At 41.3% G+C, this 72089-nt stretch overlaps 4 protein-coding genes across 4 annotated transcripts; 1 reads left to right on the top strand and 3 right to left on the bottom strand.

Annotated features, from left to right (window-relative positions):
• Positions 1–12219: 12219 nt before the first annotated feature.
• Positions 12220–18555, bottom strand: LOC121605684 (hydroxylysine kinase-like). Its single transcript, XM_041935712.1, has 5 exons — positions 18498–18555; positions 17073–17381; positions 16626–16768; positions 15283–15463; positions 12220–15073 (listed from the first exon to the last, which is right to left on the bottom strand). The coding sequence occupies exons 2-5, from the start codon at positions 17374–17376 to the stop codon at positions 14631–14633; spliced, it is 1071 nt and encodes a 356-aa protein (XP_041791646.1). The 5' UTR covers positions 17377–17381; positions 18498–18555; the 3' UTR covers positions 12220–14630.
• Positions 18556–27992: 9437 nt separating this feature from the next.
• On the bottom strand, positions 27993–32702 carry LOC121605787 (hydroxylysine kinase-like). The gene is given in 6 exon segments (XM_041935864.1): positions 27993–28982; positions 29189–29263; positions 29266–29368; positions 30591–30733; positions 31093–31401; positions 32623–32702. Coding segments are annotated over 5 exon segments (1068 nt in total). The 5' UTR covers positions 31397–31401; positions 32623–32702; the 3' UTR covers positions 27993–28539.
• Positions 32703–43490: 10788 nt separating this feature from the next.
• On the bottom strand, positions 43491–45973 carry LOC121605974 (hydroxylysine kinase-like). Its single transcript, XM_041936123.1, has 4 exons — positions 45670–45973; positions 45161–45303; positions 44140–44320; positions 43491–43933 (listed from the first exon to the last, which is right to left on the bottom strand). The coding sequence occupies exons 1-4, from the start codon at positions 45971–45973 to the stop codon at positions 43491–43493; spliced, it is 1071 nt and encodes a 356-aa protein (XP_041792057.1).
• Positions 45974–67043: 21070 nt separating this feature from the next.
• Positions 67044–70364, top strand: nmur1a (neuromedin U receptor 1a). Its single transcript, XM_041935971.1, has 2 exons — positions 67044–67962; positions 69979–70364. The coding sequence occupies exons 1-2, from the start codon at positions 67044–67046 to the stop codon at positions 70362–70364; spliced, it is 1305 nt and encodes a 434-aa protein (XP_041791905.1).
• Positions 70365–72089: the final 1725 nt, after the last annotated feature.

The raw sequence follows: 72089 nt of genomic DNA on the forward strand, positions 1-72089 counted from the left end.
TCAGTCATCTCAGTAAATCCAGTCTGTCAAATCGATTAGCCACCCCTCTCTAAGCGCCTCCCTAATGTTGGAGCTCTGAGAGGCCGCTGGGCTTCCCACCTGTTCCGAGAAGATAGGCCGTCATGGCGCTTGTTTCAGCGAATGTAGAGACGTCCACTGAAAAGCGCCGTGTGATAATGTGAGAAAGTTTTAATGAATTCATGCTGATGGCTTTCTTTTGCTCTCCCAGTGCTGGGTTTTGTAGGTCTGATGGGGAACAGTTCACGATTACGACTGAAGCCAGTATCCTTCTGCAAAGCCCAGACGCTCTGAAACAAACTGATAAGACGGGGGAAGTCACTGAGCTACCACAGCAGCTTACTAATTGAGGCCTCTGCCTCCTCCTCAGCTTTGCTCCCAGTTGTGAGGAACATCCCTTTTGTTTTTACATGATTTTAGAGGCGGGATGCTGTTGTGATTATTCCTCTGTCACAAACTTCTCACTTTAGACGTGACTTTCTTCATCCTTGAGACATACTTTCTTTTGAATACAAATGATTCCACAAACTTTAAAAAAGAAAGAAAATAAAGCATTTTTCAGTATAATTCAGTCTTGCTTGTTGGTGATAATGGCATTAAAGTAAGCAAAGCTATTCAATAAATGTTAGTTAACTGCATGCATTAAGTGCTGCATAATTACGCAATGGACAGACATTTTTTGTGTAAAAGCTGTTAGTTCAGGGCCTTGCCAAACTGTCAGCAAGCATAAAAGATGAGAAACATGTTTGTTAACAGAGAGAGAGAGACACCCATTAGCCTTGTATCAAACTCTGACATCTTGGCCACTATAGATCGCCCAGGCATTAAGCTAATATGCATTACACGAGAGTCTGTCAGGGATCCATGAAGTGAATTAGTCCAAACAGGTCGGCTTGGCAGCTGCGAAAGGCCTGGCAAGACGGCCAAGAACTGCAAGTCTGCTGAATCCATTTTACAGACAAAGACTAACAGTTGTTTTAAAAGAAGTAAAGACACACAACTGAAGACAAAGCTGTGGGGTCACAGGACATTTCATTTTTTATTCACAGGTTGATGCAAGGAAGGCCCTGGATCTGCCAACTAAATCTGGGTATTCATGCATTACCTTGGCTGGAGAATTTGGGTTGTTACTGTACATTTGGAACGTCTTGAATTGCTTTTTATTATTGGCTGTATTATTTATTGGTTAAGAAATGTACAGTTTACTGTATGATAGAATAAATGAACTGTTCATTCAAAGGTCAAATTCATCCAGATGCTAAATACAATGTCATTATCTGTAGTTAGAGTAAAGATCGACAATTCAGAAGTCAATGATCTAACGCCTTATGCCTCCCGGATCTGGCTACATTGCACTCTGTTTGTAATAAGGCTTCATCGCAACCACAATGTTCACTGGAAAATGAAGTGTCACATGTCTAATGTAGTTAGAGTTGTACTGCCAATATTTGTTGTGTTTCACAAGCATACTGTATAGGGCTTGCAGCTCATTTAACTATGGCTAAATCTTGTACAGGGCAAAGGTTGCTCACATCACATATTTGAAATGTCAACAAAAAATGGGAATGCTTGCCTGGTTAACAGGTGGTATTTGTGAGCTGCAATCAAGTGTTTCATACTTATCTGACAGTGGAAACAGACAACTAAATCCTGAATTTGGCTGCATTAAGACACAATATGGTCGATCACAGCTACAAGAAGGACAAAGACTAGCAGCTGATTGTCAGCAGCCGCGAAGGAGCTGCGATCTGATGCAGTTACTCCGTGGACGTTAACCGGAAGGGCAGAGGGTATACAGTATATATGCAGTGTGATACACACATAGTGCAGAAGATGTTTTCACTCCAGAGATGCTTGGCAACTTTCATGGTCAAAAAAGACCAAAAACATCTGACGAGCGACCCTGAGGAGCTGAACCGCCTCACTGAAATATACTTCAAATGAAATCAGTAACACTGAGCTCATCGTTGGAGAAGCGGTTTTAGGATTGGCAAGTGGAGAGATCAAACCCCCAACACTGTTGGAGAAAAGGAGGCAAAAATGCCCCCTCCAGCAGCTTTTTCTCTTTCTTCTTTAGAGATATTAGCCGTGTTTCCATCAACATAAATCACATTAAAAACAATGGCCTTCTATTAAAAATCTATTTCTTACTGAAGAGCTTAGCTGTTTAATTACATATTAGGCAATCAGCAACAATCTAAAGTAGAGGTGAAATGTTTTGGTCAGTCCTTTCCTGCAGGGAGTGTATTTGTAGCTTTTATGCATTTCTTTCATTGCAGTCGGTGATCTTGCTTTCAAACTGTTGCCTTTGTTTCCTGCCATTATCTTTTTAGCTGTGCTGCACCTCGCTGACTTTTGTTTGAAAAGAGGCGCAAGAATATTTACATATATCATAAATAAAAGAAAGAAAAAGAAAAATCATTCAAGAGGCCCGACAATGGGTACAGCACATTTTTTTTTTGAAACCGTATATTCTGACTTTAAAAGCCTGCAGATTGGTGGTCTTTGGAGTGTAAATTAAATTTCTCTGCTGTATTTTTAAAAAGGTGCGGTGTAGACCCAGCGCTCTGTTCTGAAATGCCAAGAGGATTAATGGCACTGATAAGTGGGGTTGGTGTATTAAGCTAAGTCCTTTGAGTGTTGCCATTTCTATTTCAGCTATAATTTGTGGAACATGGATTTAAAGTATTACAAAGACAAAAAGAGAAAAGGCAGAAGAGGGAGAAAGAGAGAGAGGAGGGACTGTGGCTTATGAGGGAGGCAGTGCAAAGGTTCAGATATATGCCTCTTTGGGCTCGCTGGGCTCAAATGCTGCAGTGAAACAGACGGAGAACAAACGTGAACACAGGCAGACATTCACAGACGCATACTGTGACTTTTTCTGCATGACTGGAGGTACATATCGCGAGCTGCAGCGGGGGCAGAGGGCAGATGGTGCCTTTGAGGTGGGAGGTTGAAATGTAGAAAGGTAGACGAGGTGTGTGTTTTGTGAAATGTGATGGTGTTGGGCGTGTTGACATAAGAACAGAAGCATTACAAAGCGATATGATACAGTGGAAGAAAAAAAAATCCTGCTTCTTTGACAGTTTCATCTGCAGTCGTGCATTTTTCTCCAAGCTATATCATCCAGTTTACCGAAAGTCATGGCACTGGTATTAAACTCTGATGAACCACTGTTAATCTTTCACATAGAGTCTATGTCCTTTGAAAAATACAAAGACACATATTTTCACTTGTTTAAAGAGGTTAGTGTAAGTTAACATGCTCCTCCATAAAAAGAAAATTATTTAATGAAATTATTGAAGTTGTCCCAAATCAGGATTCACTGATTTATAAGCCTGAATGTGAGTCTGAAAGACTGATTCAAAAAAGAGGGCTCGATGCAGGATGAGGGATAAGTGGGATGATGGCCCCATCTAGTGTTCATCTTTCTCTTTTTTAGCACCACAGCATTCACAGAAATTGCCTGAAACAAAGATAGAGGGTCCATTTTTACTTGGCACAATTAATGTGCAAAAAATTAATAAAAATGTTGGGGAAGCATCAGTTTCATGTAGTCTACATGCTATTTATGGTGTTTTTCAAGTAGATGTTGATGTCAAATTAAACAACTAAAGAGCTGGTGGGGGAAAGGTTGAATTATGTTTATTTGGCTATTGTGTTAAAGACCATTTGAAATAGTTCCCAGAAACAGGAAGTAGCAGTAGCATCACACATTTTTACTCTTGATACTCCTTCTGTTTTATTCCTCACAAAGCAGCAAGTTTATTTGGTTGCACACTTGTACATATATATACATATACACAAATACATACATAAATTTGAAGTAAATGTAGAATATTAGATAAGAATTATGAATGTACTGGTACTTACTTACTACTGTAAACACATTTTGCTCTATGAATGTCATAATATCACCTCTATTATTAAATTATTATTACAAATGCTTAGACATATTAGTTGTATTTTAATTCTAAAGTCAGCTGAGGGGAGCTGAGTACTTTAACTACTTTATAAACTGTTGGGGAGTTTAATCTGTAACAACTGATCCTATTTTTGTATCTGAACATATTTTGTACGTCGATCATTTGCAAAGTAACTACCATAGTGAATGCAGCTCTTGAATACATACAGTGGAGTAATAAGAACAATATTTCAATATTTAATATGAAATTGTGTATTTTATTTTTATTACACCCTTTGTTCTGCCTTGTGCATCACTTCGAAAATTCATTAAAGGAAAATGTCAAAGTCAAAGTCAAATCTTAGTAAGTGATCTGCAATTCTAAACAGGACATTCATAAAAGGTCCCTGCAATAATCCACATTGTGGGTGTTTGTAAATGTTAATAAACTGTTAATATAAGTTCTAGATTCTCTGCAGCCATTTCCCAGAACGTTGGTTGTCAAATGGTCCACTGACGGGATCCTCCATAAGCTCCTACTTCCTTTAGAAGTAGGAGCTCATGGTGATCACAGGAGGGCAGTATTACACCAGATTTTATCCAGAGGTGCAAGGACAGAGATATGCAGGACAAAAACAATTGAGTTGACAAGTTTTCAAAGCATGTTCTTGAAATAAATAATGCACAAATAAAGACTGGTGTGAGTTGATGCTCTGAATCATAATAAAATCAAATAAAAGTCCAAAATGTAATAACGAGAAACTTTGTAAAAATAATGATTTAGTGTGTCAAAATAATGACGTACTATTGCAAAACAGTGAGAAACTTTCTCTAGATAATTTGTATCTCAAAACAATGAGAAACTTCCTAAAAATACTGACTTCCATAGGCTTCTAATTAAGGCTGCATTCATTTATCCTTTTTTTTTTCAGACTTGGGGGCAGAAATCAACAACAAGCTGAGCCTCACATATGTCTAACATATTGTAGCTCTATAAAGTTGATGCGGCTAACATTTTAGTAAACAGCTGCTTAGTTATACATCCTGTAAATATAAGTGAACGGTGGCATTATTTGGAGCCGTGTTGTTGGACATCTTCAGAAGTCCAGTATTCACTTTGCCTTTAGCTCTTCACCAACTCCTGACAATATAATTGGGTATTTAGCAGCTGTATGCAGCAGTATGTTCACCAACCAGCTGCTAAGTTTGTCAGTGTGCAATTTGGTGCCCAGCAGGTGGCGTAGTTAATTTAAACACAAGATACTTGTGCTCAAAAAGAGGATTCATTCTCAGTGAAGAACCTTGGAGCTCTAATCTGCCTCTATACCTGCCAAAGAGCAGTGATTCCTAACACGTCTCTGGGGGTCATCAGGTGGAAACCTCCCTTCAACAGTGTTTCGCCTACTTAGTCCCACTACACCTCCAGGAGGTTAGGCAGTGAACTCCGGCGTCCCAGAGTCACCCCCCCTAGTGCCAGTTCACACTGCTCCTACACAATCCAAACAGCACCGCCACGTTCAACTGACCCAGAGATGCTCCAGGTAGTGGCCAGTACCGATGCTACCATTTAACTATTGCTAATGCTACTGCTAAGCGCTAGGAAGAACAGAAGAAGACAATACAGTTCCGATGCTACCATTTAGCTAATGTTATGTGCTAACCGCTACCTGCTAAGAGGAACAGAAGAAGACAATAACGCTAGATTCACCTATACTGTTAATGTTAATTGCTAGCTACCAATACTAACTGCTAAGATACTATCATACTCTCACCGCTTTAGCTATTGTTAGCTGCTACAATGCTACCACAGGCCTAGATGCCACATGTAACTGCCGATTGCCACACTACCATCATCTACCCCTGCCTCTCACCAACTGCACCAAGAAAAAGCGGGGTGGGAATACAAACCCTGGTTCGGGTAGGGGATAGAAAATAAAGAGGTAGAGTCAAAAGATGAAAGTAGGGATTGGATACAGACCCTTGTTCGGGTAGGGGGTGGAAAATTTAGAAGGTGCTGAAGGTGGAGGCCTAAACCACAGACTAGATTTAACAGCCTCTTCTAACATTTCCTTCAAGAAGCAGCAAACCCTACCATTTCCTTCAAAAAGCAAACAGAGCAGGAAAACAAACCCTAACATTTCCTTCAAGAAGCAGACAAAACAGGAAAACAACCAAAAAGATCAAAAAACAAGCCAACTCTGTGCCTTACCATGCAAACTCACCTGAACAGGCCGCATGGTCCCAAAGAGAGACTCTAGCTGGCCACACCCCCACCTTATCTAAACTTCCTGGTTCTCTTCCTATTGTCAGAGCGAGAAGATGGGGCGGGGAAAGCAGAGCAGAGGAGAGGTGTCTTGTTCAGACTTTAACCTCTTCTCTTGCCGGGTTAGGCATGCATGTCCTCTGCCTGCCCCCCCACTGTCCCTATTTCACCCCCCAACTACTATTATTTCTCCTGATCCATATCCACTGACTAGACCTAGCAGCCTCATCTGACATCTCCCTCACTGTCTTTCTTAAATTTTGCCCATGCACTCCCAGCTCCCTCAACAGTGAAACAGCTGACCCTGCAACAAAACCTCTACACCCCACTTCAACCGGACAGACCCTGGTCTTCCATCCCCTCTGCTCAGATTCTGTCTTTAAATCTGCATACTTAGTCTTCTTCCTTTCATAAGCTGCCTCCACTGAATTTTCCCAAGGGACTGTTAACTCAATAAAATACACAGTCTTTTTACTCATGGACCATAAGACAATGTCTGGCCTCAGATTACTATAAACTATTTCCTGGGGCACAACTAGCTGTCCTCCCAAGTCGACCTGCATTTGCCAATCATCAGCCCCTACCAGGGAGCCACCTCCCTGCTTTCTCCCTGACTTAGCAGCTCTATTTTTCTCCCCCTCTCGAACAAACTGCACATCTAACCTCTCCTTTCTAGAACTTCCAGAATTCACCTGCTTCCTTCTCTCCTCAATGCCTGCGGCTAAGCTTCTCAGCACCTGATTATGCCGCCATGTATACCGGCCTTGTGATAAGCTAATTCTACAACCTGACAAAATGTGCTTTAAACTTGCTGTACCCGAGCAGAGTGGGCACGATTGATCGCCCTGTACCCAGAGACTTAGGTTCTGCGGGGTTGGCAACACATCGTATGTCGCCCCTATCAGAAATTTAATACGGCCTTCCTCCATATTCCACAGGTCCCTCCAACTAAGTTTCCTCTTCTCAACACCTTCCCAATTCAACCATTGTCCCTGTTTGGCTTGACCAACTGCTTTTGCCCCTCTTAACAACTCCTCCTGCCTACGCACCTGTTCCACTACAAGCTTTCTTTTCTCCTTTAGACCTGCTTTATTCCACACTGGTTTGCCTGGGCCAAGCCCCAAGCCTCCCCGGCCAAATTGAACATTTCCTACTATTTCTGCATGCCTAAGAGCTGCCTCTGCCTCCTGCACTGCTGCCCTTGGGTTCCATTTCCTCCCCCCAGAAGGATTCGGAACCACATTGCTAACTAACATGTCCTTACTCCCAGATAATAAAAGTTCTGTCCTAACCTTAGTGCATTTAAACTCCTCTGTTAGACTGGATACTGGCAGCTGAAGCATTCCTTTCCCATACAAAGCTACATTGCTTAAGCACCTGGGAGCACCCAACCATTTTCTAATATAAGAGCTAACTAGCCTTTCCATTCTCTCTGCTACAGATAATGGGACTTCATATACTGACATTGGCCACATTAACCTAGGATACAAGCCAAACTGCAAGCACCACAACCTCAGTTTTCCTGGGAGCCCTGATTTATCTATTCTCTCCAGCCCTTCTGCAACATCCTTTCTAAATTGCACAACCTGTTCAACATCATTCAGGTCCACATTGTACCACCGTCCTAGACTCTTAACTGATTTCTCCCTAATTGTGGTGCTTGTAGAATGGGTTTAGTTTGTTTTTGATGGCATCTCAACCACCTTTTGCAATTATTCCAGAGCTCACTACACATTAACATTCACAGCAAGACTCTGAAAGCTGTCATAAACCACTGGTTAATAACTGTGAATTATATTAACAGTGTGTTTTCTTCACACAAACACTGAAAAACATGATAAATGAGCTATAGAATGACAAAATTAAACAAATCCTCACACTCCACCGACGTGTAAAAGTAATATATAAATACATTCAAATGGCTTTGACATTAACTAAATGAGTATATGTGAGCTTTTAATGGACTTCATGTTCCAGTCATTTAACAGAGGATAAGTGCACTTAGCCATCATCTTTCGGCAGATAATGTGGAGGAGGGAAGACGCTGGCAGCACAGAATGTAAAAGTCACAAGCTTTTTCTTCAGCCTTATACGTGTGTCTGTGGACAGTCAAACCAGATCCCCACTCAAGTTCTCATCCTGGTCAAGCCACCCGTCACAAAGCCTTTCTAGCACGTGATTAATGTTGTGAAACAGATGCAGTTTGGTTAGTTTTAGGTACCAAAAGCTCTTGGTTAGATGAAGCAAAAGATGACAGGACACGAACCACAGTCTATTCTGTGAAAGTCGTGCTTGTTTGACCCATCCATTCACCCCAGCTTCCTCCATTTGCGGAATTTCTTGCTCCTTCTACTACGTCACTTTTGCTCTGGGCGTCTACTATTGCACAACTTACAGTGGAGTTAGTTGAAAGCCGGGTCTTCAGAAAGTCTTCAAACAGAACACTGTGCGTGAGGCTGCATGAGGTGATTATGCTGGTAAGAGTCGTGGGCCCTGTTCTTTGGAAGCTGCACAGACCTTTTCAATGAACAGCCACAAAGTGTGATCTTAAAATGAGCCATAATAGGTGTCTAGTCTGTCATGTCATACTGAGACACTGTACTGACCAATCATAGGAGTTCTTTGAACCGTGCCATCAATTTATAGTTCAACTGGTGTGCTTATTAAGTTACTCCTGACCACTTTTATGTTAAGTTTAAAATGTTGTCATTCTGCACTACCTGCTCTGCCCAGTAGGCCTAATGGCTAAAAACATTCTCCTTAGCATAGCTTTCATTTTAACTGTATATTTAATTGTGCATGTAAATAAGGGAGCATTTGCTGTGTTCTTCAATCTTATATTTTTACTTGAACTGAACTGCTCTATACTTAAAAATTTTGTATCTCCTGTATCACTTTCCTCCATGAGAGGAACTCTGCATCTCAAAATAATGACTTACTATTGCAAATTAGCGAGAAACCTTCTCAAAACACTGACTTCCATGGGCCTCCACATGAAGCTGCATTTGCACTTTTAAAATGATAAATGTTTTACCTTTGCTCTACTTTTATTACCCTGTAAAGCACATTTAATTGCCCTGGGGAACAAAATGTGCTATGTGCACAATAAAGCTGCCTTTTCTTGCCTTGCCTTGCCTTTCCTACATTTAATTAGAGTACATGCCTGATGTACAGACTACTATTTTGCAATTGTTTTGTTTTTGTTTGTTTGTTTGTTTTTGTTTTTGTGTTTGTCTTTTTTAACTGAAGGCAATGCAGCCTCTTTTGGAAGTAGGAGCTCATGGTGATCACAGGAGGGCAGTATTACACCAGATTTTATCCAGAGGTGCAAGGACAGAGATATGCAGGACTAAAACAATTCATATGACAAGTTTTCAAAGCATGTTCTTGAACTAAATAATGCATAAGTAAAGACTAGACTGAACTGATGCTCTGAATCATAATAAAATGTAAGTCCAAAATGTATGAAGAGATGTTAATGTAAATAAATAATGCACAAATAATTGCGCAAATTGATTTGTAACATACATATGATCTGTCTGTGCATCTAACCTACTTAAGTGTTGTGTGTCAGGACATAGTGCAGGAGTGGCCCTTCACTCGACAGTGACAATGATCAGACTAGCCTTAACTTGGCACACACACTTGCAGCTTTAAGAGATTTCGGTGTTTGATTAGAGTTTTGCTGCCTGGCTTCAGATTCTGAGTTGGACGGGTGTGTTGTTTTCTTTGGATTATGTTGGATTAGAGCAGAGGTGCGGAACCTTTTTCCTATCAAGGGCCATTTCAATATTCAAGACATTCCTTGAGGGCCATTCTCGGTGGTGGCCCTCCAAACTTTTCATAGGGGTGGTGTCGAGGGCTGTCACTAAGCAGCAATTGTATCTGTCCCCCTTGGCAGCACCCAAGGCCATAATAAGCTGTAAGTGTGACACTAACCTCTGTGATGGCTGGAACTGCTTTTCCTTGGTGAGGCGTCACACATCATAGCGTTTGTTCTTGCAGAGTAGAAGAATGCGGTGTTTCTTTGTCACAGCTTTAAATTCACTTCAGATGATTTCACATTTCAAAGCAGAGAGCTGAGAAGATGGCTGGAGCTTGAGGTTCAGCTCTCAGAGCTACTTTGTAATGTCCACCATGGAGGCCACTTGCTATCACTGAGTTTCCACATCAGGTTTTCCTTCACCTCTATGAATTATTCCAGATAAACTCACTTTTTGGAACTATTTTACTTTGTCTGGTGCGAGCAGCTCCACAGCAGCAACAAGGCTCTCCACAAACTCTCCTTCTGAATGAGGTTTCAGCTTCTTAGCTGTTAGCTCGCTCACCACAAAAATTGCCTGCCGAACAGAACAGTGTCTCTGTCAGGTTGTGGTCTTGTGACCACTGCTTGTCGGGCCTCCAAACACCACTGAAGAGCTTATCTGCTCATCCAGTTTAGCATGTTTGAAGCTGTAATGACACTCGAGTTTAGCCTTTTTAGCATTTTTTCACTGAACTGAAAGATTTGCCTGCTGTTGAGGCAGTAGATATAACCAACTATTTGGTCATTCAGGCGTCATTCTCCTCAAACCAAATGAAAAGCATACAAACTAACATGGAGGTGGAAGTATGGAGGCATACAACTTTTCTGTTAGCAGTTGGGTGGGATGTTGTAACACTGCAGCATGGCTAACAGTGTTTTACAATAAATCTCACATTCTATTTAGCACCCAAGTGGTAGTAGTAGCCCAAGTCGCTAAATTGAATTTGAATTATGTTATGTTACATCCTTCCAAATTTAGAATTTCTAGCTTTTGCTTTGAATGAATTTCAATCTCTAGATGGCAATGAGGAAATACTCATCTGTCAACTGACTGAATTTCTGTGCACAGGTCAGCCTTTTTTAAACTTCTCTGCTGGACTTCAGAGGAAATTCGTCATTTCGTCCACCACAAATCTGATCAATGTCATGTTAAGAAAATGTCATTTTATTAGCAAAATCATAACTACAACCTTACTCGTGCAAAATATGGAGGGTGAATATGACAGCAAAATACTTTTTGTGATTATTATTATCTCTTAGAGTGAAAGTACAATCTTGACCTGGATAACAATAGTTAATATAAAAATCTCACCACCAACAGCTAATAATGGACCTTGTGGGTATTATTTTTAAAAAATAACAAAACAAATATTAACAGAGAGCATGGAAAACTCTTTTAATGACGAATGGTGCCATTATTTTTAATACATTATAGCATGAATTTGAAAAAAGCCAACGTAAAACTGAAGGAAGCGCTGTAGTTTACTGGAATATGAGACACAGCAGCAGAAAGCAGAAAATATAAACATATCAAATTCTAATCAGATATGCATTTTTATGTAGGTTGCTGAGTGCATGTGTGTCCATAACTGATCCAGCCACATTCATTTGGAATTTTCCTGAAGGGCCGTCACAGTTACTTCGGCAGTTTTAATGTTGGTATGTACAGTGTAACACCAAAGCACACAGTGACAGAACAGCTCACCACCAGGAGGTAGACCTAAGGATCCTTTCCTCCACAGAACAAGTCTTTTTACTTTCAAAGCAAAGTGGTTCTGAAACAGAACAGAGAAAACTGGCAGCTTTTCAGAACTATAGCAATCATCTTCAATTCTACTTGAACAGTGTTTTTGCTGCCAGCACTTGCTTTAAAATGTATGTGAGTTAATCAGTGACTACCACCAATTTCCCATGTGCAGTAATTCCAAAGGTCCGTTTTACAGTCAAAGTCCATCTAAATTGACCAAATTCAGAGATGCCAGAGTCAAGACTCTGACTGACCTACATTTAAGTGGCGTTTTGATGATTGGGGTTGTACTTTAATAAGTAAAACGGTTTCTGTGTACACTAGGGCAAAGCATCTAGTGTGTAATGTTGATCTATTTCTAACAATTAAGCTTGTTCCCACTTGGAAGTAATAGGCTAGGTTCAAGAAGTTTCTCACCACCAGACTCAAACAAGTATACATATTGAAAAAAATGTAACAGACTCTGTTTCGGAGGTGTTCTTTGTTTATTGAGGTTATTGGCACATGATCAAAGTACTAAATGGTAAACATTTGGACAGAGTTAAAGTGTTCAACACATATTCTGAAAGCTTATACGGTATATTCTAAATTCCCCACTGAAACAGAAAGTCATACTGCACCATAGTATGTGTGTATGCATAACAATCCGTCCTCCGTTACCAATCACTAGACATTATTGCAATTTAGTTGACATATAACCTGAGTATTAAATGTGGATTTTTGTATGGCTAACCACATGAATTTGATGCTAAGCACCAGTGTATCCCATGAGAATCCAAACCTTCCAGAGCTTAGAATCAAGGCACAAGATCAAGCACCAGAAATTAACAGGGGCAAAGTGAAAAAATGCCCCAGGAAATCTCAGACTGCTAAAAAACCATGACTTGAAGGCAAACATTTTCCTAGAAATCCTGCAATTGCAGTCATGTTGGTGCCATGAACCAGCATCTCAGTAAAAAAGCTGCAGCTGCTACCGAAGAAAGCAACCCCACACCTGGGCCATCACCAACACCACCCCCAGCATATAAGATGGCAAAGACAGTTGCAGCTTCGACGACTGAAAAATGGAAAACAGAGTGGCTTGCTGTTGAAGAGGTGAATAAGTTGACTCTCTTTTTCTGTAAAGCATGTTGGGCTGACCCACTCAAACAGAGCCAGACAGCTAAAAGCTAATCCTGACTTTGTTAAAGGAAGCCAACAGTACATGTAGCTACATGCTTTGGCCTCTGCTGCTGCATGCACAAGGGAGACGTTTGCCTTCAGAGCTTTATGCATATACATTCTTCATACATTCTATACACACACAGATGATTTCACACTTTTTTGAACAGTGTATTAGTAATAGTAAGGGGTTTTTAACTCATTTTGGCACAATGTTTCTCCAACTTTCCCAACCTCAGCTTTAGTCTGGGCTCACTTTCATTTTCCCATTAAAAAACACCAACTTCATGCCCTAATTACTAGTAATCAAAAGTGCTCCCAAAATTCTGTAACTGCCTCAGTGTGGGCAAATTTTGACCCCCGCCCCCAACATTTTTAAAATTTCCTACAGTAGCAAGATCCCTCATGTGAGGTGAACCTTCCCAATCACCAAAAGCAAAAGCAAATCCTCTTCATTTGACAAACTGTTTCTTTGTGGTTGACATTAACTCTGTCACTACTGTACACCCCATTATAAAGACACACATTAATAAACCTGCAATTAATTACTTTTTGTTCAAACTGTTTGAATTATACAAGGTTTAATCGCAAATTTCTTTGTGCTGAAAAGGAGTTTTTACATTTCTTTTGAGTCTTTTGACTGTCTTGGTTTCAGCACTGACAAAAACAAACCTCACAGTGATGCACTGGTTCAAAAATGTATTTAAAACTTGAACATGATTCACACATTTTGAGTGAGTTTGGCTTTTTGCGAGTAAAATCAAGTGTTGTGCTGCACAGTACAAACTGATGTGATTGCACTTAATGTTCACAGCATTTTGCTACTGAGTGTAAAAATGTATGAATGAAGACGTTATGAAAGAGTATTCAAGCAGTACATAGCCAGAGACACGTTGGCTGCGTCCTCGTTCACTCACCACTCCCTCTTTAACAGACACTTAAAAGATAGCTCAATAAGGAGCAGAAAACTTTTTTATACACTTCTGAATCAGTGTTTTTTTGCATCATGACTGGAAGCTGTTGTGTCACTTAACTGTTCATTTTTTCATGCACAGTGGAAATTGTGCAATGAGTATTGCATTGTGGGATTGTTAGCAGAAAATTGTGTAAATTCCATGGAAACTACTCTTTACATTCCTGTGTGGAATATTTCAGGGCACTACACAGTATAGAGCATAAACTTTTGACACTCAAAAAGAGACAGTAAATGTAAATGCACTCTACAGCAAATAGGGAGTGACTTCAGTCAGTATCTGTGTAATGCGAGAATAGAGAGAAATAGGTTGACCATTTCTGACTTTGCCAGATACGCAATAAAGTGACTCAGATCTTCAACCAAATGGACTGCTACCATATAGAGGAGCACCAAGGTAAACAAGTCAACTGAAGTGTCTAAACTCTGAACACTTTATACAGTTGTTAACCTGATGAGTTACAAATGAAGTTGCTCGCTATGCAGCACTTTTCTCAAAATCCTTTCTTGCTCTTACTCTCAGCTGTTTTGATGACTATTTTTGCTGTTTCAGTGCATGATGATGAGTATCAGTACTTCCTCTGGCAGTGTTTTTGCTACTCGACATCTACATCATCTACTCATCTCTAATTTGGACACACTGTGGTATTCCTGCTACAATGTCTGAAACTCAACAGTAAAAAATCTGTTACAATGATACTGCATCTGGACAAAAGGCTCACTGGAATCACCCTGATGTGAATTTGTGAATGGCTTTCCTCACTTTCTGTCACTGAACTGCGCGGCACTCTGAAACCACACCTTCTCCACCTGCTCCTTTCCGAGCTCCCAGAGGTGACGGAGAATGTGGATGCCCTTCCTGGACGAAATCATCAGATACTCTGCATTTTCTGGTTGCTGGGTCACAAAGTAACGAGCTAAAACCATCGACTGGCAGAGGCGACACAGCACCAGTACATAGAGACAATCTTTCTCTGCCTCATTGAGGGGGAGCACACTCTCCCAGCCAGCGAGGATATGCCCACCCACCTCTATGGGTTTAGGGTGCTCCATCATCATGTACGTGATGGCAATGGCTAGCTCATGGATGTAGTAGCCATAGTTCATGTCTCCAAAATCAAGGATGCCAGAAATTCTGTAGCAGTCATTCTCATCAGGGTGCACAAGCACATTGAGGTCGTTGAAGTCACCATGGTTAATGCCTTAGAAAAGAAACAAAGGAAAAGTTGTTTTTCCTGGCAACCAAACTACATGATCCCTCATGAACTCAGCGACATACACAGGTTCTGAAGAAGCAGAGAGCTTATACTGACCTGTTGCCTCATCCAAGTGTTCAAACAGGTTTGAATTTGATGCAGGCATTGTCAAGAAAGACGATTTATAGGAGTATAGAATCTAACAAGTCACTCACTCTTGCGGAAATGACAGTATCTGGGGGCCACAGAGGTCTTGTACTGATGCATGACAGATTTCACAACCTCCTGAAGAGGATCTCCATCTAATACGCTGATGTATGGTTCCAGGAGGGGAATGTTTGACAGGCTCCATAAGAACCCCTCTCTCTGCAGGGTGCTGAGATGAGGGTGCTCCAACTGACAAAAAATGCAAAGAATAATGATAATAATAAAACAGAGAGGCACAAAGCAGAGGAAAAAGTAGAAGACATGAGTAAAAGAACGCCAGAAATAAGAATCAGTTGTTAACTGCTTTGCTTATCAAAGCCAGTTTCATGTTAAATGAGCAGTGAAGGGCTGGCCCTTTATTACATACAGTGTTACAAAATAAATCTGATTGTAATCCATTACAGTTACTGGGAAAAATATTACAGTCACTCATGAAAATGCTGGTGATTACAAAAAGAGTTACATCTGAGTATATCATTTTTGGTGAAAAGCTTATATGTAGAATATGACGGTCATTCTGTTGCTTTGAAAAGCACTGTGCAGGAATGTCTTCTTTTGGAATATCTACAGACAGGTCAGCAAAGCAGTTGGGACAATTTTGAGTGCCACACCATCAAGGGTAGGGCATCAAGGTGGGTGAACAAGAACACCTTTCAGTGCTGGAAATTCAACATCATTTTCCTTATGAAATCAGAAAAGGGCTGGAACATTACTGCACAGTGTAAAGGTTGTTTATCAGCAGGAAAATGCTGTCAGCTGCACCTCCATTTATCAACCTTTTCATTGACCTTAGCCAAAATTAGTCCTCCTTGAATAGTGGTGTAGGTAGCCTATGTATATGTATCCATTTCAAAAGTAGCCGTCCCAACAATGTATGTACAATAGGATAGCAGGAGGATAGCAAATCTTTAATTCAAGACAACAGCAGTTGTGGTAGATACAGTCACTTTAAAGGACCATTGTGTCAGATTTAGGGGCTCTACTGGGAGAAATGTAATATAGTTTTCATAATTATGTTTTCATCAGTGCATAATCACCTGAAAATTAGCATCATTATGTTTTTTTCTTTAGAATGAGCTCTTTATATCTACAGAGGGAGCAGGGCTTCCTCTTTGTCCGCCAGATTGCACCGCCATGTTTCTACAGTAGCCCAGAACGGGCAAACCAAACTGGCTCTAGAAAAATGCCTTTTACACAATGCAAAAGGCATTTTTCTAGAGCCAACCTTAAAGTTTTGTCTTGAGACAACGAACTTTTACATATTAGCACTTTCTTGTCACAATAATTTAGCCACTTTTATGTTTATTACAAAACAAAATAAATGAGTTTCAAAGGTGTGTTACTGTTGTACCTCTTGTAGGGTTTTGTCCATTCTGGCTGCTGTCTTGCCGGTTTCATGCAGTAACTCTGGTGTTAAAGGAACCTTGGAAATAGTGGTTCCAGGCAAATAAGTCAACAGCCGCACCAGGTACTTCTGACAGCCGTAGTCAGTTTCTGTTAAAAGTTAAGGCAGGATTAGTATTACAGCCATGTTATACTATTATGTATTAATATTACAGAGGACATGAACCTGCCACAGTCTGCTATATTGCAAAAGACTGAAGCTACAAATGTGATTTTTTTTTTTTTTTTGTCTTGAGGCAGGACGGGTGGGGAGTCTACCTCCTCCACTGGTCACATTCCCACAGTGTAGTATACACTGCTTTTTACTAGCTCTCTGGCATCTCTTCAGCTAAGTTACCAGACATTTCTCTTCAAGCATCAGAATTCCTCAGGTCTAATGTGAGTGGTCTCTTACCTATTTCTTCCAGGCTCATGAGTTGTCCTGAGGTGGTGGGCTGTGCTGTTTGGGCAGGAAACCCATTCTGGTGCAGGAAGGACATGGCGCACGTCTGCATCTCAATCAGCGCGGGGTTCTTATTGTGCTCCGAGTTCATTATCTTCAGGACGTACTCACCACCCTCGATGGCCGCCACATAAACGTTCTGGTCATCGTAGCTCGGCAGCTGGCGAATTTCTGATGCCGTCACATTGTAGAGCCTCTTCACCATCTCAGCCACCTGAGACTGGCTTAAGTTGGGCTTGGCATGTTTCATCGACATCACTGCTGAAAACAAACAACAACATGTTATCAAAATGAAACGTTTTGCTTGCAGACATTTACAAAGCAGAAGCACCATAGTAACCTACAGTAAATTTATAATAATTTAAACTGTAAACTGTCGTCTGAAACTTCCAAACAGCGTATTGCTGATTAGCTGCGTCCCTCTTTAGGAATCTAATTAACTGTTTTTTCCATTATGTGACTATTTTTTTTATTTCATAACTACATTTGTTGTTGTGTGATTCAGATTTTCTTGCTGTTGTTTGTTCCCACCTGGGTATGTCAAAGGTCTCCTCACACACCCTTCCCGATAGTGCTAAGGTGGTTTGTAAAGCTGCTGCTGCGGTTGTGTATTTACAGCATGTTTCCTAAATACTGCATGCATCATCAGATTGATTAATATGTTTTCATCATTTGGATTTGTTTAAAGTTGTAGTGTGTTGAGCTCTCTAGGCCACTGTACATGTCTCAAATAAAAACCACGCACGTTTGTCCAGCTTCTCCAGTGTGTGGATTTGTAGTTTTTTTCTTCTTTGTCTCTTATCATCAAAAACTGAATCCTGAATAAATAAAACCAATTAGAAAAAAATCAATTTTCTTTGGTTGCCTATTTCTTCTGATGTCGTTTCAAAATAACAAATAAAGCATGACACCTTGGACTGGACCAGTTATTTTCTGATGAAAAAGGAAACTTACTGTAAAGTTTGAGACCCCAGACAATTATTCCTGACTTATTTACTGAGTGAATTACAGTGTAGCCTTCACACTCGGAGTAAAATCAACGTGTTCTTCCAGCATTAGCGACAATCACGTCACGTCGGAGTGACACCTGAATTTGAACAAGATAAAAGGTCGCCGTAAACTGCACAGACTCACTACACACTCATCTTCGATATTTGATGAATGTGTTAAAAAACATATACTTTGTGACACAGTGATTTGGAGTAAATAGCAAGATTAGTGAATTATGAATTGGCCACGTCGCTCGTAGCTTGGTAAGAGACGATCTTTTAGTCAACACAATGTATTAGACTTCGGTAGACTACGCAAGCTAATGTAGGAAATAGCAGCCCTCAAAGCTTATACAACACAACTTCATTCACGTGTTGGTAGATTTACCTTAGGCTGTGTAGAGACACCTTGGGAATGAAGGAATCACGCGGTGCATCCGCTACACCACACAAGCTGAATAGGAAGACCTTAAAGGGACCGGGACAGTGAAGCCATTCACATCCGGTGGGGTTTTTCAAAATAAACCTAACACTAGTTAGAGTTAGTGTGTCAAAGAATGTAGGTTTTGGCAGCAATAGAAAATATAAATATGCAATGTATACAATATATATTGCTGTAAGATGAATTCACCTTGTAATTAATTAGCTCGTTTCACATTATGCAAAATCTTTATGTCTCGCAGGAACATGGTAACTTCCGGTTTGTAAATTAAAAGATCTGGATGCCAAAGAAGGAGCACATTCACACCGGATTAAAATAAATGTGTCTTTTCTTCACAAACGTTTGCATCAAAGCATCTTCAGGTAAGACAACTGTCAAAGAAGAACCAAAACAGAGAATAATCTAAAAGGTAAATTTCAACATAAAAGTACAAGTGTTATTTTATCTGAAGTCATTTATCATTTTAATTTCTAATCCAAATTTCTTTGAAATTAAATTTTAACAACACTGTTAATCCACATGCTCATTCACACAGTCAAACTTTTAACTTACAAGGCACTATGTGTAAATGATACTTAATTTTAATTTTAATATTGTAGAATTACATTGTATTAAATGAGATATGAATTATATAAAGTTGAGGAAAGAGGAAAAAGTTGTTGAGTCATGTAAAGACAGAAAACACACACAATTTTGAGTTTCATTCCAACTTTTATCAACTATTGTTGGTGCCTTTTATGCTTCTTATTTTCAAACCTCACTATCCTCCTGTACTTGCTTGCCTATTAAGACACCACTACACTATCATACCTCTCCTAAATGGACCACCCCTAATCTCACATGCCTTTAAGATCTTTAGACCTATCATACATCCCTGTTATTCCAAATATTGTAAAGTAGCTGAATTTGCAAGATCACAAGAGAATTGTGAGAATTCATCTTTCCAGGCTTCAAGGTATGTGGCTGAACCACAGTGATTAAGACCAATAGGCGTCCTATGGGGAACTATGGCAGCTACCAGTAGGTGTAGTTTAAGTGAGACATGCAACTGTTCATTCAAAAGCAACAATGGTGGCTAATAGGGAGGTTAGTGTAAATGCTGCAGAACTGGAGAGACTGATGATTTATCCAGTCACCTGACAAGTATTATTGAATAAGTACTTTGAAAGAAATTTGTTTGTGACTTGTCGATCTAAAGGTAGACACGGTCTGAGCATACCCTGCCTTATCATCTACTTCACTAAATGGGAATCATTTACAAAATGAACATCATGCTGTATTAAAGACTTGAAACTAATGGCTGAGACCATAAGCTCATTAGGACAATGTTTAGTCATTTTCTCATTACCTTACAGACAATTTGGCTTCTTGTCAGCCCCTGCTGGCCAATAGAAAGAATGCAGGTTTAAGACTCTTTAAGCTCCGTCCACTTATTATACTGCCTCGAGCTGGGCCTCCACACACACTGAAGAATTTGTGGGAAGATTCTATGATGGTAAAGATATGATGTAGAAATAATATGTCTTATGTAACAGGCATGTTAATATTCATGAGAAATATAATGTAGATGGCCATCATTTATCCTCAGTATGTTTTGTCTCGCCCTTTGGGCTGACTAAAAAAAATCTAAAATGAACAGTGAAACACTGAAAGTTGTTGAACAAACTGTACTAGATTTTAACTGATGTCTTTTGTGATTCTCATCTTGCCTGCTGACTGTTATCTGAACTGTTTACGTCTTTACTGGTACAATTGTTTGATGTGACATAAAGATGTGCATGTTTTGTATTTTATTATTAATGCATCCTGTATAATGAACTGCAATGAAACAGTTAAACCAGTGCACTGACTGTCATTTGAGACACACCTGGCATATATCCAGAAATGGTTTTGTTTGGTCCATTTTTTTTTCTTTTTTTTTTTTTTGTCTGTCTTGTTTATCTTTTTTTCCACAGAACTACAGACAACTCATTTTCATTTTTTTGCTTATTGTTTTACTCACCATTTTAGTGAGTGAGACATTTGATGTGTGTGTATTTTAAAAGGACTGGCTGCAGATACATATGGGCCTCTCATGCTGGACCTGGAATCCAAACAGGTTAAGTCGTTTTTCTCTCCTCTTCTAAAGGGCAAATTAACAGAACAAAAGAAACTAGGACAGGTGCTTGTCATAATTTCATATTGCTTCAGTCAGTGAAGCCTTGGGTCCTGCTCTCTTTTAATCCTGATTACAGTGACAGCATCAAATAAAAGTGCTTGTGACTGGCTCACACCGGCAAAATGGTTTTGGGGCCAAAACAAGCATCAATTGGGTCAGAGCTTATGCAAGCAAGCCAACCAAACTGCAACATTTAAACGCATATTTAACATCCCTCTTGCAACTGTTTTTATTTTCTGTCTTTCACCAGATAGTTGCTAACTTTGTCTGGCATTTGACGCTATAGAGTCTTTAAGTTCCGTGGAGATAAGTGGAGCTGCAGAGTTGGGTGATTTTTCTCTGTGAGTGAGTGTATCACACTTTTACATTTTCAGTCATTTGACCCATCGTTAATATACAAATATTTATTGGTGCAGCTTCAAATATAGGCAAGTGTTTTTTTCATCAGGCTAAGGAATGATTGTTGTCATGGCTAAGGGAGAAAAACACTCTTTGCTTTGGCACTAAACATAAACACAGGTCACTTTAATTAGACAGAATAAATTATTTTCTTGGTCTCTACAGACAGAAGTCTCTTGTACGCTTATTGCCCACCTTGTGCATGTGTGTGTGTGTGAATTCCGAATATAACATTGTTTTTTGTATTTGTGTGTGTGTGTGTGTGCATCACATGAGCTCAATGGAGATGTTTTTGGGCAGATTTGTGCATCTGTTAAGGAGTGTGCCTATGCATTAATGTCAAGCGCATTTCAGTGATCTTTATTTTCTTATCACATCTCCCACATGGGCGATGACTGCTGTGCAGCTGAAGCCTGAGGTTTAGTGGTTCATGAAGGCATCAGCAGTCATCTTGACCACCTGTCACAAAGCATTCCCGCAACTCTGACAGGAGAGGAGAAAGAGAAATGTCAGCTGGTCAGCCAATGAGCTGCTTTTCTTACAGCCTATCTGGCAGCAACAGTAGAGGCCTATCATAGCTAGTATCTTCAGTTTGTGATGGGTGTAGAGTGAACCAACTTGTAGCACAAATGAACCAGGTAGTAGCATTAACAGTCTTTATTCAGCAGGTAAATGTAGGAACACAATTAACCACCAGAGGCATGCGGGTATGGCTGAATTTGAACCCAGGACTCCCATGTGGCAGGTGGGCAAGTTACCACAAGACCAACATAGCAGGTAGGGAATGCCGAGGGGCTCGTAAGCAGATAATTGTCTACAGTTCTCAAAAGGCTCAACGAGTGTGTTGGAGGGGAAATATGGGTGTAGAGTGAACCAACTTGTAGCACAAATGAACCAGGTAGTAGCATTAACAGTCTTTATTCAGCAGGTAAATGTAGGAACACAATTAACCACCAGAGGCATGCGGGTATGGCTGAATTTGAACCCAGGACTCCCATGTGGCAGGTGGGCAAGTTACCACAAGACCAACATAGCAGGTAGGGAATGCCGAGGGGCTCGTAAGCAGATAATTGTCTACAGTTCTCAAAAGGCTCAACGAGTGTGTTGGAGGGGAAATAGCACAAATTCACTACAGTAGGAAGTTTTCCTGGAAGGTGGTAGGACTGGCTTAATGAATTCCTGGACAGCCACCTGAAACGTTGTAGGAGGGCATGCCGTGTCCGTTGAACACCAGGGTGACAGGAGAGCTTGGAGGAGTGGGCTCATAGTAGCACATCTGACCTCAAGGCTGGAGGGACGAAAAGGCAGTTTAGTGGGCAGGAGCTGGGACCCAGCTGTCCTTCTGTGGCGTCTCTCACCCTCTCCTCTATGTCCCAGGTCACGGTGGTAACAAGGCAGGATGTAGGGAGGATGGGCTCAGGTCTATCAACAGAATCCTCTGTCCTCAGGAACTGACGGGAAAGGATGTCGGGATTGGCATTGCGGGACCCCGGATGGTAAGAGAGGACAAAGTTGAAACGGGCAAAGAACAGAGACCAGCGGGCCTGGTGAGAGTTCAGTCTTTTAGCAGCTCCTCCTCTTTAAATGGCTCCTTGGTGCCCTCCAACCAATGGCACCATTCTCCTAGGGCCATCTTAACTATCTTAACAGGGAGTTCTCTAGGAGGCGCTGGAGGACTGGACATGGTGAATGTGTTGCTCTTTGGTCCAGGAGATGTCATCGAGATATACAAAGACATATCTGTTGAGCATGTCTCTGAGCACATCGTTTATCAGTGCCTGGAAGACGGCAGAGGCATTGGTGAGGCCAAATGGCATTACGAGGTATTCGTAGTGTCCAGTTGGGGTGTTGAATGCCGTCTTCCACTAATCTCCTTCTCTGATGTGGACAAGGAGGTAGGCGTTGCACAGGTCAAGTTTGGAGAAAATGGTGGCTCCCTGGAGCAGTTCAAAGGCAGTGGAGATGAGTGGCAGTCTTTATGGTGATTTCATTTAGTCCTTGGTGGTCGATGCAGGGTCTCAATGTCTTGTCCCTCTTCTAAACAAAGAAAAAACCCTGCTCCAGCAGGAGACAAAGAAGGATGAATGATGCCCACGGCCAGGGAGTCATTGATCTAAGTCTCCATGGCTTTTCTCTCGGGCTCCGACACAGAGTACAGGCGCCCCTTGGGAGGTGACGTATCAGGCAGGGAATCTATTGTGGAGTCGTAGGGGCGGTGTGGGGGCAGAGACGTGGCTCTGGCTTTGCTGAAGACCATGGTACACAGGTGGCACCCCGGTGAGGTCAGGTAAAACGCTGGAGCTGAAGGAGTGAACCGGAGCCAAGGCTTGCTGCAGGCATCTCTTATGACAGGAAGAGCTTCACTCCAGAATGGCCCCAGTGGCCCAGTCGATGTGAGGGTTGTGAAGATGGAGCCATGGGTACCCCAGGATGAGTGGCAGGCAGGAAGAGCTCAGGATGTGGAACTGGACTGTTTCATGATGATTACCAGAAAGCAGCAGACGAACAGGAGAGGTCTGATGCGTGATGGTAACCAAGATATGTCCATCTTAGGCACTAGCAGGAACCAGATGGGGAACCTGCTCGAGCCCCAGCTGAAGGGCCATCACCTCATCAATGATACAGGCATGGGCCCAGAGTCAATAAAGATAGCCAAGGTGTGAGGGCCATCTGGAAGGAGGAGGCGGCCTTGGAACAGAGGTCTCTGCCTTTGGGGAGGTGACAGGGCAGTGGGGCTCACCAGGGCTTACCCAGATACTGGTGAGCTCTGGCTTTTGCTGGACAGCTGGAGATGTAGTGTCCCGCTGCCCCACAATAGAGACAGAGATTGGACTTGGCGCTACTTTTCTTCCAGGGAGAGAGAGGTGCCATCTAACTGCATGGGCTCAGGATCCCCAATCTGATGACAAAATGAGGTGGAGTTGACTGCAGCAGAACCTCCATGAGAGTGAGATGGAAGAGAACATTGGGGTCCCCCTTGATGCCTGGACCCAAAGGTCGATGCAGATGGCTAAATCAATCACCCAATCCAAGGTGATGGGGGTGTCATGTGAAACCAGTCCATCTTTCATGTGGTCAGCCAAACCATGGAGAAAGGCATCACAGAGGGCTGAGCTGTTCTGCCTGCTTTGGCTGGCTCTGGTGCGGAAATCAGTGGAGTAATCTGCCACTGTTCACTCACTTTGTTTCAGTCGCATCAGTCTCCTTGCTTCTTTATGTGAGTTGAGTAGTAACTACAACCAAATTTCCCACGTGTAGTTATTCCAAAGGCAAGTTTTACAGTAAATGTCAAAGTCTAAATCTAAATTAACTATCTATTGACCAACTTCCAAGTCCACCAAGACATTTAGGTGGAGTTTTGATTATTGGGGTTGTACTTCAATTAGTGAAACTGTTTCTGTGTAAACTAGGGCAGAGCTTCTTTTTCAAACATGAGGTCTCTCAATTTCTAGTCAACCAGATTGTCTATGACAGATAGTGAAGGAGATTCATGAAAAAAAACATCTCTTCTGATCTCTTTCAATGACACTGAATTTGACTGCCGAGCTCCTGTGCATTTCTAGTGTGTAATGTTGCTCTACTTCTAACAATTAAGCTTGTTCCCACTTGGAAGTAATAGACTAGAGTCAAAAAGTTATACTTATTGAAAAAAATGTAACAGACTCTGTTCAGGAGGTGTTCTTTTGTTTATTGAGATTATTGGCACACAATCAAAGTACTAAATGGTAAACATTTGTACAGTTAAAGTTTTCAACACATATTCTGAAAGCTTATATATTCGAAATTCCCCACTGAAACAGAAACTCATACTGCACCTAAGTATGTGTGTATGCATAACAATTCGTATCACTAGACAATTTAGTTGACAAATAACCTGAGTATTAAATGTGGATTTTTGTATGGCTAACCACATGAAATTGACAAAGTACCAGTGTATCCCATAATAATCCAAACCTTCCAGAGCTTAGTATCATTTCTTGACAAGATCAAGCACCGGAAATTAATAAGGGCAAAATGAAAAAATGCCCCAGGAAATCTCAGACTGGTAAAAAAATGATTAAAGGTAAAAAGACGGTTGTACCTTCTACAACTGAAAAGTGGAAAACAGACTGGCTTGGCGTTGAAGAGGTGAATAAGTTGATTCTCTTCTTCTATAAAGCATGTAGGGCTCACCCAACCAAACAGAGCCAGACAGCAAAAGCTATTTCATTTGGCTTAAAAGGAGTTTTTACATTTCTTTTGGGTAATTCCTTAGTCTTTTGACTGTCTTGGTTTCAGCATGACAAAAACAAACCTCACAGTGATGCACTGGTTCAAAAATGTATTTAAAACTTGAACATGATTCACACATTTTGAGTGAGTTTGGCTTTTTGCAGGTAAAATTAAGTGTTGTGCTGCAGTGCATCAGTATAAAATGATGTGATTGCACTTAATGTTCACAGTATTTTGCTACTCAGTGAAAAAAAATGTAAAAAGAAATGTAAAAATGAAAGAGCACTCAAGCAGTACATGGTTAGAGACTCTATGGCTGCGTCCTCGTTCACGATCCTATTACAGAGACTGGAACACCTCATTGGCATTCAGGGAACTGCATTAAGCTGGTTTAAATCCTACTTTTCAGAACGATTTCAGTTCGTACACTTTGGCGACTTCTCTATGTACACTAAAGCAAGTCAAGGCGTTTCTCAGGGTTCTGTGCTTGGACCGATCCTATTCACTCTCTCTATATATATATATGCTTCCTCTAGGCAGCATAATCAGGAAACACTCCATAAATTTTCACCGTTATGCAGATGACTCAGCAATATTTATCAATGAAGCCAGAAAAAAAACAATCAATTGACTGAACTCCAAGCGTGTCTTAAGGAAAAAAGACCTGGATGACCTGCAATTTTTTATTGTTGAAATCAGACAAAACTGAAGTTATCGTATTTGGGCCTGAACACCTTAGACAGGCATGTCCAAACTATTCCATAAAGGGCCGTGTGGCTGCAGGTTTTCGTTCCAACCAAGGAGGAGCACACCAGGCCAACCAATCAACATCAAGGGATCCCTTAGTTATCAGCTGAAAAGGGAGATCAGCTGATTAAATGAGTCCAGCCTGGTGCGTTCCTCCTTGGTTGGAACGAAAACCTGCAGCCACACGGCCCTTTATGGAATAGTTTGGACATGGCTGCCTTAGAAACTCACTATCCGATGAGATGGTAACTATGGATGGCATAGCACTGGCCCACAGTCCAACCGTAAGGAATCTGGGAGTCATCTTTGATCAGGATATGTCATTTAACTCCTACATAAAACAAATTTCAAGGACCGCCTTCTTACACCTATGTAACATTGTAAAATTCAGGCACTTCCTGTCTCAAAATGATGCAGAAAAACTAGTCCACGCATTTGTTACTTCCAGGCTGGATTATTGCAATTCCTTACTGTCCCAATTCATTGCTAAATACTCTCCAACTAATCCAGAATGCTGTGGCACATGTTCTGACAAAAACCAGGAACAGAGACCATATTTCTCCGATAATAGTCGCGCTGCACTGGCTGCCTGTAAAATCCCAAATAGAATTTAAAATCCTTCTCCTTACAAAGCATTAAATGGTCAGGTACCATCTTACCTTAAAGAACTCATAGTACCCTATTAACCCAGTAGAACATTGTGATCCCAGAATGCAGGCTTACTGGTGGTTCCTAAAGTCTCTAAAACCAGAATGGTAGCCAGAGCCTTTAGTTATCAAGCTCCTCTTCTATGGAACCATCTTCCAGCTATTGTCCAGGAAGCCGACACCCTCTCTACAAGTAGGCTTAAGGTTTAAGAGTAGGCTCAAAACTTTCCTTTTTGATAAAGCTTACATTTAGTTGTTACATAGGATTAGGCTGCCAAGAGACTTTCAATGATATGCAAACCTCTGTTCTTCTCTCCCTCTCCATCAGTATGCGTCCCTGTCCTACCAAGGCATGTTACTGACTTGGCTTCTTCTCCGGAGTCTTTGTGCTTTCTTGGAGAGCGGCTGACCCTGGACTACTGATTACACCTACCGGACATCCACTGCAACTTTTATTGTTATTAGCTATGCTATTATTGTTGTTAGATCATTAATGCCTTACTATGTTCGTATACTATCTGCTATTAATATGTTAATACATCAAATACATAAAAATATCACATAGGCATATACCATGCCATTTCTTTGTATACCTGTAAATCTAGTACAACTGTCACATCTGTGATTTCTGTCCAACTCCGAACCTCTCTCTATATATCTCAATCTCTGACACGGTGCTCAGGCACACTGAGGCTGGACTCAAATGCAGAATCAAAGACACACTTGGAAATCAAAAAAAGGCTTGAAGCCGGTTTAGCAACAAAAATGCTCAATAACAAAAATACAACGAATGGTGTAAGGTGAAAACAATAACTAAAGGCGCTAAGGTTTCTTGAATGCAAACAAAGAACAAAAGATTCTTGGAAAACTAGGCAAGGTATTGATTTTAGGTAGCAAAGACAGGACTGACGTGGACCAAGGACGATACAAGACAATCTGGCACAGGACAGGGGAAAACGCAGACAATATATACACGAGGTAACGAGCAACAGGTGGAGACAATCAGGGCGGGGCAGACAATCAGATAGTCGGGAAACAAGACACAAGACACAACATGACGCCAGTGAACAAAACCTCAAACATGATGAGACATGACAATCTCTCTCTATATCTCTATCTCTCTCACTCTCTCTCTCTCTCTCTCTCACCCGCCCAACCGTTTGAAGCAGATGGCCGCCCACTCAGAGCCTGGTTCTGTTTGAGGTTTCTGCCTCCTAAAAGGAAGTTTTTCCTCACCACTGTCGCCAAGTGCTTGCTCGTGAGGGAATTGTTGGGTCTCTGTAGATAAAGAGTCTGGTCTGTACCTGCTCTAAATGTAAAGTGTCCGGAGACAACTTTGGTTGTGATTTGGCACTATATAAATAAAATTGAATTGAATTGAATTAAATTGTGCACTCTACAGCAAATAGGGAGGGATTTCGCAATCAAGTGAATCCGATCTTCAACCAATACAGAGGAGTTACCATACAAAGGAGCACCAAGGAAAAAAGTCTGAACACTTTATACACTTATTATTAACCTGATGAGTTACGAATGAAGTTGCTCACTATGCAGCACTTCTCTCAAAATCCTTTCTTGCTCTTACTCTCAGCTGTTTTGATGACTATTTTTGCTTTTTCAGTATGTGATGATGACTATCAATACTTCCTCTGGCACTTTTTTTGCTAATCTACTCGTCTCTAATTTGGACACACTGTGGTATTCCTGCTACAATGTCTGAAACTCAACAGTAAAAAATCTGTTTTTTGGTGAAATTACAATGATACTGCGTCTGGACAAAAGGCTCACTGGATTCACCCTGTTGTGAATTTGTGAATGGCTTTCCTCACTCTCTGTCACTTAACTGCGCGGCACTCTGAAACCACACCTTCTCCACCTGCTCCTTTCCGAGCTCCCAGAGGTGACGGAGAATGTGGACGCCCTTCCTGGACGTAATCATCAGATACTCTGCATTTTCTGGTTGCTGGGTCACAAAGTAACGAGCTAAAACCAATGACTGGCAGAGGCGACACAGCACCAGTACATAGAGACAATCTTTCTCTGCCTCATTGAGGGGGTGCACACTCTCCCAGCCAGCAAGGACATGCCCACCCACCTCTATGGGTTTAGGGTGCTCCAACATCATGTACATAATGGTAATGGCTAGCTCATAGATGTAGTAGCCAGTGTTCATGTCTCCAAAGTCAAGGATGCCAGAAATCCTGTAGCCGTCATTCTCATCAGGGTGCACAAGCACATTGAGGTCGTTGAAGTCACCGTGGTTAATGCCTTAGAAAAGAAACAAAGGAAAGGTTGTTTTTCCTGGCAACCAAACTACATGATCCCTCATGAACTCAGCGACACACACAGGTTCTGAAGAAGACAGCTTATACTGACCTGTTGCCTCATCCAAGTGTTCAAACAGGTTTGAATTTGATGCAGGCATTGTCAAAAAAGACAATTTATCGGAGTATAGAATCTAACAAGTCACTCACTCTTGCGGAAATGACAGTATCTGGGGGCCACAGAGGTCTTGTACTGATGCATGACAGATTTCACAACCTCCTGAGGGGATCTCCATCTAATACGCTGATGTATGGTTCCAGGAGGGGAATGTTTGACAGGCTCCATAAGAACCCCTCTCTCTGCAGGGTGCTGAGATGAGGGTGCTCCAACTGACAAAAAATACAAAGAATAGTGATAATAATAAAATAGAGAGGCACAAAGCAGAGGGAAAAGTAGAAGACATGAGTAAAAGAGCGCCAGAAAAAAAGAATTAAATCAGTTGTTAACTGCTTTGCTTATCAAAGCCAGTTTCATGTTGAATGAGCAGTGAAGGGCTGGCCCTTTATTACATACAGTGCTACAAAATAAATTTTAATTGTAATCCATTGCAGTTACTGGGAAAAATATTACAGTTACTGATGAAAATGCTGGTGATTACAAAAAGAGTTACATCTGAGTATATCATTTTTGGTGAAAAGCTTATATGTAGAATATGACGGTCATTCTGTTGCTTTGCATCTTTTCACCGTGCAGGAATGTCTTCTTTTGGAATATCTACAGACAGGTCAGCAAAGCCATGACATCGAACAAGAACACCTTTCAGTGCTGGAAATTCAACATCATTTTCCTTATGAAATCAGAAAAGGGCTGGAACATTACTGCACAGTGTAAAGGTTGTTTATCAGCAGGAAAATGCTGTCAGCTGCACCTCCATTTATCAACCTTTTGATTGAAAACCTTAGCCAAAAATAGTCCTCCTTGAATAGTGGTGTAGGTAGCCTATGTATATGTATCCATTTCAAAAGTAGGATAGCAGGAGGATAGCAAATTCATGGTTTATCTGTAATTCAAGAAAACAGCAGTTGTGGTAGATACAGTCACTTTAAACCATCGTGTAAGATTTAGGGGCTCTACTGGGAGAAATGGAATATACAGTAGTTTTCATAATTATGTTTTCATTAGTGAACAATCACTTGAAAATACGTATTATTATGTTTTTTTCTTTAGAATGAGCTCTTTATATCTACAGAAGGAGCAGGGCCCCCTCTTTGTCCGCCAGGTTGCACCACCACATTTCTACAGTAGCCCAGAACGGGCAACCAAACTGGCTCTAGAAAAATGCCTATCCTATGTGCTTGGAAAGGGCTGAGGGGAGGGGCATTCAGTTGGTTGCAATCTGCAACCTCACCACAAGATGCCATTAAATCCTACACAATAGCACTTTAAGACATTTTCATAAATCAAACTTAAAGTTTTGTCTTGAGACGACAAACTTTCACATATTGCAGCACTTTGCTGTCACAATAATTCAGACATTTTTAAAACAGATGTGGAGGTATTACAAAAAAAAGTCAATGAGCTAAAAGTTTCACACGTGTTTTACTGATGCACCTCTTGTAGGATTTTGTCCATTCTGGCTGCTGTCTTGCCGGTTTCATGCAGTAACTCTGGTGTTAAAGGAACCTTGGAAATAGTGGTTCCAGGCAAATAAGTCAACAGCCGCACCAGGTACTTCTGACAGCCGTAGTCAGTTTCTGTTAAAAGTTAAGGCAGGATTAGTATTACAGCCATGTAATACTATTATGTATTATTATTACAGAGGACATGAACCTGCCACAGCCTGCTATATTGCAAAAGACTGAAGCTACAAATGTGATTTTTTTTTTTTTTTTTTTTTTTGTCTTGAGACAGGACAGGTGGGGAGTCTACCTCCTCCACTGGTCACATTCCCACAGTGTAGAATACACTGCTTTTTACTAGCTCTCTGGCATCTTGCCAAGGGCCCATTCCTGACAATCACGTTTGAAGTCTACATCTATCTCTTCAGCTAAGTTACCAGACATTCCTCTTCAAGCATTAGATTTCCTCAGGTCTAAAGTGAGTGGTCTCGTACCTATTTCTTCCAGGCTCAAGAGTTGTCCTGAGGTGGTGGGCTGTGCTGTTTGGACAGGAAACCCATTCTGGTGCAGGAAGGACATGGCACACGTCTGCATCTCGATCAGAGCAGGCTGCTTACTGTCCTCTGAGTTCACTATCTTCAGGACGTACTCACCACCATCGGTGGCCGCCACATAAAAGTTCTGGTCACCGTAGCTCGGCAGCGGGCGAATTTCTGATGGTGTCACATTGTAGAGCCTCTTCACCATCTCAGCCACCTGAGACTGGCTTAAGTTAGGCTTGGCATGTTTCATCGACATCACTGCTGAAAAAACAACAACATGTTACATTACAAATTTACTGTAGATTACCATGGTGTTTGCTTACGTTGTAGTGTGTTGAGCTCTCTAGGCCGATGTACATGTCTCAGATATCATCAAAAACTGAATCCTGAATAAATAAAACCAATAAGAAAAAAATCAATTTTCTTTGGTCGCATATTTCTTCTGATGTTCTTTAAAATATCAAATAAAGCACTCTTAAATACTCGATTTTGATTGGTCAAGCGCGAAATTCTGCGGTGTTTATGTAAGGGAGCAGGTTCCTAGGGAGAAATAATAATAATTAATAAAGGGGCAATGCGATCATGTACCAAGATCAATAACAAATTGCCAGCTGATTTGAGTGGAAAAATAATGAGCATCCGGACATGATTTTTAATTTGTTTGGAGAGGACAAAACACTTGGCTGGAGAATGACATGTCCCCAGCAAAAAAGACGAGAAAAGTAAGAGGAGAGGCGATCTTAAAGCACAAGCGACTTGAGGACACAGAGACTGAATAGGCTGAAGCGGACAGACACGAAAAACACAGCATGGACGATCGGCCTGCTAAAAGACTGCTTAGTGGAGACAAAACTGGAGACAGATTTTTAATGTAAGACGCTGAACGCCGAAATCAGCTGCTGCGGGACTTTAATCCATCAGTACGAAATAACAGCGGCAAACCAAACTCTGCCTCCAGCTACTTCTCTCTCAGGTCTGGGATATCCCGTCACTTCTCCACATTTGACATGATTTTAAATAAATAAAATATGTCTTAATCACTATTTTTGTCATATTATTGAATGCTCCGCTTCGCGTCGGGCATCTATGTCATCCCGTCGGGGTTTATTTCTCCAAAGGAACCCGCTGAACATGTTCTTCCAGCATTAGCGACAATCACGTCACGTCGGAGTGACACCTGAGTTTGAACAAGATAAAAGGTCGCCGTAAACTGCACAGACTCACTATACACATCTTCAATATTTGATGAATATGTTAAAATACCGTATATACTTTGTGACACACTGATTTGGAGTAAATAGCAAGATTACTGAATTATGATTATTGGTTGGTTGGTTGAATAAAATACTCATAGCTTGGTAAGAGACGACGTTGTAGTAAAAACAATGTATTAGACTTCGGTAGACTACGCTAGCAAATTTAGGAAATAGCAGCCATCAAGGCTTATAAAACACAGCATTATTCACATGTCGGTAGATTTACCTCAGGCTGTGAAGAGACACCTTGGGAATGAAGAAATCGTGCCGTGCATCCCGACACCAGCTGAATATGAACCCTTTAAAGTGAGCGGGGCAGTGAAGCCATTCACATCCGGTGTTTTTTTTCAAAATGTAACTAACACTAGTTAGAGTTAGTGTATAAAAGAATGGAGGTTTTGGCAGCAATAGAAAAAAAGAGTATGCAATATAAATATGCAATGTATACAATATATATTGTTGTAAGATGAATTCACCTTCTAATTAATTAGCTCGTTTCACAGCATACAAAATCTTTATGTCTCGCAGGAACAAGGTAACTTCCGGTTTGTAAGTAAAAAGATCTGGATGCCAAAGAAGGAGCACATTCACACCGGATTAAAATAAATATCTTTTCTTCGCAAACGTTTGCATCTTAAGTAAATATCTTAAGGAAAAACAACTGTCAAGAAAGAATCAAAATAAAGAATAACCTAAAAGGTACATTTCAACATAAAGGCACAAGTGTTATTTTATCTGAAGTCATTTATTGTTCTAATTTCTAATCCAAATTTCTTTGAAATTAAATTTCAAAGTTAATCCACATCCTCATTCACACAGTCCAACTTTTTACTTACAAGGATTTAGATGATGCTTAATTTTAATTTCAATATTGTGAATAGGAAAAAATTGTTGAGCCATGTACAGACAGAAAACACACACAGTTTTGGTTGTCATTCCAACGTTTATCAACTATTGTTGGTGCCTTTTATGCTTCTTATTTTCAAACCTCACTATCCTCCTTTACTTGCTTGTCTATTAAGACACCACTACACTATAGATACTACTACTACACATACCTCTCCTAAATGGACCACACCTAATCTCACATGCCTTTAAGATCTTGAGACCTGACTCATACATCCCTGTTATTCCAAATATTGTAAACTAGCTGGATTTGCAAGTTCACAAGAGAATGGTGAGAATTTACCTTTCCAGGCTTCAAGGCATGTAGCTGAACCACAGTGGTTCATGCAACTGTTCATTCAAAAGCAACAATGGCAGCTCATAGGGAGGTTACAATAGCTTGGAAGCTGCAATAGGATAAGTTATTTCAGAGCGAGAGAGTATTTCTTCATGTGCAAAAAAAGTTCAAAGAAGGGCACTGAAAACTTTTCTTACAGACAATTTGGCTTCTTGTCAGCCCCTGCTGGCCAATAGAAAGAATGCAGGTTTAAAACTGTTCCGCATCGCTTCACTTTTCACACCTGGAAGCTCCGTCCAGTTATTATACTGCCTCTGGCTGGGCCTCCCCCACACTGAAGGATTTGTGGGAAGCTTCTATGATGGTAAAGCTATGATATAGAACTGATATGTCTTATGTTACAGGCATGTTAATATTCATGAGAAATATAATGTAGATGGCCATCATTTATCCTCAGTATGTTTTGTCTCGCTCTTTGGGCTGACTAAAAAACATCTAAAATGAACAGTGAAACACTGAAAGTTGTTGAACAAACTGTACTAGATTTTAACTGATGTCTATTGCGATTCTCATCTTGCCTGCTGACTGTTACCTGAACTGTTCCCTTTTGTGCTGGTACAATTGTTTGATGTGACATAAAGATGTGCATGTTTTGTATTTTATTATTAATGTATCCTGTATAATGAACTGCAATGAAACAGTAAAACTAGTGCACTGACTGTCATTTGAGGCACACCTGGAATAACCAGAAATGTTGATCAGGTTTGTTTGGTCCTTATGTACATTTTTTTTTTATTTTTTGTCTGTCTTCTTTATCTTTTTTTCACAGAACTGCAGACAACTCATTTTCAATTTTTTGCTTATTATTTTACTCACCATTTTAGTGAGTGAGACATTTGATGTGTGTGTATTTTAAAAGGACTGGCTGCAGATACATATGGGCCTCTCATGCTGGACCTGGAATGCAAACAAGTCGTTTTTCTCTCCTCTTCTAAAGGGCAAATTAACAGAACAAAAGAAACTAGGACAGGTGCTTGTCATAATTTCATGTTGCTTCAATCAGTGAAGCCTTGGGTCCTGCTCTCTTTTAATCCTGATTACAGTGGCAGCGTCAAATAAAAGCGTTTGTGACTGGCTCACACCGGCAAAATGGTTTTGGGGCCAAAACAAGCATCAATTGGGTCAGAGCTTATGCAGGCAAGCCAACCAAACTGCAACACTTAAACGCATATTTAACACCCCTCTTCAAGATTCAAGATTCAAGAGTCTTTATTGTCATTGCGCATGTCAATGAAATTTTCATTGCAACCCCCATGTTAGGAACAGATGGTAAGCAAGATAAGAAGACTAGAAAGAATAAAATTAAGATAACTACAATAAAATAAAATAAACCAACATGCAATAAAAATATTCGTAAAGCAATTAAAAATGTAACAGAATGAAAATATACTAAGGCAATAAAATATACTAAACAATAAACAATACAATATGGAAGTGAAATGTGCAACAGAATAAAATATACAAGCAGAATAAAATATACACAGTGAAATGTACCGACATTATAAAAAGAAATACACAGTGATATGTACCAACAGAATAAAATATACCAGTGGACAATAAAATATGCCAATGAAAATGAAATGTGCCAATATACTAAAATGTATATAATTAGTTAAGTATATGTGTGGACCTAAAAGTTAAGTACACAGAAGGTGCAGGTGGAGGTAGAGGTGTAGGTGTAAAGTGCAGTGTGCAGTGGTTCACAGTTCTCACAGTCTCTCACTGCAGTGAGGGGCTGCTGGGGGTGATAGCTCTAACAGCTCTGGGGAAGAAGCTGTCCCTCAGTCTGTTAGTGGTGGTGCGGATGTTCCTGTACCGCTTTCCTGATGGTAGTGGTACAAACAGTCTGTGGCCCGGATGGCTGGGGTCCGTGGCGATGGATCTTGCCCTCTTCCTGACCAGGCCTTCATATATAGCAGGCATCTCAAACCGGTTCCATAAAGGGCCGCGTGGCTGCAAGTTTTCATTCCAACCAAGGAGGAACACACCAGGCTGGAATCAATTAATCAGCTGATCTCAGTCTTCAGCTGATAACTAAGTGATCCCTTGATGTTGATTGGTTGGCCTGATGTGCTCCTCCTGGGTTGGAATGAAAACCTGCAGCCACGCGGCCCTTTATGGAACCGGTTTGAGATGCCTGATATATAGAGTCTAGGTCAGGAAGGGGGCAGCCCATGATGCCCTGTGCAGTTTTAACCACCCGTGCCAGTTGTTTCCTCTCCGGTGCCGTGCAGCTGCCATACCACACTGTCACACTGAGGCAGAGGATGCTTTCAATTGTGGCCCTGTAGAAATTGACAAGCAACCGAGAGGAGAGTCCAGCTCGTTTCAGTTTCCTGAGGAAGAAGAGCCTTTGTTGTGCCTTCTTCACCAGGCGGGAGGTGTTCATGGACCAGGAGAGGTCAGATGTGATGTGGAGGCCCAGGAACCTGATGTTGTCCACACGCTCCACCACTTCTCCGTCCATGAGGAGGGGGGCGTGATCCGTCTTCCTGGACCTCCTGAAGTCCACAATGACCTCCTTGGTCTTCCCTGTGTTCAGCACCAGGTTGTTGGCTGAACACCACTGGGTGAGCTGGCGTATCTCCTCTCTGTAGTGGGTCTCGTTGTTATCTGAGATGAGACCCACTACTGTAGTGTCGTCCGCAAACTTCACAACTGTGTTGGTGGGGTGTATGGCAGCACAGTCGTGAGTAAACATGGTGAAGAGGGCTGGGCTGAGCACACAACCCTGTGGCGTGCCCGTGCTGAGGACCAGAGGGGATGATGTGATGTTCCCTATTCTCACCACCTGAGGCCTGTTGGTGAGAAAGTCTCTGACCCAGTGGCACAGAGACGCAGGCAGACCCACCGCGTGGAGCTTCAGTGCCAGCTTGTCTGGGATGACGGTGAGCTAAAGTCTACAAATAGCATCCTGACATAGGTGTTGGGCTGCTGCAGGTGGGTCAGGGCTGTGTGCAGGGTGATGGGGACAGCATCCTCTGTGGACCGATTCCCTCTGTAGGCAAACTGAAGGCTGTCTAGGTCCGAGGGGATGAAGTTTCTGATGTACCTGAGAATAACCCGTTCAAAGCACTTCATGATTACATTCAGGCAGGTGATGGATGTCTTCTTCGGTACTGGAATGATGGTGGAGGACTTGAGGCACTCAGGAACCATAGACAGCTGCAGGGACAGGTTGAAAATGTCCAGGAACACTCCTGCTAGCTGTTCAGCGCATGTCCTCAAAGTCTTGCTCTGCGGGTGTTGATCCTCCTCAGGGTGGATGTCACCTGGTGCTGCTGCAGGACGAGGGGCTGGTGCTGCTCCTCCAGCCGGGGTAGGTGTGCAACTTCTCTGCTGCCTGATGTGTCGAAGCGGGCAAAGAAGCTGTTTAAGGTGTCAGGCAGGGTGGGGTCGTGGCTGGCGAGCTGAGTGTTCGGCTTTAAGTCCGTTATGGTTCTGATGCCTCTCCACATGTTCTGGGGGTTGTTGTTCTTGAAGTGGTCTTCAATTTCGTTTTTGAAATGGAGCTTGGCCTCTTGCAACTGTTTTTATTTTATTTTATTTTCTGTCTTTCACCAGGTAGTTGCTAACTTTGTCTGGCATTTGATGCTATAGAGTCTTTAAGTTCCGTGGAGATAAGTGGAGCTGCAGAGTTGGGTGATTTTTCTCTGTGAGTGAGTGTATCACACTTTTACATTTTCAGTCATTTGACCCATCGTTAATATACAAATATTTATTGGTGCAGCTTCAAATATAGGCAAGTGTTTTTTTCATCAGGCTAAGGAATGATTGTTGTCATGGCTAAGGGAGAAAAACACTCTTTGCTTTGGCACTAACATAACATAAACACAGGTAACTTTAATTAGACAGAATGAATTATTTTCTTGGTCTCTACAGACAGAAGTCTGTTGTACGCTTATCGCCCACCTTGTGCATGTGTGTGTGTGTGAATTCCGAATATAACATTGTTTTTTGTATTTGTGTGTGTGCATGTGCATCACATGAGCTCAATGGAGATGTTTTTGGGCAGATTTGTGTGTCTGTTAAGGAGTGTGCCTATGCATTAATGTCAAGCGCATTTCAGTGATCTTTATTTTCTTATCACATCTCCCACATGGGCGATGACTGCTGTGCAGCTGAAGCCTGAGGTTTAGTGGTTCATGAAGGCATCAGCAGTCATCTTGACCACCTGTCACAAAGCATTCCCACAACTCTGACAGGAGAGGAGAAAAAGAAATGTCAGCTGGTCAGCCAATGAGCTGCTTTTCTTACAGCCTACCTGGCAGCAACAGTAGAAGCCTATCATCTAAGTCTCCAGGGCTTTTCTCTCGGGCTCCGACACAGAGTACAGGCGTCCCTTGGGGGGTGACGTATCAGGTAGGGAATCTATTGTGGAGTCGTAGGGGCGGTGTGGGGCAGAGACGTGGCTTTGGCTTTGCTGAAGACCATGGTACACAGGTGGCACCCCGGTGAGGTCAGGTAAAACGCTGGAGCTGAAGGAGTGAAGCGGAGCCAAGGCTTGCTGCAGGCATCTCTTATGACAGGAAGAGCTTCACTCCAGAATGGCCCCAGTGGCCCAGTCGATGTGAGGGTTGTGAAGATGGAGCCATGGGTACCCCAGGATGAGTGGCAGGCAGGAAGAGCTCAGGATGTGGAACTGGACTGTTTCATGATGATTACCAGAAAGCAGCAGACGAACAAGAGAGGTCTGATGCGTGATGGTAACCAAGATATGTCCATCTAAGGCTCTAGCAGGAACCAGATGGGCAACCTGCTTGAGCCCCAGCTGAAGGACCATCACCTCATCAATGATACAGACATCGGCCCCAGAGTCAATGAAGATAGCCACGGTGTGAGGCCATCTGGAAGGAGGAGGCGGCCTTGGAACAGAGGTCTCTGCCTTTGGGGAGGTGACAGGGCAGTGGGGCTCACCAGGGTCTCCCCAAATACTGGTGAGCTCTGGCTTTTTCTGGACAGCTGGAGATGTAGTGTCCCGCTGCCCCACAATAGAGACAGAGATTGGACTTGCAGTGGCGCTCCTTTTCTTCCAGGGAGAGGGAGGTGCCACCTAACTGCAGGAGCTCAGAATCCCCAATCTGATGACACAATGAGGTGGAGTTGACTGCAGCAGAACCTCCATGAGAGTGAGGTGGAAGAGAACGTTGGGTTCCCCCTTGATGCCTGGACCCAAAGGTCGATGCAGATGGCTAAATCAATCACCCCATCCAAGGTGAGGGGGGTGTCATGTGAAACCAGTCCATCTTTCATGTAGTCAGCCAAACCATGGAGAAAGGCATCACAGAGGGCTGAGCTGTTCTGCCTGCTTTGGCTGGCTCTGGTGCGGAAATCAGTGGAGTAATCTGCCACTGTTCACTCACCTTGTTTCAGTCGCATCAGTCTCCTTGCTTCTTTATGTGAGTTGAGTAGTAACTACAACCAAATTTCCCACGTGTAGTTATTCCAAAGGCAAGTTTTACAGTGGAGGTCAAAGTCTAAATCTAAATTAACTATCTATTGACCAACTTCAGATGCCGGCCTCAGCCAGTCCACATAGACTCTGACTGACTTACATTTAAGTGGAGCTTTGATTATTGTTGTACTTCAATAAGTGAAACTGTTTCTGTGTACACTAGGGCAGAGCTTCTTTTTCAAACATGAGGTCTCTCAATTTCTTAGCAAGAACCAGATTGACTATGACAGATCGTGAAGAGATTCATGAAAAAAAAAAAACATCTCTTCTGATCTCTTTCAAATACACTAAATTTGACTGCTGAGCTCCTGTGCATTTCTAGTGTATAATGTTGCTGTACTTCTAACAATTAAGCTTGTTCCCACTTGGAAGTAATAGACTAGAGTCAAAAAGTTTCTCACCACCAGACTCAAACAAGTATACATATTGAAAAAAATGTAACAGACTCTGTTCAGGAGGTGTGCTTTTGTTTATTGAGATTATTGGCACACAATCAAAAGTACTAAATTGTAAACATTTGGACAGAGTTAAAGTGTTCATCACATATTCTGAAAGCTTATATATTCTAAATTCCCCACTGAAACTGAAACTGATTCTGCAAGGTATGTGTGTATGCATAACAAATCGTATCACATTCGTAGACATTATTGCAATTTAGTTGACATATACCCTGAGTATTAAATGTGGATTTTTGTACGGCTAACCACATGAAATTGACAAAGCACCAGTGTATCCCATGAGAATCCAAACCTTCCAGAGCTTAGTATCATTTCTTATCAAGGCACAAGTTCAAGCACTGGAAATTAACAGGGGCAAAATGAAAAAATGCCCCAGGAAATCTCAGACTGGTAAAAAACCATGATTGAAGGTAAAAAGACGGTTGAAGCTTCTACAACTGAAAAATGGAAAACAGACTGGCTTGGCGTTGAAGAGGTGAATAAGTCGATTCTCTTCTTCTATAAAGCATGTAGGGCTGACCCACCCAAACAGAGCCAGACAGCAAAAACTATTTCATCCGTGCCATCCATGCTAAAAAAAAAAAAAAAAAAAAAGGGGGGCTGCAGGGCTGAAGTTGGGGATGAAATAAAGCATGCTAAATTTTCAACGCAGTTATTTACAGAACTGCGTCAATAAAGAAGGAATATTACAATCGTTTTGGCCCCTTTGGCAGTACTTGTAGCTACATGCTTTGGCCTCTGCTGCTGTATGCACAAGGGAGACATTTGCCTTCAGAGCTTTATGCATATACATTCTTCATACATTCTATACACATGTAGATGATTGCACAGTTTTTGGAACAGCAATAGTATGCTTTTTATTTACTAATTTTGGCACGATGTTTCTCCAGCTTTCCCAACTTCAGCTTTAGTCTGGGCTCACTTTCATTTTCCCATTAAAAACACCAACTTCATGCGCTAATTACTAGTAATCAAAAGTGCTCCCAAAATTCTGTAACTGTCTCAGTGTGGGCAAATTTTGCCCTCCGCCCCCAATATTTTTAAAATTTCCTACAGTGACAAGACCCCTCATGTGAGGTGAACCTTCCCAATCACCAAAACCAAAAGCAAATCCTCTTCATTTGACAAACTGTTTCTTTGTGGTTGACATTAACTCTGTCACTACTGTACACCCCATTATAAAGACACACATTAATAAACCTGCAATTAATTACTTTTTGTTCAAACTGTTGTTTGAATTACACAAGGTTTAACCGCAAATTTCATTTGGCTTAAAAGGAGTTTTTACATTTCTTTTGAGTAATTCCTTAGTCTTTTGACTGTCTTGGTTTCAGCACTGACAAAAACAAACCTCACAGTGATGCACTGGTTCAAAAATGTATTTAAAACTTGAACAAGATTCACACATTTTGAGTGAGTTTGGCTTTTTGCGGGTAAAATTAAGTGTTGTGCTGCACAGCATCAGTATAAACTGATGTGATTGCACTTAATGTTCACAGCATTTTGCTACTGAGTGTAAAAATGTATGTATGAGGACGTTATGAAAGAGCCCTCAAGCAGTACATGGTTAGAGACACGCTGGCTGCGTCCTCGTTCATGATCCTATTACAGAGACTGGAACACCTCATTGGCATTAAGGGAACTGCATTAAGCTGGTTTAAATCCTACTTTTCAGAACGATTTCAGTTCGTACACTTTGGCGACTCCTCTGTGTACACTAAAGCAAGTCACAGCGTTCCTCAGGGTTCTGTGCTTGGACCGATCCTATTCGCTCTATATATATGCTTCCTCTAGGCAGCATAATCAGGAAACATTCCATAAATTTTCACTGTTATGCAGATAATACTCAGCAATATTTATCAATGAAGCCAGAAAAAAACAATCAATTGACTGAACTCCAAGTGTGTCTTAAGGAAATAAAGACCTGGATGACATGCAATTTTTTGTTATTGAATTCAGACAAAACTGAAGGTATCCTATTTGGGCCTGAACACCTTAGAAACTCACTATCCGATGAGATAGTAACTATGGATGGCATAGCACTGGCCCACAGTCCAACCGTAAGGAATCTGGGAGTCATCTTTGATCAGGATATGTCATTTAACTCCTACATAAAACAAATTTCAAGGACCGCCTTCTTCCACCTATGTAACATTGTAAAAATCGGGCACTTCCTGTCTCTAAATGATGCAGAAAAACTAGTCCACGCATTTGTTACTTCCAGGCTGGATTATTGCAATTCCTTACTATCAGGCTTTCCCAATTCATTGCTAAATACTCTCCAACTACTCCAGAATGCTGTGGCACATGTTCTGACAAAAAACAGGAACAGAGACCATATTTCTCCGATATTAGTCGCGTTGCACTGGCTGCCTGTAAAATCCCGAATAGAATTGAAAATCCTTCTCCTTACAAAGCATTAAATGGTCAGGTACCATCTTACCTTAAAGAATTCATAGTACCCTATTACCCCAGTAGAACATTGCGATCCCAGAATGCAGGCTTACTGGTGGTTCCTAAAGTCTCTAAAACCAGAATGGGAGCCAGAGCCTTTAGTTATCAAGCTCCTCTTCTGTGGAACCATCTTCCAGCTATTGTCCAGGAAGCAGACACCCTCTCTACATTTAAGAGCAGACTCCAAACTTTCCTTTTTGATAAAGCTTACATTTAGGGCTGGCTCAGGCTTGCCTTGGACCAGCCCCGAGCTATACTGCCATAGGATTGGGCTGCCGAGAGACTTCCAATGACATGCAAACCCCTGTTTTTCTCTCCCTCTCCATCAGTATGCATTCCTGTCCGACCAAGGCATGTTCGTGACTTGGCTTCTTCTCCGGAGTCTTTGTACTTTCTCGTCTCGCAGGTCCGAATGGAGAGCGGCTGAACCTGGACTACTGATTATACCTACCGGACATCAACTGCAACTTTCATTGTTATTAGCTATGCAATTATTATTGTTAGATCATTAATGCCTTACTATGTTCATATGCTATCTGCTATTAATATGTTAATACATCAAATACATAAATATATCACATAGGCATATACCATGCCATTTGTACTTCGTATACCTGTAAATCTAATTCAACTGTCAAAACTGTGATTTCTGTCCAACTCCGAACCTCTCTCTATATATCTCTGTCTCTCTCACTCTCTCTCTCTCTCTCTCTCACCCGCCCAACCGTTTGAAGCAGATGGCCGCCCACTCAGAGCCTGGTTCTGTTTGAGGTTTCTGCCTCCTAAAAGGAAGTTTTTCCTCACCACTGTCGCCAAGTGCTTGCTCATGAGGGAATTGTTGGGTCTCTGTAGATAAAGAGTCTGGTCTGTACCTGCTCCAAATGTGAAGTGTCCGGAGACAAGTTTGGTTGTGATTTGGCGTTATATAAATAAAATTGAATTGAACTGAATTAAATTGTGCACTCTACAGCAAATAGGGAGGGATTTCAGACACAGCATCAGCACCAAATTTATTTTGTGCAAGTGTAATGCAAGAATAGAGAGAAATACGTTGACCATTTCTGACTTTGCCAGATACGCAATAAAGTGAATCCGATCTTCAACCAATACAGAGGAGTTACCATACAAAGGAGCACCAAGGAAAAAAAGTCTGAACACTTTATACACTTATTATTAACCTGATGAGTTACAAATGAAGTTGCTCAAGATGCAGCACTTTTCTCAAAATCCTTTCTTGCTCTTACTCTCAGCTGTTTTGATGACTATTTTTGCTTTTTCAGTATGTGATGATGACTATCAATACTTCCTCTGGCACTTTTTTTGCTAATCTACTCGTCTCTAATTTGGACACACTGTGGTATTCCTGCTACAATGTCTGAAACTCAACAGTAAAAAATCTGTTATTTTGTGAAATTACAATGATACTGCGTCTGGACAAAAGGCTCACTGGAATCACCCTGTTGTGAATTTGTGAATGGCTTTCCTCACTCTCTGTCACTTAACTGCGCAGCACTCTGAAACCACACCTTCTCCACCTGCTCCTTTCCGAGCTCCCAGAGGTGACGGAGAATGTGGACGCCCTTCCTGGACGTAATCATCAGATACTCTGCATTTTCTGGTAGCTGGGTCACACAGTAACGAGCTAAAACCAACGCTTGACAGAAGCGACAAAGCACCAGTACATAGAGACAATCTTTCTCTGCCTCATTGAGGGGGAGCACACTCTCCCAGCCAGCGAGGACATGCCCACCCACCTCTATGGGTTTAGGGTGCTCCAACATCATGTACATAATGGTAATGGCTAGCTCATGGATGTAGTAGCCATCGTTCATGTCTCCAAAATCAAGGATGCCAGAAATTCTGTAGCCGTCATTCTCATCAGGATGCACAAGCACATTGAGGTCATTGAAGTCACCGTGGTTAATGCCTTAGAAAAGAAACAAAGGAAAGGTTGTTTTTCCTGGCAACCAAACTACATGATCCCTCATGAACTCAGCGACATACACAGGTTCTGAAGATGAGAGCTTATACTGACCTGTTGCCTCATCCAAGTGTTCAAACAGGTTTGAATTTGATGCAGGCATTGTCAAAAAAGACGATTTATCGGAGTATAGAATCTAACAAGTCACTCACTCTTGCGGAAATGACAGTATCTGGGGGCCACAGAGGTCTTGTACTGATGCATGACAGATTTCACAACCTCCTGAAGAGGATCTCCATCTAATACGCTGATATATGGTTCCAGGAGGGGAATGTTTGACAGGCTCCATAAGAACCCCTCTCTCTGCAGGGTGCTGAGATGAGGGTGCTCCAACTGACAAGAAAATACCAAAGAATAATGATAATAATAAAATAGAGAGGCACAAAGCAGAGGGAAAAGTAGAAGACATGAGTAAAAGAACGCCAGAAAAAAAGAATTAAATCAGTTGTTAACTGCTTTGCTTATCAACCTTTTGATTGAAAACCTTAGCCAAAATTAGTCCTCCTTGAATAGTGGTGTAGGTAGCCTATGTATATGCATCCATTTCAAAAGTAGCCGTCCCAACAATGTATGTACAATAGGATAGCAAGAGGATAGCAAATTCATGGTTTATCTGTAATTCAAGACAACAGCAGTTGTGGTAGATACAGTCACTTTAAACCATTGTGTAAGATTTAGGGGCTCTACTGGGAGAAATGGAATATAGTTTTCATAATTATGTTTTCATTAGTGTACAATCACCTGAAAATTAGCATTGTCATGTTTTTCTTTTCTTTAGAATGAGCTCTTTATATCGACAGAGGGAGCAGGGCCTCCTCTTTGTCCGCCAGGTTGCACCACCATGTTTCTACAGTAACCCAGAACGGGCAAACCAACTGGCTCTAGAAAAATGCCTATTGCATTGTTAGGGAGTTTCGCAGCCACGCAAGTTCTCCTACGGGCATTCAGTTGGTTGCAATCTGCAACCTCACCACAAGATGCCACTAAATCCTACACACTAGCACTTTAAGACATTTTCATAAATCAAACTTAAAGTTTTGTCTTGAGACGACAAACTTTCACATATTGCAGCACTTTGCTGTCACAATAATTCAGACATTTTAAAACAGATGTGGAGGTATTACAAAAAAAAGTCAATGAGCTAAAAGTTTCACACGTGTTTTACTGTTGCACCTCTTGTAGGATTTTGTCCATTCTGGCTGCTGTCTTGCCGGTTTCATGCAGTAACTCTGGTGTTAAAGGAACCTTGGAAATAGTGGTTCCAGGCAAATAAGTCAACAGCCGCACCAGGTACTTCTGACAGCCGTAGTCAGTTTCTGTTAAAAGTTAAGGCAGGATTAGTATTACAGCCATGTAATACTATTACATAGGAGTATTAATATTACAGAGGACATGAACCTGCCACAGCCTGCTATATTGCAAAAGACTGAAGCTACAAATGTGATTTTTTTTTGTCTTGAGGCAGGACGGGTGGGGTGTCTACCTCCTCCACTGGTCACATTCCCACAGTGTAGAATACACTGCTTTTTACTAGCTCTCTGGCATCTTGCCCAATTCCTGGCATCTTGCCAAGGGCCCATTCCTGACAATCACGTTTGAAGTCTACATCTATCTCTTCAGCTAAGTTACCAGACATTCCTCTTCAAGCATCAGAATTCCTCAGGTCTAGAGTGGTCTCGTACCTATTTCTTCCAGGCTCATGAGTTGTCCTGAGGTGGTGGGCTGTGCTGTTTGGGCAGGAAACCCATTCTGGTGCAGGAAGGACATGGCGCACGTCTGCATCTCGATCAGAGCAGGCTGCTTACTGTCCTTTGAGTTCACTATCTTCAGGACATACTCACCACCCTCGATGGCCGCCACATAAAAGTTCTGGTCATCGAAGCTCGGCAGCTGGCGAATTTCTGATGGCATCACATTGTAGAGCCTCTTCACCATCTCAGCCACCTGAGACTGGCTTAAGTTGGGCTTGGCATGTTTCATCGACATCACTGCTGAAAAAACAACAACATGTAACATTACAATTACAGTGTATTGCAGATTACTGTTTGGAAGTTTCAGACGACAATTTTGCTTGCAGACATTTACAAAGCAGAAGCACCATAGTAACCTACAGTAAATTTATAATAATTTAAACTGTAAACTGTCGTCTGAAACTTCCAAACAGCGTATTGCAGATTAGCTGCGTCCCTCTTTCGGAATCTAATTAACTGTTTTTGCCATTATGTGACTATTTATTATTTCATAACTACATTTGTTGTTGTGTGATTCAGATTTTCTTGCTGTTGTTTGTTCCTACCAGGGTATGTCAAAGGTCTCCTCACACACCCTTACCAATAGTGCCAAGGTGGTTTGTAAAGCTGCTGCTGCTGCTGTGTATTTACAGCATGTTTCCTAAATACTGCATGTATCATCAGATTAATGAATGTTTTTTATCATTTGGATTTGTTTTCTACTTCCATGTGTTTAAGTTGTAGTGTGTTGAGCTCTCTAGGCCGATGTACATGTCTCAGATATCAAAAACTGAATCCTGAATAAATAAAACCAATAAGAAAAAAAAATTGCAATTGTTCTTTGGTCGCATTTCTTCTGATGTTGTTTAAAATATCAAATAAAGCACTCTTAAATACTCGATTCTGATTGGTCAATCGCGAAATCCAGCGGTGTTTATGTAAGGGAGCAGGTTCCTACGGAGAAATAATAATAATTAATAAAGGGGCAATCCGTTAATGTACCAAGATCAATAACAAATCACCAGCTGATTTGAGTGGGAAAATAAGGAGCATCCGGACATGACTTTTGTTTGGAGAATACAAAACACTTGGCTGGAGAATGGCATGTCCCCGGCAAAAAAGACGAGAAAAGTAACGCTGGACCGACAGGAGAAGTGATATTAAAGCACAAGCTACTTGAGGACACAGAGACTGACCAGGCTGAAGCGGACAGACACGAAAAAAACACCAAGAAAAACACAGCATGGACGATCGGCCTGCTAAAAGACTGCTGAGTGGAGACAAAACTGGAGACAGATTTTTAATGTAAGACGCTGAACGCCGAAATCAGCTGCTGCGGGACTTTAATCCATCAGTACGAAATAACAGCGGTAAACCAAACTCTGCCTCCAGCTACTTCTCTCTCAGGTCTGGGATATCCCGCCACTTCTCCACATTTGACATGATTTTAAATCAATAAAATATGTCTTAATCACTATTTTGTGTCATATTATTGAATGCTCCGCTTCGCGTCGGGCATCTATGTCATCCCGTCGGGGTTTATTTCTCCAGAGGAACCTGCTCAACGTGTTCGCTGTAAACTGCACAGACTCACTACACACATCTTCGATATTTGATGAATATGTTAAAATACCATATAAACTTTGTGACACTCTGGTTTGGAGTAAATAGCAAGATTAGCGAATTATGATTATTGGTTGGTTGAATTATTGGTTCATGTCACTCATAGCTTGGTAAGAGACGAGGTTGCAGTCAAAACAATGTATTAGACTTCGGTAGACTACGCTAGCAAATTTAGGAAAAAGCAGCCACCGAGGCTTATAATAAAACACAACTTTATTCACACGTTGGCAGATTTACCTCAGGCTGTGTAGAGACACCTTGGGAATGAAGAAATCGTGCCGTGCATCCCGACACCAGCTGAATATGATCCATTTAAAGTGAGCGGGACAGTAAAGCCATTCACATCCGGTGAGTTTTTTCAAAATATAACTAACACTAGTTAGAGTTAGTGTATAAAAAATGTAGGTTTTGGCAGCAACAGAAAATATAAATATGCATTTTATACTGTATATATTGTTGTAAGATGAATGCACCTATTATTAATTAGCTCGTTTCACAGCATACAAAATCTTTATGTCTCGCAGGAACAAGGTAACTTCCGGTTTGTAAGTTAAAAGATCTGGATGCCAAAGAAGGAGCACATTTACACCAGATTAAAACAAATATGTCTCTTCTTCACAAACCTTTGCATCAAAGTATCTTAAGGAAAAACAACTGTCAAGGAAGAATGAAAATAAAGAATAACCTCAAAGGTACATTTCAACATAAAGGTACAAGTGTTATTTTATTTGAAGTCATTTATTGTTCTAATTTCTAATTAAAATTTCTTTGAAATTAAATTTTAACAACACTGTTAATCCACATCCCCATTCACACAGTCCAACTTTTTACTTACAAGGATGTATGTGTAAATGATGCTTAATTTTAATTTCAATATTGTAGAACTACATTGTATTAAATGAGATATGAATTAAAGTTGAGGAAAGAGGAAAAAGTTGTTGAGTCATGTAAAGACAGAAAACACACACAGTTTTGAGTTTTATTCCAACTTTTATCAACTATTGTTGGTGCCTTTTATGCTTCATATTTTCAAACCTAACTATCCTCCTGTACTTGCTTGTCTATTAAGACACCACTACACTATCATACCTCTCCTAAATGGAGAGCTAATCTCACATGCCTTTAAGATCTTTAGACCTATCATACATCCCTGTTATTCCAAATATTGTAAAGTAGCTGGAATTGCAAGATCACAAGAGAATGGTGACAATTCACCTTTCCAGGCTTCAAGGTATGTGGCTGAACCACAGTGGTTCAGACCAATTGGCGCTATGGGGAACTATGGCAGCTACCGGCAAGTGTAGTTTGAGTGAGACATGCAACTGTTCATTCAAAAGCAACAATGGCAGCTCATAGGGAGGTTACAATAGCTTGGAAGCTGCAATAGGATAAGTTATTTCAGAGCTGGAGAGTATTTCTTCGTGTGCAAAAAAAGTTCAAAGAACTGCACGGAAAAATTTTCTTAAAGAAAAAGTTGTTTTTGCAACTTATGGTTTCTTATGGTGATTTTCTGATTCTGATTAGTTGAATTCAGCCTGTGATAGAAGATGACAGAGTGATGATCACCTACTAAGTATTTTTGAAAGTAGTTTGAAAGAAGTTTGGTTGTGACTTGTCGATCTAAAGGTAGCCACGGTCTAAGCATACCCTGCCTTATCATCTACTTCACTCTAAATGGGAATCATTTACAAAATGAACATCATGCTGTATTCAAGACTTTAAAATAATGGCTGAGACCATAAGCTCATTAGGACAATGTTTACTGCGGTAATAAATCAAGAGAGAAGTGGAGTCATTTTCTCATTACCTTACAATTTGGTTTCTTGTCAGCCCCTGCTGGCCAATAGAAAGAATGCAGGTTTAAGACTTTTGTGCATCGCTTCACTTTTCACACCTGGAAGCTCCGTCCACTTATTATACTGCCTCTAGCTGGGCCTCCCCCACACTGAAGGATTTGTGGGAAGCTTCTATGATGGTAAAGATATGTAGAAATAATATGTCTTATATGAATATGTCAGGCATGTTAATATTCATGAGAAATATAATGTAGATGGCCATCATTTATCCTCAGTATGTTTTTTTTTCACTCTTTGGACTGACTAAAAAACATCTAAAATGAACAGAGAAACACTGAAAGTTGTTTAACAAACTGTATTAGATTTTAACTGATGTCTTTTGCGATTCTCATCTTGCCTGCTGATTGTTTCCTCAACTGCCTTCTTTTGTACTGGTACAATTGTTTGATGTGACATAAAGATGTGCATGTTTTGTATTTTATTATTAATTCATCCTGTATAATGTGCTGTATCATTAATAATGTATAATGAAACAGTTAAACCAGTGCACTGACTGTCGTTTGAGACACACCTGGAACATATCCAGAAATGTTCATCAGGTTTGTTTGGTCCTTATTTAGATCTCTTTTTTTTTTGTCTGTCTTGTTTCTTTTCACAGAACTACAGACAACTCATTTTCAATTTTTTGCTTATTTTACTCACCATTTTAGTGAGTGAGACATTTAATGTGTATTTTAAAAGGACTGGCAGCAGATACATATGGGCCTCTCATGCTAGTCCTGGAATGCAAACAGGTTAAGCCGTTTTTTTCTCCTCTTCTAAAGGGCAAATTAACAGAACAAAAGAAACTAGGACAGGTGCTTGTCATAGTTTCATGTTGCTTTAAACAGTGAAGCCTTGGGTCCTGCTCTCTTTTAATCCTGATTACAGTGACAGCTTCAAATAAGTGTTTGTGACTGGCTCACACCGGCAAAATGGCAGGTTTTGGGGCCAAAACAAGCATCAATTGGGTCAGAGCTTATGCAGGCAAGCCAACCGAACTGCAACACTTAAACGCATATTTAACACCCCTCTTGCAACTGTTTTTATTTTCTGTCTTTCACCAGATAGTTGCTAACTTTGTCTGGCATTTGATGCTATAGTCTTTAAGTTCTGTAGAGATAAGTGGAGCTGCAGAGTTGGGTGATTGTATCACACTTTTGCATTTTCAGTCATTTGACCCATTGTTAATATACAAATATTTATTGGTGCAGCTTTTAATATAGGCAAGTGTTTTTTTCATCAGGTTAAGGAATGATTGTTGTCATGGCTAAGGGAGAAAAAAAAGACTGCTTTGGCACTAAACTGTCAGGAAGGTGGGGAATTAAGGGAGCTATGGGTAGAACCCAGATGCAGACTCAAGGGGGCACTTGGTTCAAATTGATAAATCTATTCAAAAGAAAACAAACTATGGGCTTACACAAAACATTGCACTAACCACAAAAGACAAAGGGGCATGGGTTAAGACAAAGACACAAGAAATTAGGCTAAAGGGTCTGGGGAAAAAAATATTCACTAACACATTAAATACACTAGGAACTATGGAGAACTAACAAAAGACATGGCATGGGAAGGAAACAGACAAAGACTAGAGAAAACAGACACAACTAGGAAGTCACACACAAGGAACGTGTGTTGACTTGAGACGTAGAAAACACTGAAGAAACAGACTGTGGCGTGGATAAAGACAAAAAAAAAAAGACAACTTACAGGAACTGTGGCACATTAAAGACAAACCTAGAAACAGACGGTGGGAAGGCTTGGTAACATGGACAATACAAAAGATGCAGGACAAACATTTGCACAAATGCAGGACAAGCAAGAACAAAGACAAACCAAGGAACCACTCACATGAAACAGCACAAACATGAACATAAACAAAGATAACACAACGAAGAACACTCACTATAGGGCTATGGCATGGATTATCAAAACAGCAAGGGAAACGCAGACAACACTAAATGACACTGGACAAACACTTACATGAAACATGGCTTGGCAAGGAAACAGACAAAGACAAGACTGGAAAACACTTACATGAACATTTGGCACAACACATGGCCTGGACATGAATAAAGACAACACAAAGGAATACACTTACAAACGGGCATATGGCAAAGACAAGGGTTTTTCGGGCAATGGTGGGTAACATAGACAACGACCTGACAAAGACTGGGGGGAAGACACAGACTTAAATAGACAAGTGAGGACAACTAATGACACACAGGTGAAAACGATTAGACAATCACAAGGGAAAGGTGGGAAAACACAGGAAGTAAAGCAACAAAGAAACATAACTTGAACCTTCAAAATAAAACAGGACTTGACAAAAACCAGACAAGGACAACACACAAGGGGAATCTTCAACAAAAAACCGGCGTGCACAGCACGGGTCATGACATAAACATAAACACAGGTCATTTTAATTAGACAGAATAAATTACTTTCTTGGTCTCTACAGACAGAAGTCTGTTGAATGCTTATCGCCCACCTTGTGCATGTGTGTGCGCGTGAATTCTGAATATATGCATTGTTTTTTGTATTTGTGTGTGTGTGCGTGTGCGTGTGTGTGTGTGTGTGTGTGTGTGTGCGTGTGTGTGTGTGTGTGCGCGCATCACATGAGCTTAATGGAGACATTTTTGGGCAGATTTGTCTGTTAAGAAGTGTGCCTTTGCAGTAATGTCAAGTGCACTAGTCACATAAGGACGTCTTTGTCCTTACCATGTTGGTAGGCAGACGATTCCTGGACCGAACTGCCGGCCCCACCCTGCAGAGATACCACTAAACAAGACGGACGGGGGGCTGCCAGTTGGCCCACTTTCTAGAAATACACGGCTATTACGAAACAGTGTTTTATTGACACTTTGTGATTAATTTAAATTGCTCGAAAAGTGAAAGATAGCCCTCCTTTAGTGTGCTTGTGAGGGACCAAGCAGGCAGGCATGATGTGCTTAAAAATAACACAAATAACCGACAGACAATTCATTTGCTGTAAACCGGTTTCACTTTAGCTGCTTCTGGTTGAAAAATGTGCAACATACAAAAGTGTAACAACATTCAACTGCAATTGTAAGATCAAACAACTGAGATAAACACAACATCCCTGAGTAAAGTTTCCTTCTCACATAACAAAATAAATGCAAACGTAATGTTTAACAGACAACGTTAAATAAATTGTGTACATAAATCATAAAAGGACTACTGTGTAGGAATAAAAATAAATATTAAAAAATGAAAGGTTAAAGATGAAAAAAAATAATGTGGCTTTCAATCTAGAATGTGATTATTTTTATAGAGAGGAAAACAGTTCACATCCTTTGTACACAACAGGGCCTCCAAGGGGGAAAAGAGGAAAAAAGGTCAAAATTAAAATGCAATGTGTTTGTAGTCTCCATCTGCCATCCTGCTCATATTTATGATATGGCCTTTAGCTTGTCCAGCCATCACTAGTGTTTGCCCTCCCTGTGTTCATGACTTGAGAAAATGTCCCATGGGCAGCATGCGCCTGGCATAGCAGCTGTGAAACAGACACTGTTGACAGCCAGCATTAGTGCTGCACATGAATATCCTCCAGTAATTGAGGATAGTGAACACCATGGATCACGTTCCACGACTGCCTTATCAACAGCCAGATCAAACTATTCATCAAACCATTCATAGTTTCCAAAAATAAACTACTGTCAGCACCTTAATCTCTCTTTGTTTCTCTTTTCTTTCACATAGTTGTAAACATTTTGGTAAATTGACCCTCTGTATTTCTTATCAGCAGAGTGATGCCACACAGTCTTATCAGTGTCGGCACAATATTCCACTGATCAGCAGGTGAGTTGCTGAAGGCATTCGCAGGCAGTTGGCTCACCCTGAGTAACCTCAGACTATCTTGCCTACCAATCAGCACGCCGATCATGTGAGGCACCCTTTTCAGTCATTGTCATCTTGGTGATTTTCAGGAGGAATGGGCCATGCTGATGGCATTCCTTGTTGAAGCAGTAGAGTTGGGCTGCATGTTAATGTTTTCACCTTCAGCAACGAACTGCTGCATCCAGCAGGTCCTTCCACAATGCTGTGATTTATGTTTCAACATCTTGCCATTACATCCATGTAATCTTGTGCAATATTATGTTTTTTTCCCTTCAATATATGTATCTACTGTGCAATAGTGCAGAACACTGTACTTAATTATCTTACCTTACCATGTGCAATTTTCATTTTTTTCCATGAGCAATGTCATTTTTAATAGTAATTTGGCAAAGACATCCATGGAGCCCAGAGGATGAATCCTAAAGACTTTAGACATCCCCCTGACTTTTCCTTGAGAATCACCATTGACTCAATGTTTGTGGTTTCAAGTGAAATATTTCAGCAACTATTGCCATGTCATGAAATTTGATGGGCTACAGGGTGAACTGCAATACATTTGATGAAATGAAGTTTTACAACTAAGTTGGGCAACGAAGACCATGCCCCAAACACATCCCATTTTTGCACAAAGCATTTAAGCTCACAGGATTCATTTATTTCCCCATCGACTCAATCTCCGCCCCAACTCCCCCCCCACCCCCCACCACCTCTAACCCCTTTCTCTGAACATGGTATATCTTATACTTGTGTTTTGCCTCGCACCTTTGTGGTGCTGCACTTCATTTAAAATTATAATCTATTTTTACTGATATTTTATTATTTTATGCTGTGATTTGATGCATTATCCTTATTTTTATTTTCTTCCCTATTCTACTGTATGTTTGCATATATGGCAAATTAATCCTGTGGTTTTATGCATTGTCTTTAGTTTTATTTCCATCTTTATTATCATTGTCAAGTGTTTTATTCTCTGTCTTATTTTACATTCATTTTTTTTTTAATTTATCTTTAAGTCCATTCTGTGTTTTCTATGTAAAGCTCTCACTTGTTGCATGTGATTTCTCTCTTGTAAAGCACTTTGAGCTGCAATTCCTGTATGAAAGGTGCTATATAAATAAAGTTCATTATTATTATATTACCTGCTAAATATCAGCATGTCAGCAGATGATGTGAGCATTTAGCTCAAGAGCTGCTGTTCCTCAGTGCAGCCTCACACAGCAGCTAGCTGGTCTTGTTAGTTAGGGAACTTTCTGTAACTTCGTTTTGTGAGGTGATTTGTGTTGCAGCACTAGTTAGAATGTTTGTTTGTTGAGCTGACATCGCCCGCCCTGATGTCAGCCCTGTTGCTCCATTATTTGGTGAACTGTAATACAAGAGATAAGTCATTGTCTGTTAATGTCATGTTGTGCCATAGAAAGGCATAAGCGGTGCATCGGAGTCAGTGGTGTCATTTGTGAAATTTGTATAAATTGCTCTGTTTGCTACCCTCCTCGTGTTACCTGAGTCGTTACAACTCTGGACAGTGCAAAGCTCTGTCATGATTGACAAAGACTGACAACCTTAGAATACTAATGTTCAAGTCACAAACACTGTCGCAGAGCAATGACTACCAGGTGAATGTTCCTTGTGTCTTTGTGTTCCTTGTGATTTTACCAACAGTTATGATAAATACTTCAATAAACAATAATGATGGTTGTTGCTCATAATACAGTCACTAACGTCATCTATTAAGGAGACATTTAAGTACCGTCTGAAAAGAAAAAAGACGTAACTACTTTGTTGTTTGCTGCTGTTTAATGTGGACTCATGTCTGAGCAGTGATTTTACAAGGGTTTTAAGTGGCTTCAATGTTCACATCGTGCATCATGTTTTTCAGCCCCTCAACCTGCCTTCATCGTGCCTGTCGAACTTATACCTTATTCATTAAACTCTTCCTGCTGTGCCACTGTTTGTCCCTGCAGTTTTCCATTTCTGAGAATTTCTTTCTCTTCAGTCACCAATTAGTGCTTATTCACCCACCACACCTCAACTGCTAAATCATTTGCCAAATCAAATGTTCTCCAGCAGGAATCATTTCCAGAAATCAAATCAAGAAATTGTTTGTGGCAAAGACATGTTTGACCCTACTGGGCGAATAACAAAATTTTTTACTTGCAAGGATACTATGTGACACTTTCCTATCACTGTAAAACAGTGATAGGAAAGGAAGTGAGGGAAGTGATAGGAAGTGAGGAGATAAAGTATATGGGATTTATTCAGTGACTGGCATGTTACATTATTCCTGGAAACTAGAGTCTACATTTCTGATTCATGCATACGTGGTGTTTTTGTCATTAAAAGCCATCAGGCATGAACCTGCTCTACGCAAATTTAAAGACACTTGCAAAATTAGTTGCAGTTGAGATTGCACTTACAACCTCTTATATCAGGCACCTCAGCCAGTTGATGTATGAAAGGATGTCAGAAATAATGGATTTCACTGAAAGGACAAGCTATCAAGCTGTCACAACCATAACTGAACCTACACTGACACCACAGTGCCCAGAACAAAGCATCTGACAATCCAACTCAGCATGTCACCCTCTTAGTGCAGCACGATGGGTGACTGTAGTATGGAAATTTCAATGTCTTTGGTAGCGGATGAATATGTAAAATGGGATCACTTGCATTAGGAAGCAAGAGAAAACTTTGATTTAATTGTAGCTGTCTTACAAAATACAGCTGCAAGCACGCTGGTCAGCCGTTAGCAGTTGGACATTTAAATAGATCCCTCAGTCCTGCCATTTGTGCTAATGACTTCCTGTTCTTGTATGAACCTGCACATTGCCGTTGTATTATCTAGCTTGATTGGTGGCACTATTGAAAAAGCTATCCGTACAACATTTTCCTCTTTTATACAAGATCTACAGTAGTGGACAATACACTGCCAATGAAAATGTAACATCTTAACATCAGACAAACACAATTTGACGTAATATATTGCTCCGCAGGTTTCTCATTAAGAGTAGGTCATGTACTCAGATCAAGCACACAATATTCCTTCCCAGCGTAAAAGCTTGCTATATGAAAATGATATGTGTGTGCGTGAGAGAGAGAGTGTGAAAGGTCAGTACGATCAACAAGCGTCACATTAACATGCATCAGTCCTGTCAGGTCTAGGTTAACACCTGCTCAGCAGAGATTTATAATACATGAAAAACAGAAATGCAACGTGATACCATGTGTGCTATTAAATTATTCACTCTTATCATCTGCATCTGCTGTATTTCAAATGAAGATTGTTTCACAAAACTTTATTACACATGTCAGGTATGTCAGGTAATAAAATTGCTTTCTAATGTCAAATTGATCACTGACGATCAGGCAACCAGGCTCTATGAGGCTGTGTGAGTAATGGAACAGATTTAAAGAGGTCTTCCTGATGCACAGTTCAGTGAACTGGGAGCTCTCTCATAAAATCATCATGCTTCAGGCTGCAGTGTTTTAATTATTTAGAATCTGGAGGCATTTTGTTTGGTCTTAATTAGCAGTATGGATTGTCAATGAATTATTTTTCCTTCCCCACATATTTGGTAATTCATTGCAGTAATATTTTCTAAAGAAAAATCTGTTATGTGTGTATGTTGTCTTCAGAGGCAATGATGAGTCACAGGACATTTTGATAATCTGAATCATCAAAAGAGAAATAAAATCAGATTTAACTGAGATCTCAGATAAAATTAATGCTAATGAGTTGACCGGCCATCAGGAGCACCAGGACAATTACAGACTCAAAGGTCGTCAGGTAAGCTGATTGGCCAGGGGTGTCAGACCAGTGTTAAAAATGGAAAATTAAATGGGTAAAATGAAAGAAAAAACAACACATGGCAGCTACAGTCGCTCAGAAACGCCACACCGACTGCATTTAACCTGCAATGTCATCATATGAGATTGTTCTGACACGTCAGCGTGCACACCGACGCAGCGTTCAGTCAGTGCATGTACTGTGCGTGGCCCGAGCAGTGAGGCCAAAAAATGGACGGCACAGGAGAACGACAGAGAAGGTGCAGATGAGAGGGGCTGCATTAAAAGGAGTGAAGCACAGGACGGAAAGTGCCTCTAAATGCTGTAAGTTTACAGACATCTACAGGAGCGAGGGGCGTGGGTGGTGTTCTTTCTGAGGAAATGCCAGATGCAAAACAAATGCTCCAGAAGTGCACAAAATGATATACATGAATATTTATTCCTTTTCCCTTATATTATTATTATTATTATTATTATTATTATTATTATTATTATTATTATTATTATTATTATTGAAAAGACATGTTACTGGCAGAAACAGTAAACAGTGGTGTGTTGCAAATGGAAACAATTTGGACATAAGCATGGATTGATGTTAGATTACCAGCCTGAGTTATTATCCCAGTCCGCCCCTGGACAGGAACTAATATGTGTTTCCACAAGATATATAATTTCTAAATTTAATCAAACAATGGAAAGGTTCCCGATATAAAAACATCTGCCTTCTGCAGCCTGGAAGGCACCAGCTAATTATTTACTGATGGGGCAGAGATGGATGTTATGAGCTTTCAACCAATTCAACAGTCACTCGATGCGAGAAAAAAATGTAGACATTTCTGTTCATCTTTCAAGAGAAGGTTTTCTTTAGCATGTTAGCCACTACACATCCATCCCTGGTTCCCTCCACAAAGCCCCACTACAATCAGCTGCTGAGCACATCATGTTTATCAGCCAGGTCCTGCTGAGCAGTGGTGTGATGATGATGCAGAAAGGACTCCGCTGATACAAGCTTGAGTTGAAGAGAACTTTAATAACAAGCAGTATCAGATCAGATGCCGGCCATCTGAGAGACTGTCAGGGTCAGATCAGAAAAACTCTGCCGTTATCCTAAAGACAATACAATATATAGCATAATGGTCTGTCCTACTCCACCCATATCTTACCTAACTCACAAAAAAGGCCATGTTCTGTACATTGTCTTACTGAGGAATGCATTCCTCCACTCTCACACATATATGTCCACCGCTGTTGGGGATTCACCTCTAAACAGTCCCCTTTGTATACATTTCCACATTAGGACTCCCTCTTGCTGGCTTGTCCTGTGTCATCTCACATACCACCACTGAGAGTGGCTTGCAGTTTAAACATCAGTTTACCTCTTATCTTGCTTAATCTAACAAATGTGTGATATCTGGTTCATCTGATCATATACCTCACACACTTACACAAAAAGCAGCACAGTGCACTTCGGCTCTGGAGCTTAAATACCTCATCCAGCAGCACCATGGCATTTACTGACAGCGCTACAGTAGATTATTCAGTCACTCAGCCCCGATTCCCTCCGCAAGTCTCCAGTGACTTCTCACTTCACTGTCAGTTACACTACAGCTATAAGACTGTGATGCCGTATATTGCTGTGAAGTTAAAGGTGGTGTTTTTTACCAGTGGCGCTCTGTTTTGTTTGCGTGTGGGCACATGCAAGAGGATGGTTTACTAGAAGATAAACACGGATGCAAACATCTAGGTTTCAAAATATTCAAAAATCAGCTTTGCAGATGTTTAATGAGGAAGGAAATGCACTCAACAGGCTTGCTAGGATACTTAAGGCTTCACCAAACAAAAAAAGCATACTGAACACTGAATGTAGTGTAAATAGGAGCTTTGTTTGTTTTTAAGAAAACTCCATATGACACCTTTCATTTAACTGAAGAAAAGCACTGTTTGGAACTGCTGAATGTCTTTAGAGTCCAAACCAATCCCACCCTGTGTAACACCTACGCTGGACTGGACAACAGGACCGGATTCACCCTACTAACTGTCTTACGCTTCAAGTCCCACAGGTTTATTCTGAACTCAGAGAATAAACCACACACACGGAAAGACACACAACACACACTCCTGGACAGTTCAGACAATGATCTCACATCACTTCACCTCCGCGTGCAATTGTTGTCACTGAGCATCGTCCTCTTTTGACTTGTTTAACTCTGTAGATTTCTCTGTTTCGCAACATTGCAAATAAGGGAAATCTCAATTATTTTTGGGGCTTAAATAAAGGTTTGAATGAATAAATGCTGTTAATAAATACTTAAGCACTTAGTTTGTGTCATATACTGGGATCATCACGCATATCACGTCTTAGAATGTCATTAGTTTTGCAGGTATTTAGACATAAAGCAACGTATTTGAAATTTTGACTATATGATGGTAGAAGAGGAAAAGTCAGTGGAAAACCAAAGTCAGCAGGCTTCAGTCTCTGTGGACCATAAATGTATTACATGTTAATTTCAGCAAGATTTTGAGTCTGGACCACTGTAGTGGACTAACCAACACTGCCATCCCTACAACCATGCTGCTAGCATGGCTAATAACCAAGCACAAACCTATTGTTTATCTTTGTCAAAAGCTTCTGACAAAAACTTGCATAAAATGTGTGTTATGCTTTGTAAAAATGTGACATTCATATTTGCCAAAACAGCACAACATAAATGCACGGTACTACACTATAATGTATTAGCATAGTGTGGATCAAGGAACCGCTGGAGACTCGCCTGTCCAGGTGTATTTAGTTTAGTTTGTCATTTTCATCACCAGCTCAAATAAATCAGACTCATGCAAACACTCCAGAGTTTGAATACAACACTATTAACACACTCAGAGGACAGCTGACTATCACAAAAATAACCTGATGGCACATTGGAGGTTTCAGCAGGAACATAAACCTGTCAGATGCAGAGCAAGATGTGAAGAATGGATGAGGTGCTGCTGTGCGTAACACAACAGCTGAGGTTTTATAAAAGCTTTGGGCACAAATAATCGGTCTATGTCATCAGATTTTAGCAAAACTGTCACTGTCACTCGGCTGGCTGTGCAGCACAGTGCAGTAGGTGACATAGCTTCCAGTGCGCCCTTTCTTATCACAACAAAACCAAGTCCGATTCAGGTCAGATGAGGATAAACGGTATATTTTTCTATCCGCTTCGAGACATCTTCCCCTGTACGTGCTGGCGAGACACAGGATAATAAAATAACAGAAAATGGGATGAGAGTCAGATTGAAGACAGAAAGACGAGCAGCAGACAATGTAAGGTTGCAGGCACTGAAGAGCTTATGCCGCCTCTCATTGTTTAAGATTTCCCAGAAAAGAATATGTTACTTCATGCCAGTCACGTAACATTTTAATTAGAGATGGTTACATCTGTTATTGCAAAAACAGGAAAAGCACATTTTCCCAACTCAACATCGTCTCTGCTATTTGGCGTGTGTGATAAGCCAAAATGAGGCAATTTGAAAAAAAAAAAACATTTCCAGCATCCTCATTAATGCTATTTCAAGGGACAATCTCACATATTGAGAAGACACTTGTTTGCCATTCTAAACAGAAACAGATGGAAGAACAGAACTCTATTCATTTCATCTCCATTCATTCAGTGCAGAGCTACAGTCGATCTAGGACAGTTAGCCAAGCTTAAATTTGAAGACTAACTGTCTATCCGATGGTATCCTATACTAACTATCCTGGTCTAGCTGCATCAGAAGTGAAAAATCAAAAACTGTAAATGTACAAAGTCTGCACACAGTTTCGCACTAATTACTGTTATTTGTTGATTGCAGCTTAGAATAAAAGCGTTGCAAGTGTGGCTCCAACTGGACATGAGAGCACACACGCTCACAGGAGGAGTTGTGCACAATGTCACGTTAATTAAAGACGCTGAGAAATGCAGGTACGAGAGCGAGGACACTTTTTCTGGCTCTTTTTTCTGCTGCCTTCCTCCGAAGAGAACTACTGTAAATGAAGGCATACCAGTCAATCTATCATATTATTAAACAAATAGTTAAATTCTTAAATACTCATAGCAGAGCAGGTGCACCTCAGAGTTTGGGCCACCCCAGTAACAGGTCTCTTATCTCCAGGAGGAGCACCTGCCAATGCTGCTCCCAGCCAGGTCAGCCACTCTAGCGCCAATGACCCAGTCCATGCAGCACTGCAATGTCCATCACTGTTGGGAGAAACTCCACATCTGCTCTCTGCTTCATTGAGAGACAGTTTGTTGATAGATTAGCTGGTTCTACAGCCTCTGGCCCAAACTCATCTCTCTCCTTTACTGATGTGACCAGAGAGTCAGACACTGGCATCTTTTGAGAAGGACAGTGTGGAGTCGATCTGCCTCTCGCTGTTTGGTCATGTCTCGCCACCTGTCTGGTGATCATAAATACTAGTCTTGTTTTAATGGACACCGATCAATCAATCTCTCACCTATTTCAGAGTCACGCCTCAGCTTACATAGCCTTTCTCTAGGTAAAACAAAGCGAAGGTAGGTGCGCACTGTGCCTGCCACACGCAAAAGAAAACGAGGGCGCTCTGCCACTGCCTCTCGCGTTTCACTTCCCCCAAAGGAGCAGCATCAGCCAGCTGTGTATCACCAGCAGGCACAGCATACGTACAGCTTCCCACCTATTGCGACTGTGCTTCTTTATGGCCCATTGCCCCCCTATACGCCAATCAATCAGCCCAGAATTACAGGGTGGGGAAGGTGGGAACTAACATGCTCTTGAATATATATATATATATATATCCCTGCTGCATGTGACACGTGCATATTTAATATGTCAGGTCACCATATGATGTGTGTATACAGGTTGAGTGCACATAACCTGCAACAACGTCTCAGAGTGCACAGAGCGTTGATGAATCACTGATTGAATATAGCCAGAATATCTACTGTCTAGTTCCTAGAACCAAGTCTATTTCTGATCTGGGTAGGAGGATGGGCTCATCAGCCCCACCTCTATCAATGAACCATCACATCTCAGTGTTTTCTGATTGAAACAGGAGCTGTGCATCCTAGGTGGCCCTGAATGCTTTTTCTAAGCCTGATGGATGTCGGCTGCTGAAAGATGTGCCTGCAAGACTTGAGTGCAGGAGAAAGAGGCACATACAGTAACCAACTCCTTCTCTGGTCACCTGCAGGTGTTCATTACCTTCTCAAGCACCGGGAACATATTTAAGTTATGTGTCTCAAACAATGGATGGTTAATGGGTGGAGGAGAGGTCAGTTTAGTCCAGCATCTGCTTCTTTTGTAAGGTATGGGCTCCCTGCAGCAAGATGTAATGCTCTCGAACTTACCCCAGAGAGTTGCCCCATCTTTCTGCAGTTGCAGCAGCCCGAAGGACACAAGTAAAACCTTGCATTTGCCAACACAGTAATACTACTGGTCCAAAAAAGGACCCTTCAGTCAAGAGACAGGTAAGCCACCCTGTAGCTGTAGAGGAGATAAGAACACTAACTGCAACTGACTGCAAGCAAGAAAACCAAAATATTCAACTGTCACACCATGGTTCAAAGGAGACTCCACCCTGTATACTGCATGGTGCCAGTGGGATGTGAGAAAATTAATACAGAAGCAGGCTACAAGACCTTCACACTGGAAGACTTTTGTCCTCAGCTGATGATGTTGTCATATCATTAGCCTATTAATTCCACAGTGATGACACTGAGTTAGATGTAGGTTTGAATGTTCATATGTGGCATTGAGAGGATGGAGGTGAGCATGTATGGCAGAGACAGAGAGAGAGAGAGAGAGAGAGAGAGAGAGAGAGAGAGAGAGAGTGTGTGTGTGTATGTGTGTGTGTTTGTGTGTGTACTGTACGTATGTGTGCGGCTGTGAGCGAGGCTTGCAGAGAGAGCGACAGAACAGGAGGAGAGTGGACAGAGAGAGCAGCACATTGTTCACACTCCACTCCCGACACGAGTCTGTGTTTACACCAGGAATAACAACACAGGAGCTGATTACAGGTAAGACAGGTTATGCTGTTTGGAAAGATAAATATCACAAAGGATAAAGATGGAAAATAGATTACAGAAGTATAGAGGATCCTGGTAATCAACCAATTTATTGACTATCCTTTGCAGTTCCCCTTTTGTACATTTTGTTTTGAATGATTATAGATTATATATTTCAACAAGTCAATTTCTGAATATTTGGGATTAAAAAGACTGTATTTTCTGATACTACTGTAAGCCAATATAGTAAAGTAGACATGCAGGGGCTCATTAAAAAGCTGTGATGTACTGTATGTGAATGTTAATTATGATAGCGTTCTATTGTAACATTTTATTCATAAATAACTTGATGAATTTATGTTTCATATTAGGGACAGTGCGCGTTTTCTGACTTTTCTGCTGCTGTCATTTTTATGCCTAAAACCAACTAAATTGGACTTGCTTTGGATACAACACTGAGGTTGCAATTGAATTTGTGTCTAGTATGTCACCTTCATTTATGTAAGTGTTGTCTCTGTGTTAAAGCCACTGCCAAGCTGAACATAACAGGATTGGGTGGGGGAGTCATTAAAGTAAAACCACTGAAATTGTATTATTTCAAATTATTTCATTCTGCCTTTCTAAATGCAAACTTACTCAGTGTCCTTGTGGCCCATTCAGCCAAAAATAATACAAAATGAATAAGCATTTAAACACAATTAGGACCTTTGCTGTATGTCATCTCTCTCCTAGACTCTCTCGCCTCCTTCCACTTTAAATTTGTAACAATGCCAAATATTAATAAATAAGTACAACTGTACAAATAAAAAGGAAATGGCAGCAACCAGAAAAGTGCATCATCTTGGAGTAATAAATGTGAGGCGCGAGCATAAATATCAAATGAAGCCATGAAAGGTGCAGCGTGCACAAAGACACACGGAGAAGCTCTGTGTCGTCAGCGCATCCAATGATCACGGAAATGTCTGTGGTGTTATTAAAGTGATGTTTTAAAACGACTTGTGGGCAGAGAGGAGCGCCTGAGAAATTCCACATTCAGGCTTTGCACAGTTTGTACACTTGGAAGCATAATTGAGCAGAAAGAAAGCAGAAGCTGGCGTTCGAGCACTTCAACTCATTTAGTCCAACAAAGTAATGTTTTTGACTCTGATAGGAAACAGTCTTGCTTCGACTCCAGTACACAAACTGGATCAGATTTTTATTTGGTGGTTTTGTGTGCAGTCGGCAGGAGTCGTGAAGATCAAACCACTGTGAAAGTCTGACATTTTACTGCATCCGCTGCAAATAATAGCCTACAACTGCCGCACAGCTGTTCAGTAAATGGGTTTGTATATGTGCGCCATAGCTGCCCACCGGCCTTAAATCGATCGATTCAAAAGCAGAGCATGCGTTACCCTCAATCTACACTTGAGATCAATAAAGTATAATACACCCCCTAACCATGGAGAATCTGTGGTCAACAGCTGATGAAATGGGAGAATCTGAAATCCTTTCCCAGACAGCCATTGTCTTTCGTTAGCTGTGTGTGTTGTGACTTTGATTCACTCATTTTGGGTGTAATAAGGTTGACACAGCAATTATCTAACTTTAGAAGCATCAAACGACATGCTGTTATAGATGATTGTTTGAAAATGAGGGCGTATTGCATCTATTTATTTCCAACATAGCACTTATAGGCAGCACTTAAAACAAATATCAAGAAGCATGAAGTTACTGTGATAGATCAAAATGACTTGCAGAATGCTCATGATAAAAAAAAAAAAATGACGTGTCATCCATACATGCATCAAATCCACTGCAGATCCTGTATCTCACAGGACTGAAATATTCATTATAGTCGTGGCTTTATAAAGCCTTCCATGTTGTTGTTTGGAATATACACTGAGAGGAATGTTAGCATGTTCTTGCATCCCAAACTTGTCTCGGGGTTTCCATCTGCAGAATATGCTAAAATAATATAACAGGGGATTTTATTTTATCCTCCTGTCAGTATGATAGGCAAGTAACAACTGGCTTAATGGACATCGGGGACTATAGTATGGAAATCCTACTGATGAAAGAAGCAGTTTATGGCACAGTAGTGGCTGCACCCTTAAGCCACATGGGTTTATGGCATGAGATTCACTGTAACAATGCTGATGTGATTGTGTGATTCCTTGTCGTACTAGGTTAAAGGCTTTAATCAACAGACACAGAGCACACCCTGATGTATAATACAGTTATTCTTTGCCAGCCAGTGACTGAAAAAAACCCTGACTGTATGTAAATGTAAGGAAAAACAATCAGTGCTGTGTTTGCCTGCTTATCATCAGCAGTCAGTCATGTGTAACTGCCAGGAAAGTGTTTTTCCTTCTTCCTGTCTTTCTCATTATCCAGCTCTCACTTGGAAAAATGTTAATATCACTCCACTTTATGTCCAAGTCAGAAATGTACATTAAGCTTATTAACTGGTTCCTTTTTCTACTTCGTCACCTCAAGCAGGACAGAAGGCAAATACTCTTCTTTTGTTTTGGCTACATTCACCTCATCCTATTATAATACACCGACTGTGTTGATTATGCTGTGTTATATGCTGGACAATGTCTTGGCTGGGAATGGTAACTTCCTGTAGTCTCCACTGGTTGCCAGTTGCTGGCCCCTGCCAGCAAATAGCCTGGCTCATAACCCTTGCAAAAAACAGTGAGTTTCCATCTCACTTACCATTTCCCAACTTTTTCTTCAAAGGAAATCACAGTGCAGCTGTTTCGGTGCAAACAGGTCAGACTGTGAACTCAGCGGCTTCCAGGTATAAATGTGTTTTACTGTGTTCACTCAGTGAATCTACCCAAAGTAAATAATGTACTGAAATATGAAGAACAATCAGTCTCCACTCAGGATGTACCACAGGGTTGATAATATTATTAAATTTACCGTCCTGGGCCATTTTAATCAAGTGACTCAGGGCTTTGAGTTCATACAGAACAAACTCAGAGCAGCGTAATGGTTGAATTATTACGTACAGAGTCATAGAGTGAATGGACCCACCACTGCCACTGCCACTATCCGTCCAATGAGCTTCAAAGGGTCAAGGTAATCAGATAAAAAGAACACCAAAGAGGAACTTATATTGCAGCGTCTTGTTCCAGACTGTTGTTGCTGAACTCTTGTTCCAAGGCCTCCCCCTCTGTGTTGACCCCATTTTACTGTACGCCTGCCAGTGAAATATTTCCAGTTAAAGAAATGCTAAAATAGGTTGTCATATTCCATATTTTGTACTGTCAGTAAATGAAAAGACCAAGACTAACAATGGATTGAGCCTACTCACTAACTGGCTGTGTGCCCGAAGCCTGATATACAATACAAACTCCTCTGTGTCATGGGCCTCCATTGTTGTCCAAAACTATTAAAAAACCATCAGTGAGCCCTACTATTGGACTGGGTGACATGTCCCATCATTGCCATGAAGACAGACAGTGTAGCTGTAAATACTTACCAAATGTGCATTCATTCGCGATCAGAAATAGTCCCCAATAAATGCACTATTTAGTCCTGTTTGAGTAATGGCTGCTCAAAACTACAGTGCCCAGCTGTTATAGGAATAAAAATAAATGAATAAAAACATAGAACCATGATCCATTTTAAACCTTTTAAACCTTTCATCTCTGTTTTTGGTCTACCAGTATAGCACCCTCGTTACTACTCTCTATTTGACACAGATGGAAGTGGCCAGCAAAAAAAAAAAAAAAAAAAAAAAAAACAAAGAGTCTGATGGGTACTTTGCAATTAGCTTCAACAAAAGTCTGCATATTTGTGCTAAAGCACTAAAGCACCCAGGCAAAGCTCGAGACAATTTTCAGCTATATTATCAGGGCGGGAAACAGATGGAAACTCGAGCTTATTCAATCACTCTGTTCGCTGTCAGAAGTGAATTGGCAGAAACACCAGTCATAGCTAATCTAATTCAGAGCTTTGGGAATTGGTCAGGAAACATGATGAAAAGAGAAGAATATCAAGATGCGAGCTCCTTCCTCATTTGTGACACATGCACATTTACAGTAATATAAACTTTGATTCCTGTTCAAGTGTAATTACAAATCTATTTTGTGTAAATTTCATTACCCACAAGTCTTTTTTCTCATGCTAGTGTTCAAAACTTTTGCTCTAAGATGCCATTTAATACTGACATCTACTTGATCTTTTTTTTCTCTCTCTCTCAGACAGCAAGTCTGACTTCTCCAGCAGGATGTCAGCTTTTTACAACTGCTCTTTGGATATGATGGCAAAGAAAGGCGAGTGGCTTTGTCCTCCGGGGGAAGACAAGTGTGCCAATCTCACCTTCGGCATGAACGGCATCCAGCTCGAGGATGCGTGTCTGACAGAGGAAGAGTACCTGGAGAAATATCTGGGGCCTCGCCGATCATCTGTGTTCCTGCCCGTGTGCCTCATCTACCTGGTCATCTTCATGGTAGGTGTGCTGGGGAATGTGCTGACGTGCACCGTCATCGCGCGCAACAAAGTGATGTGGACGCCGACAAACTACTACCTGTTCAGCCTGGCGGTGTCAGACCTGCTGGTGCTGCTGCTCGGCATGCCGTTAGAGCTGTATGAGCTGTGGCAGAACTACCCATTCCTCCTGGGGAAGGGCGGCTGCTACTTTAAAACGTTTCTTTTTGAGACAGTCTGCTTGGCGTCTATCCTCAACGTGACGGCGCTGAGCGTGGAGCGTTACATCGCCGTGGTGCACCCGCTGCGCGCAAGGTATGTTGTCACGCGGACCCACGCCAAGCGGGTCATCCTCACTGTGTGGGGTGTGTCAGTGCTGTGCGCTCTGCCAAACACGAGCCTGCACGGGATCGACGTCCTTCACAGTCACTCCACCGGCCCTGCCGGGAACATAAGCGTGGAGATCCCCGACTCGGCGATCTGCACGCTGGTGAAACCGCACTGGGTGTACAACCTGACCATCCAGGTGACCACCTTGTTGTTTTTCGTTCTGCCCATGCTCACCATCAGCGCTCTCTACATGCTCATCGGGCTACAGCTGAAACGGGAAAAGATGCAACAGGCGTTAGAGGCGAAGTCGGGCTTCGGACAGGACAGCTTCTGCAACATCCGAACACAGCAGCAGAAGGCACGCCGTCGACAGGTCACTAAAATGCTGTGTGAGTATCGAACCTTCCTGATCTCCTCCTGATCTGAGTCCTTTCCTTTAATCTTACCCAGAGCTGTGTGCCTAACTCACCTGTCCCCAAACCTGCTCATGGAACAATCAGAGCCCGATTTGTACTTGAGTTTTGAGGCTGATATGAATATTTCAGAGTTGCCATGACGTTATGATACTCAGAAATGCGTGTTAACCGTTGTGTTTGTGCATGTTGAAAATGCTTTTTAGGGCCATTGTGCTGGCCACTAAGCCAGACTCACCTCACAGCCCAGAGATGTTCCAGGGGTCTTGCCTCTTACAGACAATAACTTATTCAAGTTTCTGTACAAGAAGCTGGAACTTCCTCGGAAGGAGTTGCTAGCAGAGGGCCAGCGGCAAGAAATGATCTCGCCATGTGGAGGGCAAAGTTCAAATAAATCCATAATACAACAACGAGTCAATGCATTCTCAAGAGAAAAGTAATAGTGCACAATTTTAATGCTTGAACCACATTTCAACTCATTTATCAACAACACGAAATTAGAGGTTTTGCTGCTTTCATATCATCATAAACTCTTGGTTGATTGGACAAAGCAAATCATTTGAAAGCATCACACTGTGTGCTTGAAATGGACCTTTCACTGTTTTTTCTACATTTTTATAGACTAAACAATAGATTATTTAAAATGTATCAATTAAATTATCCAAAAATGAGCACCATTCAAACAATAATAAATAAAGTGTTTATTTTAAAGAAGAAACCAGTCTGTCACCTGTTTAATGTAATCAAATGCTAACGGTCTCCCCATCGCCAGAGATCAGGGACGTCCACGCTTCCAGCTGATGTGCTTGGCAAAGGGGTTGCACAAGCAGTCAAACACAGTGCATCCCTGTATCCTGTACGACGCTTCATTGACGGCGACAGGCAGTCGTTTTCAAACATCTGCTGCACGTATCAATGCTGGAATCCTCTCAGGTGAAATCAGCCACACTTTAGACCGTTCAGGCATTTTAACTCTCTTTAATCTAGCTACTAGGTGCTGCCAGAGCAGCGTAGACAGATGGCAGCCATCAGAGTAAGTGTAACATTAACCAGCCATGGCACACACAGCTTTTCGGGGCATGTCACATGCGTTTTGGAGAACCGATAGATAGCTCAGGCATTTAAGTGGCACCAAAATGAGGCACAGAAATCTACATTTTGAGTCGGTCCAGAAGACACCGCTCATGTAGGAACATGCTGGCATCAGGTTTCGTTGCCAAACCCTGTGAATAACACTTAATCAGCTGCAGCTGCTGCACACATCTGTATCAACTGGGATCAAACAATTAAATATGTTAGAAGTGAAAACTTTGTAGACATTTTTTATGTGAGAAAACTGACATGTTGATGAAAGCGTAATCCGTGAGGCATTACATTTCGCCCATACACATCTCACAGCTGCTGAACACGAATACTGAAGATCCAACGAAAGGTTACACCTACCATGCGGATACTATCAATCAGTTTCCTCCATATGAAACGTGGACACATTCAGATCCAACAGGGTTTGTCGCAGGCTGTCCCGTAAGCCTGTTGATGTAGGCTACCGCTCAGCGGTGAAGGTGAAAGCTAACATCGAGGTGAACGTATTTCATGGTGCATAAGCATGAAATGTGTGAAGGCTTTAATCTGTACCTTATCTTTATATAATGCTATGACACTGATTTACATGCTTGGCTGGACAGGCGGACATGTTGAGATTTTGTTAGATCGCCACCCCCTTATCAGCTTACTGCAAACACACAATAGCCCAGCAAGACCCAGATGTCGCTTTGTGTAAGCTATTGAATACTGTTCCAGTGCAATCAGTCATCGAAATTCAGTTGTCTACTCACAGTCATCTCCTCTCCTGAGAGATGTAAGATGTGTAAAGATTTCAAATCAGGTTTTCAACCTTTAAAAAGGTCAGGACATTCCTGTAGGATTTACTTACTGCTATTAACATCCCCTCTCTTTTTAAAATTCTCGTTCTCTCTCTTGCTGTGTTTCCAGTCGTCTTAGTGGTGGTTTTCACAATCTGCTGGGCCCCGTTTCACACCGACCGCCTCATGTGGAGTTTCATCAGCGACTGGACCGACAGCCACCTGGAAATCTTCCAGTACGTGCACATCATCTCCGGAGTGTTTTTCTACCTCAGCTCTGCAGTCAACCCGATCCTGTACAACCTCATGTCCACGCGCTTTAGAGAGATGTTCAAGGAGGTCATGTGCCATCGGCCACATCACATCACTCCCCGGAAACACTCGCTCAGCGTCACCCGGGTGACGCTCCGCAGCACCCTGAGCGATGCCCCCCTCAGCAACGGAGCCGCTGTCATTGAGGCCGAGGCAGAAGACGGGGAGGCGAGGGTGAAAGATGAGACCAGTTTCACGTGTTAAAAAAAACTACTTAAAGGCATAGTGTGGGTGGGAAAGGCCGGCGTTTAGAGAGTCTGTCCCGTTCTGAGCCACTGCATCATCAACTGTCATCAACATCCACTTTGAACAGGTGCATCTGCTAAATACCCAAAATAGTCTGAGTGGAAGAACTGCAGAAAAAAAGGCACACTGTGCTGCCGATGCAGTCAGACTGCAGTGCAAATGTTACTATGCTGCTATTTGAAAACTTTATTCGTAGCTCAGCAGTTGAACACACCTGCACAGGTTCAGATACACACTCAAATCTTGGGTCATGATGGAGGAATGTACACCAGACTGTCTTCTCAAGGTCGCCAGCATGAAGAACATCCAGTGTTCAATGTACGAAAGCCATATAAATGAAAACATATTTTTGTAAGCATTCAGTTTTGGAAAATATGTTTAAATCATGACAATACAGTTTATAAATCCTGCCATTTATAAGTTGAGACATACATGTCATGTATAGTGAGGATGTGAAGCACAGTGGTGAGAAGTTGTGATAAACTGAAGTTTCTGGGTTAATGGGAGAGCATAAAAAAAACTTCAAAATTGGACCCAAAATTTAAATAACAATGATGGATGGATAGAAGATCATGAAAAAGTTCTGTATTATATTAATGACGACATGGCTACGATGGCTGTGATAATCCATGATGTAAGGGGAAAACCACACTGTATATATAGTAATTACCTATATTGAATATTTGTATTATAAAAGACTTCTGTAAGGATATATTATACTACATAGGAAATTGCCACTTTCAGAAAACAAAAATACCCATCAGGCCTGTGTACTGCTTACAGTGTGTAAACATGTGTTAAAGTCATATCTGTAAATGTCTCAATGCTTTTTATTATTCAGCTGTGCTTTGTGAGATGTTATCCGTCGCGTGTAAAACGACATGACTTGAAATGAATTTTAAATAAAATACATTTTCAAATGCTCCTAACAGATATGATGGACTGCACTTTCAGGCATGCTGATAGTCGTGGACTGGCAACTGCAATTAGCTCGACTTGCTCACTTTGGGTTGTTGGCCTTGTAGCTGTTTAATGGTGAAACTTTTCAATTATTCTGATGCGAAATTATCAGGTAATGAAGTTATTAACATTATTTGCATTCTTCACAAATGATCACTGAACCAGGTGTTTTTTCAATCCGCTGGTCTGGAATCAGATTTCTCTGCATGAATTAAAACACATCTTGTGTGTAAAATGCCATACTGATTTTATTGATTGCACATCAAGAACAACAGGTATGTATAACCAAATGAGCCCCTGCTGTGATTCTGTTTGATATAATATTATTATGAATACAAACCTGCTGATGCTGGTGCTAATCTGACATGCAGCCTCGATGTCGGTCAGACTGCTGTAGAAGACAGCCTCTTGTATTCTTCCAGCTCGGACAGTCCTGCACACTGAACGTTATATCAGAAAACTGCTCAGTTGCTTGTGAAAATACAGCACAGGGTGATCACAAGCAGCAGATCAGGCCGGCCTGCACAGCAGTGGCATGCTTCGCAGCGATGTCGCAGCCAGCGGCTGTTTTAGTGATTTGGATGTCCCAGACAATGTGAGGCCTCTCTCCATTTTGTTTAACGCAATCACAGCTAGTGAGCAAAATCTGTGATGGCAGCTGTTAACAAAGCCACAGAGCCAAAGGACAGACCCAAATGAGGATTCTAACCATTCTGACCAAAG

This window comes from Chelmon rostratus, chromosome 4, assembly GCF_017976325.1.
Source record: "Chelmon rostratus isolate fCheRos1 chromosome 4, fCheRos1.pri, whole genome shotgun sequence".
Taxonomy (NCBI): domain Eukaryota; kingdom Metazoa; phylum Chordata; class Actinopteri; order Chaetodontiformes; family Chaetodontidae; genus Chelmon; species Chelmon rostratus.

Bases quoted from the DNA above. Each gene is read 5' to 3' on its own strand.
- nmur1a (XM_041935971.1), top strand. From the start codon at position 67,044: ATGTCAGCTTTTTACAACTGCTCTTTGGATATGATGGCAAAGAAAGGC. The intron at 67,963-69,978 runs GTGAGTATCGAA...CTGTGTTTCCAG, and splicing joins ACAGGTCACTAAAATGCTGT to TCGTCTTAGTGGTGGTTTTC.
- LOC121605684 (XM_041935712.1), bottom strand. From the start codon at position 17,376: ATGTCGATGAAACATGCCAAGCCCAACTTAAGCCAGTCTCAGGTGGCT. The intron at 16,769-17,072 runs GTAAGAGACCAC...AACTTTTAACAG, and splicing joins CATGAGCCTGGAAGAAATAG to AAACTGACTACGGCTGTCAG. The intron at 15,464-16,625 runs GTACAACAGTAA...ATTTTTTGTCAG, and splicing joins TGGACAAAACCCTACAAGAG to TTGGAGCACCCTCATCTCAG.
- LOC121605974 (XM_041936123.1), bottom strand. From the start codon at position 45,973: ATGTCGATGAAACATGCCAAGCCCAACTTAAGCCAGTCTCAGGTGGCT. The intron at 44,321-45,160 runs GTGCAACAGTAA...TTTTCTTGTCAG, and splicing joins TGGACAAAATCCTACAAGAG to TTGGAGCACCCTCATCTCAG. The intron at 43,934-44,139 runs GTGAGTGACTTG...TTCTTTTCTAAG, and splicing joins ATACTGTCATTTCCGCAAGA to GCATTAACCACGGTGACTTC.